At 38.1% G+C, this 72,089-nt stretch overlaps 3 protein-coding genes across 6 annotated transcripts in view; 2 read left to right on the top strand and 1 right to left on the bottom strand.

Moving 5' to 3' along the window:
• Positions 1-8,587, bottom strand: part of ODF2L (outer dense fiber of sperm tails 2 like) — a 21,771-nt gene extending 13,184 nt beyond the window's left edge. For both annotated transcript variants that reach the window (XM_054212654.1, XM_054212655.1), the window contains exons 1-5: positions 8,503-8,587; positions 5,450-5,512; positions 5,147-5,218; positions 3,199-3,315; positions 1-82 (exon numbers count right to left, since the gene is read on the bottom strand). The exon at positions 1-82 is cut by the window's left edge and continues 104 nt beyond it. In XM_054212654.1, the coding sequence (XP_054068629.1) occupies positions 1-82; positions 3,199-3,315; positions 5,147-5,218; positions 5,450-5,512; positions 8,503-8,574 (406 nt within the window). In that variant the 5' untranslated portion in view covers positions 8,575-8,587. The remainder of the gene's footprint in view (positions 83-3,198; positions 3,316-5,146; positions 5,219-5,449; positions 5,513-8,502) is intronic.
• Positions 8,588-19,426: 10,839 nt separating this feature from the next.
• LOC128914093 (calcium-activated chloride channel regulator 1-like) lies at positions 19,427-38,024 on the top strand. The gene is given in 14 exon segments (XM_054212653.1): positions 19,427-19,815; positions 21,386-21,526; positions 21,761-21,911; positions 22,584-22,701; positions 23,433-23,604; positions 25,314-25,538; positions 27,327-27,551; positions 29,044-29,221; positions 30,989-31,095; positions 32,525-32,749; positions 32,916-33,183; positions 34,378-34,542; positions 35,439-35,666; positions 36,987-38,024. Coding segments are annotated over 14 exon segments (3,006 nt in total). The 5' UTR covers positions 19,427-19,656; the 3' UTR covers positions 37,631-38,024.
• A 7,593-nt stretch (positions 38,025-45,617) lies between these two features.
• Positions 45,618-71,270, top strand: SH3GLB1 (SH3 domain containing GRB2 like, endophilin B1). Of its 3 annotated transcripts, none has more exons than XM_054213044.1 (10): positions 45,618-45,801; positions 50,448-50,589; positions 53,211-53,339; positions 55,059-55,192; positions 55,565-55,657; positions 59,073-59,096; positions 63,958-64,047; positions 64,593-64,693; positions 69,769-70,000; positions 70,795-71,270. In XM_054213044.1, the coding sequence occupies exons 1-10, from the start codon at positions 45,730-45,732 to the stop codon at positions 70,900-70,902; spliced, it is 1,125 nt and encodes a 374-aa protein (XP_054069019.1). In that variant the 5' UTR covers positions 45,618-45,729; the 3' UTR covers positions 70,903-71,270. The 3 variants fall into 3 exon arrangements, with proteins under 3 accessions (XP_054069019.1, XP_054069020.1, XP_054069021.1); XM_054213046.1 differs by lacking the exon at positions 45,618-45,801 and adding an exon at positions 45,997-46,365; XM_054213045.1 differs by lacking the exon at positions 59,073-59,096 and having other exon boundaries at positions 45,620-45,801.
• The last annotated feature ends 819 nt before the right edge of the window (positions 71,271-72,089 follow it).

Genomic DNA, 72,089 nt, shown 5'->3' with positions numbered 1-72,089 from the left:
CACTTGTTTCCCTTAAGGCTAGCATCTGGTGCTTGCATTCACCAACTTGAAGTTTCCACTCTGCTATTTTCTTTTCTAGAGTCTGCAGCATAATTAAACATCAGCTGTTTTCAAATTCTGTACCTTACAGATCATTCTACATGTCACGTTATTTTTGTGACATAAAATAATCAGGAGTACCAATTATATTTATAATCTGTTTCCGTAATGTCTTTGTATCTCAAATTTTATGGTTGATACAAGGAGCTAACCAAGGTATGTACAGCAGCAGGCAAGAGAAAATACATGAAGGGAAACTCATTATTAAGATGATCAAGAGATGAGGTGAAGGAGGTGCAGAAGCAAGCAAGAGTTGGGAGAAAGAGAGCAATCTAACCATCACTGTGTGCTATTGGAAATGAATGCAGAATTTCAATGTAGAAGGCATGGCCCATTTTTATGACATGGAAAATAAAAGTGGTTTCATAGAATCATAGAATTGCCTAGGTTGGAAGGGACCTTTCAGATCATCTAGTTCAACCATCAACCTAACTCTGACAAAAACCATCACTAAATTATATTTCTAAGAATATCACCTTAACAATGCTACTAGTGATATTCACTGATGTAGTAGTAGTCTGTGTTCTGAATCTATAGTGATCATACACGTAACTAGGGCTGGAGATCAGTATAACTGCATATGAAATTTGAATATGAAAGTTAAGATGTTGGATTTGATTTTTAAGATCTTGCATTTGATTTTTTCAAGTCCAGAGGCTAGAAAAGGCCAGGGTCTTTTCTTGAATATATGTATTACAATATGGTCTGTAATTAGATGGCAATATAGTATTTTCTTGCAAGATCTCTGACTTTTTCCCATGTATACAATGGCCCCACTCCACTGAAACAGAATTGTTTAGTGAAGAAACTATTTTTTAATGGAAAGTTATATTTCGTGTTCAATGGATAGTGAAGCAGAAAATACAAAAAGAAAAGATTAAGTGCTGCCTTACCTACAGCAGAAAATTGTTGAAAGGTAATTAAAACAGGCTGTGATAAAGCTTAAACCACATCTGTAAATCACACATTGTAAGGACAACAAACAACTGTAATGTCCTGAGTGCTTAATTTTGCAGCACTCAGGAAAAATAATACATTTGCATTAAATGTATTTTTAATGCATGTAATTGTATTGTCAAATGTGTACAATGCCATTGAGATGAGAGCTGGGTTCTACAACTGTCATCATATTATCTTTTCTATTGCTGTTAATATTTCTGACTAACTAGATTTTTATATCAGTCTGATGAAGGGAGTGTACTGATCCCATCCAATCCAGGAAGCTGACTTCTCTAACTTCATGACTTTTGTATTTTTCATCTACATATCACTGTCATTTAAATATGAAAGGAAAAAGAGACCAGACATTAAAACACTATGCGATGACATACAATAAAAGCAATACCGGACTCTGCTTCAAGGAGAATCCCGGATGTGATTATTTTTAAGGTCCTACAGCTTATCAAAACCCTGACCAAGCTACCAGTAGACAACTACTTTCATAAAGACAAGTGCAAGTTCCATTCATATCAGTTATTATCATTCTGTCAAACTACAGCAATGTAAGTAGGCTAGCAGTGTAAAATTTGTCTCACTGATAAATATCCTAATTGTAAGAATGACTAATGCATGTTTCCTACATTGAAGTTTAAGTCTGACACTTAATTATGTTCTACATGAATAAACACCAGAACGACATGCAATTTACCTACTGACTATGTTAATGTGCCAGCCTTATTCGATGTATGTCGTTTTCCAAGTAAAAGATGGTCTCAGGTACTGAGACTCACCAAAAAGGAAAAGTACTACTTCAAAAAATGAAATGACAAAACCCCACAAATATGGAGGAAGCAGTTTTCATATATACATGCTTATAGGGCATTTAATAAACAAAGATGTGACTTGGGGAGGGACAGCAGAAGAACACCTTCAATAAACAGAGCAAAGAGAAAATCTGAGTTTAGGTAGGGACTTCTTTAACTGTTGGTATAAGTAAATAACTGTTATCCCCACTTATAACCGCAGGAGGTCACAATCACACTAAGAATAAGTGCTCTGGGCATTATTCGGTTGCTGAGGTAAATTTAAATTGAGAATTAATTTCATAAGGGTAATGCTAAGTTTTCGCAAGCTTTTGTCCAGATATTAACAAAATCATCACCAGGATTTAAGGTAGCAACTAACTTCAGCACTTTTTGAAGAGCAAATAAACAAAACCTTTAAATAAAGATCGAATGAAAATACAGTTGCATATCAAGTTACTGTATCTAATGAAAATGTTGTTGGAATTCTATAATTGTACTAGCTAGAACAAGAAAGCAATATTTATTCAGAAGAAAACATGAGGCATTTATAGACATACGTGACTTTTTTTGAAACTGAGTTGCTATAGGTTCCTTGACAACTTCAAATGAGACCATTAATAGGGGATATACGCTACTAGAAAAAGTTCAGAAATTAGAAATACATTCTTTTTTAGCCAATGTTTGGTCATTCATGCCTACATTCTTGACAAGTTTCAAATACTGAAATCCGAAGCCACACACAGCTCCAGCCTCTGACACAACCTCTTCCTTGCCTTGTTCACCCACCAATAACTGATGCAAATGCCCATATTTACCTCTTGCCTTTTTTCACAGAAAATGTAAATAATTTCACCTACCTTAAACAAAGTTAGACATTAGACTTAAGTGTTTCTCTTCCAGTCAGTATTAAGAGGTTTATTGATTCCTTCGCAGTCAATAAAAAGAAACAGGTGGTGATTCATCACCCTTATCTTACAACAGAAACTCATCCTGGGGAGCTGCCTATCTCTTTCTATTGACTACATGGAGACTGCCTCAGGATCGATATCTATCTTTTAGATAGCACGGTTAGGTCAGTGCAAATGCTTCTATGCTTGCTTAGCTTCTCTTCAGCAGAACTGCTAGCGTGCACAAGTTGAGAAAATGAAAAAAAACAAACCCTTGTGTGGTCAGGCAGACTGTGCAAAATATAAATGCTAATGATTTTTACTGTTTGGGATTTTTCTTTTACTAAGAGTTTGATTTCAAGTGAAACTTTAAGATTTAACTCTCATATCTAAGTTAAACTCTGACGACAATAAGGCTTTGTTAATTTTTTTCAAATAAATTGAAACACAAGTAAAAATATGTTGACCTGTATTTTCACTTTTAATTCATCATTTTCCACTTCTTTTCTTTGAATCTGATATTGCAGGTGAGCTTGTACTGCCTTTACTGATCTTGACAGATGGCCTTCTTTCTGTATATTGACCTAAGAAAGAGAAATAAACACAAATCTATTGGTCTATGGAGACAGGCTGCATGATGCTATCTATATTCATTCTACTTTGCCGTAGTTTCTAACTGACATTTGCATGTTCTCAAAAGCTGGAAAAGATAAAACATGCTCTACAAGTATATTCACAAGCAGTAACTTGTTACTAATGTTATTCATGTCGCAATCACAGACTTGAAAGAATGTATGTATAATTGATGCCTCATATTTAATCTGACTCTTTAAGTAGTAGAACGAGGCCTGGAAGCAGGAACTCAGAAATCCAGGCTGAGCAAAGGCATCTAGCTACCAGGTTGACCAAAATTAAGCCACACTGATCAGCTCTGCCTAATTAGGACTAATGATTTAAACTAATTAAATCAGGACTAATTAGACCTGACCTGACCTTCATTAAATACCAAAGATCACCACCTGCTATTAGATGTATTGATACACTTAATTCAAACTCTAATTTTGGGAGGATACATAAGGCACAAGGGAAAAGGCAACTTATGTCGCCAGAACTTAGGTCAGATGATTCTATGAAATTTATTGCAACTTGATTCCTTTGGCTCATTCTAAATAAGAAACCATGAAAGCAGGCAGAAAGAAGTCATATTATGAGTTTAGACAATTTAATGCACCTGTGCAAATGTTCATTATAGATACCAGTAAGAAAGGCAGACTCAGACTCAGTCAGGTATTGATGAAAATGCCATTTATCGGAGATAACATAAGAAGGAACAAGGGTATATAGATAATCATTTATCCCTTCAGATGCTGGGCACCCTAAATTGTTCTACATTATATAGATCTCCAGTCAGGGCACGGCATGCTGCACAGATACCATCAATGCTGATATTTGCTGACATTGTAGTCTTCAGAATCTTTATAGGCTTTTCTGTTCAGCATTTCTACTCTCAAGCAAAAGATGCTTCTGTGAAAACACGCTGCTTCACTTCAATATAAAGACAAGGACATGCCAGCTGTGAAAGTGGGCACCCCCACAGGCTCCTCTATTACAATTAGCTTGCTAAGTTTATCCTGCAGCCAAGGGATATGTTCTGTTGGTTAAGCAAAGAAGAATTCTTAAAGAACAACCATGTCTCTCAACAAACTCCGAGGAGTTACAAAAATCAAAAGTACACCATTGTCCCCTTAAAGGTTTAACAGAGCCTACTCTGTTCCTCGCTAACACTGAACCATGCTGCATTGCATACACGTAAAGTGCACTTTAGGTATACAAGTACTGGAACACAGATGGCTAAACTAGCAGTAAAAAAATTTTGAAACTTTTGAAACTTTTATAGTAACTTCTTATACAGAACAGACAATTCTTCTTTTCCTATGTTGGTTTCCACACTGAGCCCCTTCCTTTGGTTCAGAGAACGAATGAGGTCTTGTCAGTCTTCGATGATATTAGCTATGCTGTCAGTACTACCTTTACCTATTCACTGGGCTCAAAGAGCCATGGAAGCTAACTGTGAACAGTATCTGTTTAGTTTACTCTGTATTACTTAATTTTAAGTATTTTTTTCCAGAACTATTGCAAATTGTAAATGAGAAGCCAAAAGCCACTAGTCTAGATGCATGACCCTCCGTGAACTGTGGGACATTAGTGTTAAGGACAACTTGTATCCTTAATAGGTTTGGATACAGTCTTGATGGCTTTAGGATATTTCTGTAGGAAACATCTTTCAGGATTTTCCTTTTTTTTTTATTTTTCATAGATCTTTGAAATAATTGCTTTTCTCAACATATAAAATTTGTAAATAAGAATGTAGTACATTGGGAGAAAACACTGATTCCAACAGAACTGGTCACTCACTTTTTCAAGTTGAAGCCTGGATGAAAGTTCTTTAACATGTTTCTCCCTTTCAATTATCTTTCTCCTGAGATCCTTCATGGAAAAAAAATAACAAAGAAATTATTTTAATGTCTGTAGACAGCAATCCAACATTAATGCACACTGATGAACATTTCAGCTGTAAAACTGAGATTCCATTTTGTGATGATAAACCACAAATGCACCCACTTTGCCACTGTCACTTGAACTTGTATGTCCCATGATGTAGCCATTTTCAGACATACAGCATAGAACAAAAAGAGACAGAAATTTTAGTTTACTTACAGTATTTTGGGTTTCATTTTCACTTAACTTCTGCATCAAAGTGTCAATGTTTTTACTGTTTAACTGCAACACAGAAGCAGGAAATGTTAAAAAATTACTTCCGATTATAATTAATTTAGAATTTTTTCAATGGTTTTGAATTTGCTACATTTTCAAATTTGGTACATATGAATATAAAAGCTCACATACTCACAAGCTACTTAGAGTTGGTAGTTTAAACCCTAAAGATTCGATTTATTTTGTGCACAGATATTCGTAGCTGAAGAAAACAAAGTAGGGTCATTCCGTACACCAATTTCATTCTTTATTTTAGTTAAAAGGACTCTAAATACCATAAATACTTCAGTGTTATTTAAACACATAGTCAAATAGTAAAAGCATTTTTACAACTTGTAATATTTTAAAGATTAAAGTATTAAAACCTTTCAGAAACTTCAGTTAGATAAGAGAATTTGAAGACTGAACCAGAAAGCATAGGCTGGGAGAACACAAAAATCAACCTACATTAACTTTTACTAGAAATCCAAAAGAATTTATGTGCCTATAATATTGACAACTAAACTTCTCATTGTAAAATGTCCGAATCTGGGGGGCGGGGGGTAAGTTTCCATTTAAAACAAATAGACCTGTGGGACTTTCAGACTGTAAATCCTAAACATTTTAATTTCACTAGTGAGAGGATAAACCCACTGCCTCAAGGCGGAAACTCTGGCATCACAAGTTTTACTACAACTCCTTGCAAAGCATCATCTTAGCTTAGCCTGCATGTTCTGAATGTACGGTATTCATTCCTCAGAATGTTCTGTAATCTTGATCCCATGTTTAACTGTAAAGCCAGTTCATGGACCCCAATTCTACATCCAGGTTTCCACCTCTGCATGCACAGCAAACTTATAAACATTGTATTCAGTAGTAGCCCTATCCTTTCCTGATTACACGGTGTCAGATTTGCTATCAGCAAAAAACTAATATATACACAGGAATGGTGTTTTGTGACCCCACAGTAATTTATTAACAAAATCAAGTGCTTAGAAGACTTCCCAGAATTAAGAAGGGACTGGAAACCTAAATTACTCATACCATCTTTCTATTCTCAGGAAATTGTCTTCCCCACAGTTTGTTCTCCATGAACTTTCTCTCTAACAATCAACAAAAAGCCTCATGCTGTAAGACAGTTAGCATTGTCTAAGAAAACCTGAAAATCAAGAATATTATCTTTAAAATTAAAAAAAAAAAGTTCAGAATAAACACACATCTCTTACAGCTTGCAAGAACAAGAGGTTAGCTTTATGACGTCCAAAAGAAAGCTAAGACAGTTAGCAATGACAAATCACATTTAGTTTTAAAAGAATACTACATTCTTCACTCCATCAGGTTTCTGTGTGAGTTCCATACGACAGTACTGTCAAACAGGAATTCACTGTGATCCACCTCCAGTTTTAACATACATAGCCCACCAAATTCCCTCCAACTTTGCAGAACAGGGCTATGCACGGGACATAACAGAAAAATCTTCCCAATATGTCTGTTAAAGAAGATGGTAAGACTAAATGTTAGTTTAAGACTCATGTAAGAAATGTACATTTGCGTTGGTTCCATGTTTATGCCTTACATATACTTGGTGATCTAGACTGCCAGATTCTTTGCTTAGATCAGTAAAATATTCTCCATCTTGGGTGGCTTTTGTAGTTCTATGGTAATCCTTTTTATACAGAGTTTTTCTGCGTCTCCACGTGGCACATACGTTTTTCCCTCAAATAGCGTTCACAATTATGTAACATTTAGCATCACTCACAGTTAGGACACTGATCTTGCTAATTCAAGGATGTCAACATAAAACAAGTTAGCTCTTCAGGAGAACCGTTTAGGAGAAATTTTAAAGATCAAAGAAATGTCTCATTTATGACTTCCAGCAAGGGTAAAAGCCTGTGATATCACAGGATGTACCCTCAAACTGATCACTCATAGAACACACCTAATCTACAAGGTAAACAGTTTACTTCCAGCGAAGGTGGAGGCCAAGTCCTGGTCAGACACTGATACTATGTTTCACAGTAGAGTTCTTCCAATTTGGAGGCAGCAATGGCTTTTCTCATTTCCCAGTTTGGAGAGCTCCTCATCAGGCAGGGCTGCACAGGAATATGATGCTGCCTGTGTCATGGCAAGCCCAGAGCCAAGTATCAGTGCCTACTACCTAAACGCATCCCATTCCCTCCACTTCCTTGTCAAGCACCAGCAGCCTGCCGTCACCCTCACCCCTTCTCCAAATATCTCTCTCCTGCCTCTACCCTCACACTCCACCATGACTGATGCCCTTGCCAAGCACAAAGTTATCTGTTTACTCTGCTCAGTGCTCCACTGACTACTCATTTTTCCGAAGTGGATTGTCTTGCCTTCTCCACCCACCAGGACCATTTCTCCTGCTTTCAGCCTGTGCCAGGTGCTTCTCCATCAAAAGGATTTGTCAGACTGAGTTTATATTCTTACATCCGTATCTCCTTAGCATAATTGAGACAATGAGTAACAGAAATTGAGAAGTTCCCAACTAAAAAAACCACTTCCTCACAGAATCAGAATGTAGATGGCTCTGCTTCCAACTGTTGCCATAAGGTAAATAACTACACTCCAAACATCTACTGTCTTTTTATTTTTTTAATATATATTTATGTGTCTTGGGTTATCACAGGCTGCTTTTCCTGGCAGACCTCAACTTGTATAACACAGTGCAGGTCTCAATAGCTTTTTCTTGGTTATATAACCAAAACTCAGTTCTTGAATGTAATTATTTTCATTACTTCTTCTTTTATCCTAGCCTATCTATGTTGGCAGAAAAAGACAAATAAGAATTTTTCCACAGTTTCAGTATACTGTTTTTATGTCCAGCACTCTCACTTACCCATTTTTTGAAATATCACCTACTTCCCATGTGTAGCTCAGAAGTATGTTTTGAAATACCTGCTTTGAATCTTAACAAAGTAAATAGAATGAAAAAATCAAGCTTAACAGGAACAGAATGAACTTGCCTCAGTAGCATGAGGAAGAAGAAACCCTACCTGAAGATCGAAGTCCAATAAAGGAGCAGTAGAGTTACGTAAAGATGAGGATGACTGCGATGATGATAACATTTTGTTTTAATGCTGTATAAAAAGACAGTATATGTCAACATATATTGGTGTTCTCTGGATCACTAACTGAAACATTACTGGCATCCCAGGTTGTTCCCTGGAAAAAAATACAGTGTACCAGGCCAAGTAAACCCCAGCCTCATCAGAGATTAACACAGTTAATGCAACTGAAATCTTGCACACATATTCATGACTTGAGCAGCACTGAATTCACACATTTGGTGCACAGAGATCAAATCCCTCAACAGCAGAAAACTGAATACACAAGGAGGATGGAGTAAAGCTTGCAGCTGCAATTTCCCACTTCCCCGCTCCCCGGTGCGGCGGGCGAGGAGCAGGGGTGTAGGCGCAGGCCACCCAACAGCGGCCCTCACCCCCGGCCCTGCTTCGGGCCCTCTACCCTCGCCAAAGGCCCCTGCACCCGCCTGCCTGCTGCTCCTGCTCCTGAGGGGTCCAGCGGGGCAGTGTCCCCTTGTACCCCCTCCCGCGGGGCGGTGTCCCCTCAGCACCCCTCTGGGGGGGGCACTGTCCCGCCCCCGGCCTCCCCGCCTGCGCCCACCGTCCCCTCACCGCCGCCGCCGCCGCCGCCGGTGGTGCCCGCCGGGAGCCGTTGCCGAGGCAACCAGCCGTTGCCGCCGCCTGCTCCTGCCGCGGCGGGCGGGAGGCGGTGGCCTCACCACAGCGGGGCTCGTCCCCGCCGCCCGGTGGGGGCCGGCGCTCCCCGGGAGCACCCACCGGCCCCCGCCCGGGGCCGGTGCGGCCGGCGGAGGCCCGGTGAGACGGGGGGCATTGGAGGCAGCTGCGGCGGCCGCTGCGGCCTCCGCGGGCCTGGAGAAGCAGCATCGGCCCTTCCCCGAAAGGAGGAGGTTGGTGCGGTGGGGATTCACGGGCGCTCCGGGACGTGGCCGTATCCACCACCACCCCAGAGCTTGTGCAGATGGGGCCGCGTTCATGCCCGCCCGGGAGGTTATTTTCAGAGTAAGAAGCTTTGGGGAGCTTTGGGTCCTCTATTTGTTTTCTTTCAGGGCGTTTCCATTAATACATTTTTTCTGAGGTTAAACAATACGTATTTATGTAACCTGACTGTATGTGAAGCTTTTTTTGCCCACGCATTGTCTGACATTGTAGAAAAGCCACGTGTTTTTAAATAAACACGTTCTGATGAAAAAGAAACCAATTCCTCTTACATCACATCACATGAGAAAGCACTAATGACACTTGAGGTGGCACTTTATAGAATACCTGAGATACCGCAATAGATGTATGCAAAGATCACTTTCAGATAATGAAGTGTGCAAAACGGAATGATAATGTGAGACGAATATGGTATGTGTAGATACATGTATACATACATACAGATATGTACATAGATACATACATATCTACGTAGATACATAGGATCATACACAATGATAATCTGCACATTAATTTTGTTTAGAGAAATGCATACTGACAGAAACACTACTTTTTAATATCTAAAAATGTGGGGATTGCTTATACAATATAGCAACCACTATGCATTGGTGAGGGCTAATTAGCATGATAATTAGCATTGCATTCTGTATCTCATAAACAAAGAATGACTTACAAGTTTCAGTCCTCAAAACTGCGTTTTAATGACTGTGGCACAATACACAGAGTGGAAAATAATGAAAGGAAGTATGTCATACAGTTCTACAATGACATTATTCCAAGCCTTAATAAAAGAGGTGTGCTGGAGAGAGGCTTCTTTAGAAACCACAGGAACTCTGCTGAGCGTTTGTCACGGCTCATGACTTTATCTGCTCCAAAGGTATAACTGAACCTTTCATTTCTGTGTCAAGAGTCCAGTGCCCTTCTTTGTTCACTGTTTAATTTTGGCAATAGCCTGCTATCACAAAAGTCTTACAAAAGCAGCAGGTTTGTTGTGACCCTGTTTATACAGTGTTCCTTCCCCATCCTTTTATGCACCGCATGGTGTAACACTGACCAGAATTTCTTTCTCCCAGTAATCCTTAGACACTCACTGCCTTACATAGAAATTTATATCCAGTGGCGATGGAGAGATGACAACATTCCTTCCCACATACTCTTGTAAAATAGATGTGGTGGGTTTTGCTATTTCCCCAGCCTGTTTCTCAGCGTCTCCCACTCCATGTGGTGGCGTGCCAGCTTCTCAAGCGGGTAGACAGGAAAGTCCTTTGCTCTACACTGCAGCAGGCAGTGGGGCGAGCTGCCCTGTGGAGTTATATGATGCTGTAGCGCTATTGAGTTCCCCATGGACAGTCGCCCACTCAAGGAGCCTCATCGGTGCACAGATGACTTAGCAGGAGCAGTGCAAAGAGCAGCAGTGGGCGTTTCTGCATCCTCTTAAGGCAAGAAAGAAATATAAGGCAACTGGAAGGTACAGGGAAGTAGCAGGGAGGGCTTTCTCCTGAATAGCATTTTACATGGCAGCAGGGCTGGGTGTCCTTCATTTGGAGACTGTGGATACAATGTTTGGCTTAGCTTTTGGCCAAGGATGCTTGGGAACATCTTACTCCAGATGCAGGTTATAGCAGCTCCAGTGATGCAGAACTTCCTTATTACGTGTATTAACCTGCCTGGATCAGAGTTCTCAGTGCTAATTGTTCACCACAACTCCAGCTGTACAGGTGCCACTCCTCATTTCCACATGAGTCATTTCCAGCTCAGTCAGATATCTCAGCTGTTTGCAGGAGACTTTTTGCCTCTTCAAAGGAGGCATAAATAGCTTCAATTTATTTCTCTTTTACTAAACAGTCCTTAAATCCACTTGCATTCATTCCTCAATTTAGACTTTCTCCTTGTGCAATGCAACCCAGGGGGTGAGTATGATCCCCATTTGTTCCCCTTACTTACTACGTGCATCTCCTGCGAAACGGCTTGCTCCAGTTCCTAAATTGCTACAGCCCCTTCCTCACACTGCAAAATGGCCAGAGAGCAGGGTGAGGTGCCAGAACTAGGGCGGGTACCACAGGGGTCTGTTCAAGTCTTGGGAAATGGGATAGAGACCTTAAGGGTGGAAGAAAGAGCAAGAGTACACACTATAGAGTAGAGTTCCAAGCAAAAGGGTAGAAACAACAGGGAGCGCGTTGTATTTTCAAGATTAAGGTAGCTTAATTTGTATAAATACAGTTTAGTTATTGAAATTCCTTTCCAAGAGAAAGTGGCACACTCCAACATATAACTTCAATTTTAGACAGACTTTTGGAAGGCCCAATTCTTTATCTGGCCAAATTGTCACTGTTATCAGTGATGGCCCATTAAAAAGTAGCCCTGGAAATTCTGCTTTGCAGCGAGCAAAGGGAGAGACTCTTTTGTGCATGGGTGGAGCAGACAGCCGGGCTGCGAGTAGTGGGACACAAACAATACCTACAGGAAAATGAGAAGTTCCTTGGAAGTGCTTAACGTGGCCAGCTGGAACTGTGAGCGGAAGCCTGTCTGGATGTCACACACCATAACAAACGTGAAGCCATTCTCCCTGTGTAAAAGCAAGGATCCCATACCCAGCTGCTTGTTCTTGGTGCTGCTCAGGGAAGATACTCTTAAACTTCTGCTCAAGCCCCAGTAGCCTATAGGTTCCCCGGTCCTGGGCACTGTCTGTGGGAGCAGCAGTCCCTATGGCTAAAACCTGCAGCTTTTCCATGGCAGGAGGGCTGACCGTGGTGGGAGGGCTGACCTTGTCCTCACTTAGCACAGCCTGGCCATACCTTTGCAGAGGCCAGCCCCACATGGGGCACTGGTAGGCTTTGGCTTTCAGGATTTTGGCAGCACTTGGCCAAGGATGTCTATTCGGGAGAGAGATGGATCAGAAAGGCCCTGACTCATCCCATGCTGGGAAGCTGGGAGGGAGCTGGGGATTGCTGCCCACTTGGGGGCTGTTCCCAGGGCAGATCCAGCCTGGGAGGAGGGAGCCCGGCAGGCGCCCACTTCACCCTCCCACACATGGGGCTCCAGCCCTCCACACCCTGCGCCAGCTCTGCTCAAGTGTCCTTCACACTCACAGGCAGGATTTGGTTTTGGCATTTCTGGTTATCACCAATGAGAAATCAAAACACGAGTCCTATGAAAAGTTATGGCTCCAAGCCTGTTGTAGGAAATAGAGCGCAAGCTCTTTTACACACATTTATAAGTGCGCTGGTACCTTAAATTTTGATATTTTAAATTCTAAAAGGTGATGTGAAAATTTTTTCACATGAGAATGCCCTTAAGAACCAGCAAAATCATGATCTATGAACCACCATTAGTAAATACGTAAGTAATGAGCATCAGTAACAACATCAGTAATAACAGCTGTACCATCCTGTTGGTTATAAATGAACAAGAGCGCTGGACTGTCAGAAGCTACAGGTTAAATCTATTGTAGTCCATAAATGGAGTCCTTACAAGCTATTTAATCATTTTAGAAACCTGGCCTGGGACTGGTCTGAATAGCCTTGGTCTCAGTAGCATGTCTGGTCTGAACATCCTTGTGGATACACAGTTTCATTTCTCCACATTTATTACACAGAATAATCACAGAAATACACAGAAAGGTCAGAAACCTTTGCTTATGAGTTCCAATGGTTTTTCCCCCCTTTACTTTCTTAAACCATCACCCCCCAGATAACTCCTGTCTGGCAATTGTGCTGAAGACAGCAGTAATACTTGCCCAGGTGGAGTTTCAGAGTCATTAGGGAAGGCCTGGCAAGAAATCCGAGGAGAACAAAGGCAGATTGTTGCTACAGAGGCAGAAAAAGAAGCCGGGACTAGTTCATAAGAGTTGGCTAGTTAGCCTTGCTTATCCGTGTGCCACTTTTCACTTGTGGCTATCATAAACTGAGTGATGATAAGAGACATGTCCGAGGTTTGCCTTCAGCTCTATCTGAAGCAGAGGTAGATGCTCACTACCAACCCCTCTTATTTGCAAGTGCCAACTCGCTCCCTCCTTCGGACGACTGCTGTTCTCTACATACATAGTGGCAACTCCTTCTTGGAAACACGGTGGTGACCTGTACACCCTACAACCTGAAGCGTGTGGGAAAATGGGAAAATATATCCATTTCACACCTAACTTCCTAGTAAACGATTATTTGATAGACATCTAAGGTGCACAGGGTAAATTACCTAAATCATTTTACTTTTCTGGTTTGCCCTCAGTTGTCTACAACTTGTCTACAAAAGACCAAAGAATACAGAGCATATGTTTTTTAACCCTTTCTTGTATGCCTCCCACACATCTCAGTAGCATGTACTGCTGCACAAAACCTGTATGTATAAATAAAAAAACCCTAAATGTATAAAGGTAGCCTTTTGTTCCTAATCCCTCAGTAGTGTGTCTAATGGAAAATGAAGCATTGGTTTGTTGAGGTTAGTTCCACTTACAATGACAAATATTTAATTACAATATGACGTGTGGTTTACTCTCATGTAAGTGTATATTAACAAGTATCTCTGTTTTATCATACATTTCTAGAGACTGAACTCAAGTTCAAACATGTAATGGTAAAAAAGGCAATCTATCAGACATGGGGGAAGCTTCTAGCAGCTTCTCACAGAAGCCACCCCTGTAGCTTCCCCCCCTACCAAAACCTTGCCACTCAAACCCAATACATCTCTGAATTCATCTTCACACATTTCTGTGGCTGATAGTTTGGCAGTGTTCATGGGCACAACCTTCTTCTGAACTGACACCAGAAACTTAATCACTTCTGTGCTCTGCCACCAGAGAGGAAATGGTGCTTGTACAGAAATCCCCCTTCCCCCCTGCTCACGGTGTTTATCTATCTAAGCTTTTCCTCTTCTCACCTCTCCCTTCGAGTACACTGCAACTTTGGGGCTTTCCTATTTAGCTTCTGGGTCTCTCTTGCTTCAAACTCTTTTTCTTTTCATCTTTTCTACTTCTGCACAACTTCCCCCCATGTTCTCACCACTGCAGGAGTGCCTGGCTCAGTATCTGCTTTTCCCCTCTGTCCATGTGGCCAACGGACCTCAAGAAATCAAGTTTTGTTACAGCATATTTGACCTGCAACTCACTAGCCAAGTGCCTGTACATTTGGTAAACCAGAACGCCATTTAACAGGCATTTTCCAGGGTACAGCAGTATTTGGAAGTGGTAACTACTGAATTAATAAGACAACTTCTGCAACTATAAACTTTAAATCTGTAACTGTAATATTTTTACTCAGACAATAGACTGGAGTGATGGAGAAGAAAACAAATTTTCTGTCACTTTGCAATATATATTCATATAGTTTTACAGGGATAACTGTTTTATGTGGGCAGACTGCAGACCACACGCCAAGCACCATTAATGTCAGCAGTATATTCAGATGGGGTTTTTAAGTGGAAATGTATTCTATTTTATCCTTAGCTGCTTCTCTGATCTTACTGGTATCTATATCTGTGAAAAAAATCCTACACTGAAGGTAATTGTATCATTAATACAGCTAACATGGCTTTTTAAGGAAAGATGTGCATTTATTTATGAAAGAAATGGAACTGCAGAATCGTCATTAATGTATATGCAAAGTTTATAATCTGTAAGTACAGATATAAGAACAGATTTCTTTTAATGAAACATACTGTCATAAAATTTGCTATATCCTCTTTTTAGAAAGGTAAAATTTCAACTTTTATGTAAATCAACTGTAATGCATACTGTTATTAATGTAAAATGAAGTTTTCCTTCAGCTGATGTCTCAACTATATAAATCAGCAGTGAAGATTTATTCCCATCTCTATTTTTATTTGTTACTCTTCTGTTGCTTACTTCTGATTTTTGTCTATTCGTTTATCGTTCTGTAATGAGCATAACCAGAACAGAGAAGCACCCAATCTGCAGAATCGAATATGGGACTACAGAAGCACATGGGAACTAATTAAAAACTGTACAGATTTTGAAAATAATCTATTCTTTAGCTTTCTAATGAAATAATAGATGATTTTGCTAAGAAATAAGAATATCCTTGAGTTAAAACATGGTTCAAAAAGGCATCAACTTCAGACTGCAGTCTTCTCTATCAGTTTTAACATACCATCAAAACCAGAGGAGCTACACAGATTACATATCAGAGAATAATTTTCCTGTTATTCTTATATTCTAGATAAATGAATTTAGAAAGCATAAGTACAACCATTTTTGTTTGATCTTAATTTATGTCATTTTTATATCTAGGTTCTGACATGGTTAAGAATGATGGTATCTATTCCAAGTACTTGTTTCCTTTCCCTTAGAATGGCAGATACAGCATGAAAGTTCACATCCAAGCTCATAGAACTGTTGTGCCACAAACTGCAATGCCATGGAGTCATGCCTTGTCTGCACCAGGTCATGTAGAAAACAGTACAACAAAGTAATATTGAGAAAATTGTGCAGCTATTTATTCCAGCACCTGTATACATCAGGTCCCTTAATAAATACTAAGAGTAGGCATTAGAGCAACAACAGCTAGCTAAGAGGTATTCCGTTTTGAACGCTTTCCAAAACTTGAAAAGTCAGTATTTCCCAGAAGTATATTTAAAGTGAACAGCTACAAGAGAGCAGCATTGATGTAATACAAATCGACAGGATTTGTGTTTTGTCTATGAAAAGAATAACTGTAGGTTTATTAACCAGAGTACTATAATCAGTCATCATAAATTAAGAACTGTTGAAGTTTTAATAAATTAAACTCTCCTGTAATTATTTTATAACAAGTAACAGTTACTTCAATTTCATATTAGCTTTTTTAGTAATTAGCACTTCTTGAAACTGTAAAGAAATAATTATTGCAGTAGAAATTAATTAAGGTTAATGGATTTTTGAGACTTAAAATCACAGAAATGAGGTGAAGTTCAGGTCACCTGCATACTACAAGAGTATGCATATACTTAAGATTAATCAGCATTTTTTAATCTTTTAGGTAAAATCAAGATGAACCCATCAAGACCCTCAGCTATTAAAAATGATATTCAGATCAGAAGAGGAGGTTTCCATAGAACAGCTGCAGCAGGCTCCTTCATAATATCTGCAGTCCCAATAAGACCTAAGGCTTATGTGTTTCCACCACGGAAAATTATTGATCCTGACACCAGAATAGAAGACAATAAGGTCATTTTATCACGGACTGCCTCAGGAAATTGTTTTGATGAAGGCCAAGGTACATTTTTGGCTTGCTATCCTGCCTCCTGCACAAGGCGAAATTGCAAAACGAATACATTTTCTGAGAGCATTTTAAGTGAGCTCCCAGCCTTTATCAACAGCATTTCGTTTCATCTGGAAGCACCTGTACAAGTGCCAGCTCAGTTTTTGTCTGTCCTTTGTAGCAGAAACTGAAGACTCAGCATTTCTTATTCTTTATCATTAATTAAATTTTTGTTGACTACAAATGACTTAAATGTGCTATTCTAGTAATTCAGTGTGATACACATCACACGACACAGGATCTGTAATGGAGTTTAATCTCACTGACACCAGTGGGAATTCTGTGCAGTAGTTCCAGGGCTTTATTCTTGCTCTGCTCTTGCAAAGCTTTTAAATGGAATTAGCCAATATGTTTTTAGAAAGAACTTCTTCCAATTTTGATGGAAGGCTCACTTTCACTATGTTGTAGTAGTTTGCTATTCATGGAAGAGAGACATATATTCTGTGAATGTAAGGAAAGAGTGGAAAGAAATATCAAATTTGGACAAGAAATAGAAATTTTACTTCACTTAGTGCAAGGTCAAATTCAGTGAAGCCAGAAATACTGAGAGACTTCAGTGTGGGTTCATGATGACTGCCATCATCTATTAATTTCTGTGCTGTGCTGTAGAAATTTAATCATTCGAGCACTCGATTTAGGTAATTAAGATTTTGCAGATCTATCTGCCTTGCTGCATTTATTTTTCCCAGTAGCTGAACTAATGAAACTGATACTAAGTAAGTAATATTTTGAAAGTATCTTGCAATTAAAGTATTTTGAAAGATCAAAAGTTTGAATTATAGCTAACGCACATGACAAAATTTCTATTATTTGTCTTTTCAGCTGCAAGTTATGAAATCAGAACAAGTGAGACTGGAACTAAGAGGCAATTTTTATAACACTGCTTTTGTGACTACTGCCCCTCTACCTGAGCACACTGGCTGCAAAGGTAAGTAAAAAACTCACTAACTAGTAGTGTGGAGGTGTTTAAAAAGGAATTAGTCATTACTATTTCCAAGGCTTCAGTGACTGCTAAAGACAAACTGAAAACAAGCATAATTTATACTGGTATGAAAAAAAAACCCAAACCACACACAGAAGAATTTAGGTATTTTTTCTGGCCAATATTTCAGAAAAAGTGAGATGATATAGTTTCAAAACATAACCATCAGGAGTTATTTTTTGATATACTAGGAAAACAGATGGAGGTATATCTTCAACCTAGTACTTTTAAATGCATGTGCCTGGAAAATTTCACACAGGAATTTTAAAAGAATTGCTTAAGACCTTCAGCAGCAGTTTAGTCTCTTGATTATTAATGACTCTTACAATATCACCAGGACAATATAGTATTTTGAAAAAAGGTAGAGGGCATGACCTGCAAAATTATGGGAAAATCTGCTTAACATCTGTTCCACAAAAATAATAGAAAAGCCGCTACAGAATTCAATCAATAATGAATTAAAGGATGAAAAAATAATCAGTGTCAACCACTACCATATTTATTCCATTTTTATTATTTTAATGCAATTATGAATTTAACTAACAATACAGCTACATCATGAGATATTTGTGAACTGATTACCGTGTGATAGTCCAGTTCAAAATATGGTACTATGTGGGATTAACCAAGCAGCGCCTTAACAAATTAGGAACTACCTAGCTGAGAGATCTCAAAAGGTAGCAGGTAGGGAATCAACACCCAATAGACATTTCTCAAAGGATTGCAAATCAGTGATAGGCGTGATGCTATTAAATACTTTATCAAGGAATTGGAATAAAATATAAAGTCACTTCTGGACAAGTTTCTTCAAGTATGAAATAAGAAATGATGTGGAGGGATAGGACAGCCACACAGAGTAATCTGGCTTGCTTGACAAACTGTTCCCACTCAAGAAAAACACATTTTATTCCAAATGGGATGGTTATTAATCTAAAGCCAAATAATGCCTTTTAAAAGGGGAGATTTTACATACCAAATACTGTATACAGAATTTCTCAGCATTTCACTATCTCACTATCTAATCTTGCTTTTCCTATTTTTTCAATTCTGTCTTATGTAATTATTGCTGCGTTCAGAATTTCTTTTCCAGGAAATTCCAATTATGTTTTTGCAATTATTTTGCTCTTCTAAAACGAATAACAGAGTATAGATCACTTGAAGAGGGATAAGGAAATTAAACTGGGGTTTTTTAGTTCACAATAAAATATCAAGTATTTCCTCCTAAAATTAACACATAACTAAATGCAGCCAACACATCCAATATAACTGTACTTTCATAGAACACCAGTGTCTTGTTGCCAACATACACCTCTTTTCAACACAAAGGCGGTGTTAGGAGTGAAAAGCAGGTGCGAATCCCTCAGAGATGAGGTACAACACTCAGTGAGTGAGAGGTTTGACCTTATGGAAAGTGAAGCATTACCACAGTGGGAGTCCCACCGTGGGAGCCCTGGGACACTGATACTAATCAAAAAAGGGACCCCATGCAGCGGAGCCCTGCTTGGGAGCGAAGCTCAAGGGAGAGCACAGAAGGGGTGGATAACAAAACTTGCGCTGATTAACATATCATACACATGCAGTTTCCTGTTTGGCCCACTAGGGAGCTCGCTGATGTAATGCAGGTCTTGTGGTCTGACTACCGAGATCCGCAGCTGGCCGTCACATTGGCAGCCATGCAATAGAGGGGAAGCAAAGGACCCTGGGTTACAACGAGATAAGACGCTCTTGGGACTCTACGAACTCGGATGGGAAGAAGCAAACTATCCTAGGTTGCATAATGCATAACAAGATAAGATGTGCTGGGGCCTGTACATACTCGGATGGGGGGAGGCGAACTCTCCTGGGTCACCATAACAAAGCCTTCTCACGCCCTGTGGGCGGTCATATAAATAAGACTGATAAGCCATCGCTTTTCTAACCAAGAACCTCACAGTAATGGAGGTGATTAGGAGTTTGATATTTTTGCTGTCTTTTCAGCTCCTGCATGTGGTGAAAGGTTCAATGGTAAGGTTAAATGAGAATGGCTATGAGGATTTGGTTGTTGCAATTAATCCCCACGTGCCAGAAGATCCCAACATCATCCTGAACATGATGGTAAGAACAATTAATTATTGTTGTTAATTAATTGGTAAAAACAATTAACTGAAAGAACATCCTATGAATGCGTGTTTAATAGCCATTGATTATACTACTGTTTGTCATCAGCTAGTTTGTCTCATAATGTTCTGTTAAAAATTGTAAAGGAAAAAAAAAAAGGTTAGGTTTAGTGGCATTTCTGGGTTTAGCTTTTATTTCAATCCACATAGATGCCTCAATAGATAAATTCCCCTAGAACAGGGTGCTGGCCAGGTATCAAAGCAAAGAAATTGTTTGACTACAAAATCAAATCACTAGAGAGAAAACCTGCTGAATGGGCCACTTCTGACAAATGCCCAGGTTCTGCAGTGTCTAATGCCTACTAGACGCTGATGTAGGATTAACTCAGCTCCTTGTAATCTCTAACATCAATTATGAAAGGTACCATGCTTCATTCAGACATAAATTTTTTAACATTTCCAGATTTCTTTCATCTTTTGAGAAGTTTACATGAAGTAAAAGTTATAGTTTGCTTTTTACCATCAGTCACTGACTGTCCCCTTTTTTAACAATAAGTAGAGTTTAGATCACTCCGTTTTCATTAAGGGACAAACCACTGAGTATTTTAGGGTAGATGTGTACAAGTTGACAGTTACTGTTACTGTGAGATACCTACCACATATTAAATTCACGTTATAGCTGACCTTATGAGAACTTGCTCTTATAACATTCCTTCAGTTCCCTTGAACTAGTTAAAACTGCTCTGTTCTATCTGCAGAGCAGGCAAGGGGTGGCGTGGGGACAGCTGAAGTGGCACACCGCATAGTGGCACACTGCTCAGCTTCTCGTGGTTTAGCACTCTATCACTCTCAGTCCTGGCAAACTGAATCTCTTCAGGAAATCTCCTTTAGCTGAATTTGATGTACACGTAGCATGGATATTTGGTTCCAAACCCTCTGTCACAGCTTGTTTCTCAGTTTGTGAAAAGCCTATGGGACAGATTTTAGTTCCCTCCTTCCTGCTTGTTTTTTTTCCCACTAAACACTTAGTGGAGAGAAAAATAAACAAAAGGAATGCTTTTTCTGATGCCTCTACTCCAAGAGAGGTGGTAAAAGAGCAAAAGGAAAGGAAAGTAATGGCAGCATAGTAGCCATAATACAAATAAGAAAACATGTAAAACAGCAAGTTTGACAGAAAAATGATTACAGTAGTAAGATAAATGAAAAGCAGGTGCAATGTTGAATCTTGCCTGCGCTTGCTGTCAGGCCACTATTAATTTAAGGCTAAAATCCTTGTATTTAGTAGTTTTCATCTCATATGAGTGTGAATTTTGTCATAATCTCTGATTAAGAGCAGGATTATAGAACTGGTGAGAGATTCCCAGAATTACAGCTTAGTCTTTGGCTTCTTTGTTTATTCCTTTCTTAGTGAAGATCGTAATACTTTCTTAGTTTTGTGTGATGTGCTTCGTTCTGCTTTACTGTAATGCTGTTTCTTGATAAGTCTAAATTATTCATTGCACACAGAATCAAGTTTTTAATATTAATATTAATATTGGCATTAATATTTTATTTCTTTTATTCCATAGAACATGATTAAAAATGCTTCTAATTACTTGTTTGAAATGACAAAACATTGATTTTTCTTCAAGTCTGTAAAAATTATAATACCTAAAACATGGAAGAAAAACACCACCTATTCAAGATTAAAAACAGAATCATATGATAAGGTATGATTTAGAGAACTCTTTTTGATTAGAACAACTAGGAAAAGCTAGACTGACTGATAAGGCTACATTAGAAGTCACAGCAAAATCTGGGACTAACCCTGGAAGTTCTTACTCAAAAATGTTGAGAGTGTTCGTAGGATAAAAAAAAAATTGTGGGACTGAATTTATTCAACAAGAATCGCCTAACTCTTCTCTACAACCATGTTATGTATAACTCTGGTCTTACCTTTTCAGGCAGATGTCATCATAGCAGACCATTATATAAAACATGTAGATGATCCTTACACCTTGCAGTATAGAGGATGTAAGGAGAAAGGACAATACATCCATTTCACACCTAACTTCCTGTTAAATGACAATTTGACTAAAGTTTATGGAGAAAAAGGTAATATTACAATTTAATTTAATTGCCTGTTTTATTGTTCGTATGAAATGACCAAGATTTCTGTAAGTAAGTGATTAATGCATTTGGGTACTTTAATTTGCTTGCTAAAATGAAAAAAACTTTGAGAGACGTATTTTTCAGAAGTAGTAAATACCTGTGAAATATCTGAAGTTAAATATTCAAGCACTGGATCCAGAAGTTGTTCATCCCTTTGAAAACCTTAAATGGATATTTCTTTGTACATAACTACTGCCATTAGCAGTAGCCTTCCTTTTATGACTACTTACCAAAGAAACTGTCCAGTGTTTGCGTATCTGATTTTGTACTACACCGTGTCAAAAATATAAGGTTTGCTGCTCTGTGGGACAGAAGCCTCACAAAATCAAAATTTTCTTAGGTGACTTTTACCAGCTTTGGAGAAAGCCTCTACAACAGTTCTTGCATTTCTGAGAGTCAAATATGAATAAAAATTCTAGTTGTGGTTGCTAAACTGATGCCTTCCTAGTTTTACCTCAAGGAAAAATTATTATCCCAATTGCTTATGTATTTCATAACCTTCCTGTATTACCTCAGATAAGAATTATTTTAAATTGTTAGAATATCTAAGTAATACACTGGTTAACTTTTAAACAGTTGTATTTAGAATGTGCACGTGCTACTCTTCTTCAACAGGTCACGTTTTTGTCCATGAATGGGCTCACTTGCGGTGGGGGGTGTTCGATGAATATAGTAATGACGTGCCTTTTTATGTGTCTAGAAATTCTAAAAAAGCAAGTGTTGAAGCAACAAGGTATTTTTTTTTTCATATTTCTGCTTTTACATGACACAGGTTTAAATATTCCAATAACATTTTCAATATTCTCATTGTCTGTGCTGAGTTTGTATTTTGTAGAGTATTCACAACCTGTTCATATGATTACAAGATGCTTAGTCAGCAACATCTATTGCCTGCTCTGCAGCCCAGAAAACCACAGCTGCCTTCGGTGCAGTTTTGTAAGAGGTTCAGGAGATCAGGCTGGATAATCTTATGCTCTGTGTGCAACTGCAGACTTCGGCCACCATTTGTTTCATACTTATTTAATATGATTTTATTAAAGAGCAGTTATCAGCAACACTGAAATTGCCTGCTGAAACCATTGTAATTTTAAACAGCTTCTACAAAGAGGGACAATAACTGAATGGATGTAGAGAATTAGTTCAGGCTTGCCTTTTTTCCTAGCTCAGGCATGCCAATACAGTCTCTTTTATTGCAACCAGTAGCAGGATGTCTTTCCTGCATACCCTATAATTATCACAAGGAAGATCACAAAAGACCACAAGTGTTTTATGATTTAACTATTTCTAGATAAGTTTGAGGACCCTGCAAGGCTCAGAAACAGCCTAACTATGTACTTGTGCAATGTCCAGTACAGTGCTGTGTCAAAAGCAATTTGGCTTTGCACAGACAAAATTCAAATAAATAAGCAGTTACAGACTATATATGGGTTCCTAACCAGCCCTGCCTATCTGCTTTTCCCTTAGCTGTCCAGCTGGTGTGACTGGTAGACCTATTTTTGTAGAATACAATGGAGACAAGTATGAGTCAAGACCCTGTAGATATGATGGTCAGCTGTATGAAAAAGGATGTGTATTTATTCCATATATACGACAAAATATCTCACATTCTGTTATGTGGATGCAAAACATACCTTCTGTAAGTATTACTCTTCCTTTCTGGACTGAGAGTTGAGTAACATTTGGGGTCTAGTCAGTTATTTCTGCTGGGGCCAATCAGTTCTATTAAAATCTGTTCAAAAGGGAAGACAAAGGAGCTACTGGAAATGATTTGACAGATGTTTCCTGTCAATAAGGGTGAGATGTACTGCAGTCTCAGTATCCTTCTTGCTCCGTGTCTGGAGAATCAGGTCAACAGGCATAAAAATGAAGTATAGAATGACAAATGCCTTGCCCATATGATCAAAACTGTACGTTTTGATCACACCTTATGTAAACTGGCACCTGAACTGTGCTACCTAGTTAGCTCTGTTACACTCCATTGCACAGCAATCTGGTCTGTCTACCCCTAACACAGAAGCAGCAGCCCACCTCTCTTGAAAGCAGCCAGGACAACCAGAGAGGCCTGTTCATGCCTGTTCTGTACTGTTCCAGTGTCTGGGAGAGGGTGCTGGGACAGGGGTTAGCAGGACGGACAGTCTTCTTGCAGCCTAGATGTCTGTGGTACAGGATCACAATTCCTCCAGCTATTGCCTTTATTTCTTTCGGCAAACTCTTTCCAAGAACTTTATGGGTGTACTGGGCCTGGCTAGGATACAGTTAGTTTTCTTCATAATGGATCATATGGTGCTGTGTTTTAGATTTTTGACCAAAACAGTACCAATAACACACTAATGTTCTAGCTTTAGCTGAAAAGCATCAAGGTCGCCTCTTTCTCACCCTGGCCCGCCTAGTGAATAGACCAGGGGATGCACAGTAGGCTGGATGGGGACACAACCAGGCAGATGACCCAAACTAACCCAAGAGATATTCTGTACCATATAAAGTCATGCTTAGCATTAAAAGGAAAAAGAGGGGGTTTTAGGAGGATTAGTCAGCTTTTGCTTGGGAACTGTCTGGGCATCAGTCCACCCATGGGAGGTGGTCAGTCATTGCCTTTGCATCACTCATTTTGTTTTATTTCTTCTCTTTTTTCACTTATCCTTCACCTATTAAATAGGGTTTTTTTGCTTTGTTTTATTTTATCTTGACTCTAAAGTTTGGGGTTTTTTAAATTTTATTCCTCCTTTCCTCTTCTGCCATCCTACTGGGAAGGCAGAGGAAGTGTGGTGCTTATGTGCCCGCTGGTGTTTTAACCTACAACAATGGTCATGGCCTTCCCTCAGCAGTACACCATGGACATCCTTAGACATCTAAAAGATTATTTCCTGCTTCTCTCAAAGTCTTGACTTTGTATCTTTTGCATGTTTCCTTATTTCACTCAAGAAAACTTATAGGAACTGGTCCAAGACCATCAGCTTAACCCAAGAAGTTGGTTAAATATTCAGGCTGCTAACTTGTGCTGACCTCCATGCTGTTCACCTACAGTATCTATGTTAGTAGGCTTAAATCTAGTAGGACCTCCGTGAATCTGCCACTCCAAGGATCTCAGTAGTTACAGACAGAAAGCTTTGTTTCTGCATGTCACAACATGCTTGTGCTTATGTAAAATCTGAGATAAGTTCTTTTGGAACACTTTCTTTGGTTGCCTCTTCTAAGATCCTGGCTGGCCAGGTACCGTGGCATGGAGGACATTCGCTGGAGAACACCACCTCCGTTTGTCCTGTCCCACATCATAAACTTCATATTTTCTGAGATATTTTCTTATGCTCACACTGTTGGCTTCAGAATTATTATCTGCCTTTTTAGATTGAATTTTGTGATAAAAACACTCACAATAGTGAGGCTCCAAATATGCAGAATAAGATATGCAACTACAAAAGCACGTGGGAAGTAATTATGGAATCTGACGACTTTCGCAACTCGGCTGTTGTAAATGCTTCTGCACCCCCCTCTGAGACTACGTTCACGCTACTGCAGACCCAAGACAGAGCAGTCGCTTTAGTACTGGATGTTTCTGCGAGCATGTCAGAGGTATGAATACTTATTTTATAAGCAATTGTTAGCAAAAAATGTAAGAAAAACTTACAAAATAAAAAAAAAATCAGTCAATTCTGTAATTAACTTGATTATTTTAGGAAAAAAAAAAAGGACTACTCTCATTCCCCTTGGTAATTTTATTTAGGAATTCCTACAAGATGTCACTTAAAAATACTAAGAATTGTAGGCCAGACTTGGTCTTTTTTTTTCTTGTAAAATCTCAGTTTTATATACTTTCCTTCCTTTGTTCCAGACCTAGAATGACAATGCAGTTGTATTTCTTCCAAGCAGAAAATGTATCATAGATGGAGTTTCACATTGTATTTTTGTTATGAATGATTCTAAAATTTAAAGTAAATATGTAGGTCACAATATGTCAATAAATTGTTCTTTCCTCATTACAATATTGCTCTTTGTAAACAAGAATGTGAGCTGGCATAATGTTATATCTTTTTAACAAAGCTGAGGTTATGTTTCCTTTTATTTTTTCATAAAACTTCGCATAGGTTTATTCTTTCACTTCTTGTGGCATGAAATACTGAGCTTTTTTATGGATGTAACATTTAGTAAATGTCCCTGAATATGTGCTTATTTACACAAATATCATAATATTTTTATAAAGCTGTAAGCAATGTGATGATCTGTAGGAAGATGACAAAATTATCTGTGTAGGTAAGGCAGCTATCTCATGATTTATGAATAGACTTCAAACATCTATGCATACTCTAACAGTTTTTAAAAATCAGCTTATATATTCTTTTGATTACATACTGCATTTTCATATCCATAACTTACCTTTTCCGCAGTTCAGTAGTGAGCCATTACTCTCTTACTGAAAATACTGCAAGTTCAATGTTTCATTTCTCACAGGAAGTCAAGCCTAAAAGTAAGATTATTCATCTAAAGAAGGTAATTCAAAAAGCTCAAACATGTTGAGAAATATTCTTAAATATTTGACAGTCATACCTTAAACCAAAATATACATGAAGAAACATAAAGCAGTATATGCTCCAATTCTTTAGTTGTGGCATACATTGTGGGATTGTGGGATTCTCCCATAGTGCACCATCAACAGATCTATTTCCATGCTGTTCTAATCCAGAGCTGTTCTTGAGACTGATCTTCAGTAAAGACCTGCAATTGTAACAAATTATATTATTTTTATTGTACAGATATCTACCAATCGTAGTACATTTTATTAAATCAGTTACTAAATAATAATGGAATGCTAAAAAACAAAATGAAGATAATTATGAAATAAGAACTGCAAGAATAGCTAGCTCTAGATAATGTTTTCTAGATAATGTCTAGATAAATGTTTTCAAATATAACTTTTTTTTTCAGTAATTCCTTTGAATAGTTGCATTTAAAATAGCCATACTTTTACTTTAATATTATTTATATTTTCAAAATACTTAGTCTGTAGACTAACCTACTCCTCAGGCATCATAGGTGTTGTCCTTTTGCATTGCCAATAGGCTATCAAAAAAAAATAATTGACGAAAATCTTGATTAGGTATGAAGTCCTAGCATCACAAGATGGATTTTGCCTGATGACATCTTTTCTGTAAGCTGCAGTTTGCTGCACTTTCACAAATACCAGAATATGGTTTACATATCCTTTCTTCTAGAACTGAGCACGCATATGAGTTATCTTATGGCAGATAGTTTTCAATTTCTAATTACTACCTGATCAACACCAAAAATTTCTGTATTTTGTTCATAGGCATAGCTTTTCAGAAGAGATTGCATTCTAAGGACATTGTTTTTCTTCACATACAGAGTGACCGCATCAGACATCTCCATAGTGCTGCAGAGGATTTTCTGCTCCGTGTTATTGAAATCGGTTCCTGGGCTGGAATTGTAACATTTGGCTCTGACGCATCTGAAAAAGCTCCTTTGCAACAAATAACCAATGATGCAGCACGCGAAAAACTTGTTCTGTGTTTGCCTACAGTTGCTAGGGGAAAAACCAATATCTGTGCAGGCATACGTAAAGGACTTAAGGTAAAGTACAATGTCGAAATATCTCCTGGAATGTATAAAAAATGAGGAAGAAGCGAGAAACATACTTGATAGCCCACAACATGGATTTCCTATGCAATGGCAGAGTTAAGAAAGATAATACGATTCTTGAATCTATCAGGAGAAAATTTGGAATAGAACCTATTTGGCATTACCATTATATGGCATTAGAAAGAGTATTACCAGAAAACAGGCCAGATGTGATGTCCATGCTTCAAAACGGATATTGAAAAATAAGATTAAATTCCAAAATGAGCTACAAGAATGATCTAAACTTTAGCAGATCAAATTTCTAGTTGGAAACCTATGAAGCTTATTCTATTTAGTTGTTTAAGAGAAAGTTAAGAGGTTACTTTAATACAGTTTTTTAATTACTTCTAGAGGAAAGACATATGCAGTACTGCAGTCCAAACTCTGACATGACTGGATAAACTCACAGCCCGGTCACATTGCTGGGTGTATATACAGAGAAACGGCTGCAGACCAACACACCAGTGAACATCATATTGTATTTCTGCAAATTCTACGATTTTTTTCTAGCAAAATGCGGACTGAGGAAGCACCAGAGATCTGACTCATGAATCACTATTAACGTATAGAATAAATAAGTATTAAAATGGGAAGCTGTACAATGGTAGTATTGTCAATTCCCACAGTTCACTAGTCATGAATCAAGCCCTTAAAACTGTGAACCCCCTTGCAAATCATGAGATGGATAGATATTATTATTTATTTGTCTGTTTTACTTCCTTGGGCTATCAGTCTGAAGTCCCAGAAGGTATTACCTGCTTTAGATGCAAAACTGAAAATCAGGAGCAATGGGTAGGAAAAGGGAAGAAAGTGAAAGAGAGAAATTGTACAGAGAGGGATGAGACTGCTGAGGTAGCTGAGAGTCCAGGGTGGAGAGGATGCTCAGGACAGGGGGATATCAGGAGGAAGCCTGACAACCAGAACAGGGATGGAACAGCCGGGACAGAGGCCTGCCCCATGGGTACTCCCTACCCCTTTCTGCACCACCTTCAGTTACCTCAGAGTCCACCCTTAGACACAAGTCTGTCCTTTTCTACTCCTGAAATTTTGATTGGAGAATAAAGAGTAGTTCCAGACAGTGGACATAAATTTTTAATATGGTACTCTTAAATGTCCAGTCCCTGAACCAACAAAGCATATACAGGCAGAATGCTTCTGACATTTTCAGTTTGGGACAGGTTCTTCTAGGAAAATATATATTAAATATTCATTATTTATAATTGAACACTTACTAAATCTACTCAATTAGATGTCGCAATATCAATTGCAATAATTAATATTGTAATAGTTTCAGTGTTGAAAATTCAAACACTTGTTAAAGAATAAACTTGTCTTATATTTGAAGTATGTAAATGCATGTAAATGCATACATTGACTGCTCTGGGATAAACTAGTATTTAAAAATTATTCTGCTGCTTATATAATTAATTCTTTCTTGATGCAGTTAATTGCAGATAAAATGACTACTACATATGGTTCAGAAATTGTGTTACTGACAGATGGAGAGGACAGACGTATGGCAGCTTGCCTTGATTTGGTGAAAAAAAGTGGGGCAAAAATTCACACTATTGCACTGGGGCCAGACGCAGCCAAAGAATTAGAAGAATTTTCAAAACTAACAGGTAAATATTCTAAATACAGTCTTTTGCTGGCATGCGTATTCAAGTGTGAAAATGTAAAAGTATGACAATTCGTTGCTCTGGAAAAAAGAAACTTAAGAAATTTAAAACAAATTTAATTTTAAAGAATTTTGGGTTTCACAACAGGCTGTTTTAATACAGAGAAACAGAACTCTTTAGATCCATAGATTTGCTTTAAAAGCTGCCTTGGTTTAAAAAATGCAATAACCCGACAATACCCTATTACTAAGGAGATTGAACGATCATATTGTTATATAACATAAAAAAGAATTGTCTAGAATTTTATTTCTGGCATTACATGCAATGACTATAACTTTCTATATGCTTTAACTTCTAAGCATTTTTTATTACCTAAAAAATAATAATTTTCTTCAACTGTTGCAGCTGAAGTGCACTGGCTAGGAAATTGTAAACACAGGGACTACCCTTGTCATTAGCAAGTATAGCTGTCAGCTGAGCTGGAGCTACAGAATTAGTTTGAAAACAACCATTTAAAAACTATCCATAAGGGTGTTGCTTCATGCTACAGCACCTGCAAATGCCATGGAAGAATGAAAACTTGCGTAGATCCAGAAAGCAAGCTGACTCCAAAAAAATATGGTGAATAAATACTCTTTTTTGAGAGGTGTCCATGCTGTGCATTTGCAGACTACAATCCACTTGTTTTAGCAATTCAAGTAACTTGGAATGCCCTTATGCATGCTTCAACATCATTAGATCAACAGGACTAAGGGAGAGTCCAGAGTTGAATTCTGTTCTGGCCTGTGTTTTAAGACAGAATTTGTTTAAGCTTCACTTGCAGAGTATTTTTTAAGAATGATTTGTGAGCTGGAAAGAAGCCACGTGGTCCTTCAGGATGTAGTCTTCAACCAGCAGGCCTTCCTGCTTAGAAACAAAAATCAATTTTCCAAAGATACTGAATAGATCTCTGAGCTAACACCTCCTCTGGCTCATACGACTCCACGTGTTCTCTCATGAGACGGAGCCATTCACCTGATGTAGCCGGCACACTGTATGTCAGCCTGTGCACAAGGGAGGAGGGCAAGAGGCATTTGGTGGTAGGGAGGAGCTGTGGGCAGCCCCTGCACACCCCAGGTAGGCTCCCCAGGGCTCAGCAGTCTCTCCCTTGCTCTGGGATTCCAGTAACCTGTGCCTGAGGGGCACAGTGATGGCTCAGTATGTCTGGCATGTACGATCCTAGTTTGAGAGAGAATTGCAACAAATGCATAAAGTGCATATGCTTCACTAGAGCAGTATGAAGCCATATTCATTAATGGAGCTGCGCTGAGTATGAGAACCTCCAATGAACTAGAGCTGCTTGAACTCAGTATGCATGAAAAGACATCTAAACTTCACATTTGGAAATAAAGATGATCTGGATTTTAAGAATCAAAAACCATGGAATGCCACTGTGTCTTTTCTGCAGAGGTATTTTCAGAGCAGAATTTCACTGAAGGGATAATATGTGACACAAATGTACTAGGGAAAGCCTAAAAATGCTGTACGTGATGGTATGCTGCAGGGAGTGATTTTTTTGCAAACTCTGACAATGACAGATGAGTTGATCACACAATCCAGAATTTACTATGACACGTGCATTAACACAATAATGAAAGCATACATTTCTTCTTTTGATTTTGTAACAAATTTTCTGTCTCATTTGAAGATTCCGTACTGGAAGTCACATAAAATTTAGCAATTTTAGAGTAAAAAAATAGTATCTCTAATTCTTTTGCTCTTGTCTTTCAGGAGGTTTAATGCTTTCTGCTACAGATGGAGCCACTCCCAGTAAATTATCCAGGATATTCGGTGTAATTACATCAGGAAGTGGAGATATTTCTGAACAATCTATTCAGGTCTGAATTTCAACACTTTTTCGTCCTATGCTTTTACTTCATCAGTAATTGAATTAATCTAGACATTAATGGTCCTAATTGTCAGTGACTCAATTTGGAAATAGGAGCATGTCGCAGATGGAGCGACGCACTTCATTCATAGAGAGAAGCAGGAATACATTAATTCATATAAAACAGGGATTTAACAAAATTTGATGGTAAATGTGAGTATGTTTTAACAAGATTCAATGGCAAGGCACACTTGGTTATTTACTGCATAGAGGACAGGGCCAGACAGAACTGTCAGGGAGATCCTTCCATTGAGTTAAGGTTTCAGGAAGGACCTCCTTGCTTTCTAAACAACTTCTCAGAGAGGAGTCTAGGTGCAGCTGGATCCAGTCCTGGTCCCAGACTTGATCAATGGTTTATATCTAAAGGATTATTTATGTACAATAAATCCTTTCTATCACTTAGCTAAGATTTCAAAGTTTAGTCACTTACCAAGGATCTGTTGTGGCAAGGAATCTGTGAATTTCAAGAAGCAACCTTGAGCGGGCGTCCCTGCTCAAGGGGAGATCCTGGCGTACAGCCCACTGCCATTCAGGAGAGCTCAAAGGGCTCTTGGGCTGTTCATTATTTACAGAGGTAAGATGATTACCTATAGTCATATTTGCATATTGATGTATTACTCAAGTTAGCCTTGGCTATTGTGTTGTTATCTGTCTCCCTGAAACCACGTTGAGCCCAGATGCAGCCATCACAACTAGATGCACCCATTGTGACCACCAAGAGTGGTTATCACTTTGACAGGGTTACGGGAGGTAAAGGTCAGGTTGGCACCTGGGGAGAGGGAGAACACCACCACAGAGCAAGTACATTCTTCAGTGATCTTCTACATTTCACTGCAATGAAATAAATGTATAATTTACATAATTTCTCTCTCTCCCAGGATTTTAAGACAGGCAAACTCCAGTGGAAATACAGTTTACTGGCCCAATGCTTTAGATAGGTAGATAAATAGTTTAGATAGAGAAATGAAGGACTTACCCTTTATGTAACTTACTCTGTTTACCATAGTTTTACACTTAAAATCAATGTTACTATGCAAGCAGCCATTTCATAAAGTGAATCTGGGATTTTATTAGTTTTCTTCATTCAACAGTGGTACCAAATGGCTCCTAATTTTCCTGTACATAGAAACAGCAGAACTAAAAAGCCTGCCATCTTCTCGATATGATTCCGAGTTGTACATAAGTAAGCAGAGACCTTTTTTCATGCTAGTTTCCAAAACACGTAAATGCTTTTCAGTTCTCTCCACCAGGACTAATCCATTTAAAGTCAGCAATGAATAGATACAATATTGTACAATGGATGAGGAATCACTCTGAAAATATATTAAATGCTTCTTTACTAAATAGCAATAAGACAAATTTTATTTCTCTAACAATAGCTTGAAAACAAAGAGCTAGTTGTTCAGCGTTCTGGATGGATGAATGCTACTGTGCCTGTTGACAGAACTGTGGGAAATGACACTTTCTTCAGCATTTCATGGAGTCAATCTCAACCATTTTTTTTCCTGAGGGACCCCAAAGGAAAAGAATACGGAAGCTCAGACTTTACAATCAATAATTCAAACCGAAAGACAGCTAGACTCAGTATAAGTGGCACTGCAGAGGTAAAGACTGAACTTTTCTTTTATTTTCTGAATTGACATTTCCTATAGACTAGCATATGGCTTTCCTTTAATTATTTTTTTATTATATAAGGGAAACAATGACCCTGTTAGAATATGTAGTTTGCTAGGTTTTTTGGGGTTTTATATTTTTGTATTTTATTCACAGGTGGGTGACTGGCAGTTTTGTATTAAAAATGTTCATACGGCAACTCAAGGTATATCAGTAACAGTTACCTCTCGACCAGCATCTTCTGACGTTCCTCCTGTGAGGACTGCAGTTCACATGAGCAGGGCAAACGGGGCATTTAATCCAGTTGTTGTTTATGCAGAGGTTAGCCAAGGGTTTTTGCCTGTTCTTGGTGCAACTGTGATAGCCACCATAGAGACAGACAGTGCTGCAGCAGTAACCCTTGAACTTTTTGATAATGGAGCAGGTAAGGTTCCACATACATAGTAAAAACCTTTACATTTATGCATTTTGGAATCCAAGTCTGCATGCTCCCCTCAGGTTTACCACTAAGGACTGAGTCGTGGCTATGACCTAAATCAAGAAGAAAATAAAAAGGGAGACAGAGAATCCCACCGCTTTAGGATGGAAGTAAGCTACGAAGCTTTTTATTGGTGAGGAAAACAGACATGGGCCTTTACCTGAAAAATTGTTCTGCTTTCTTTCCTGTGCTGTGATTAAGGGTGAAATCAGAAGAACTGTGCATGGTAGAGGGTACATTGCTCATATCTACTTTCTGAAAGTGTGCTTCATGTAATGATCTGCCCTCAAGAGGCATGGTGAAAAGAGAACAAGCTGTTCTGTTAGTCCATCTCATATTCTATGAAGCTGGACTACAGTCTTAACATTAGCTTGCCAAATGTTAACTTTATCTTTTTTGTATGTTAAATAAATGCATTATTCTTTTCAAGAATACTCTTTCTTAGAGCAATAGCAAGATATTTATGGCATTCAGCATCCCTCGATCTCTTTTCATCTCTTCTCTTTTCTCTCACCACTGCTGCAGACCTGTAGCTTTATGAGTTCAGTAGTAGGCAGCAGTGGCTCCTCATTCAGTCCTTGCTTTCACATTGCTGTACTTAAAAATATAATAAGTTTTCAATGTATTATCCTGTGTTTCTTAAACATCTTCTATTTTCTGAACCCATGAGGTTATTTTTACATTGCTGCCAGGCTTTAAAATAGTTAGCTTGGATACCACCAGCAGATCATCTACTACAGCCAGTCAGGTACAAGTGCATAAGTTCACTTAAAGAGAAGGAATCCTGTCTTGATGAATTCCTGGCCAAAGGTTAAATTATGACATTTTTCTAATTTAAAGGTGCTTCATGTAGTAGATGGCAAATAGGTATTAACTTGGTCATTCTATATAGTAAGAAGAGATTTACCTAGTTAAAAGTGTTAATGCAAAACGGTTCTTTTTAAAAAAATGCATATGAAATGCAGGCTGTCGTAGTGGGACCACTCCTATTTTTAAAGATGTCCACATTACAAAAACACTGCCAAGTTTCCTGCATAGTAAGGTTCAGGTTTTGTGTTTACGTATGAACAGCAAAAATAACCTTGTTTACCAGCAAGGTATCTTGTTTGAAATATTAATTCTCAATAATTCTATACCAAGGTGCTGACACGATAAAGGACGATGGAATTTACTCAAGATACTTTACTTCTTTACAAGGCACTGGAAGATACAGTGTAAAAGTGCATGCCCATGGGAAAAATATAACCACCCGACTTGGCTCCAGGCAAAATCGAGCCTTGTATTTACCAGGCTACAAAGAAAATGGTAAAGTGCATTTATGAATCAGACAATTCTTTGCATGATTTGATGTAGAGGGGTGTACAGGTTTAGCAAATGGGGTCATTTAGATTCACAAAAATTGCATTTGATGTTAAAAGATGTTCCATCTACCATTTTCGCTACAAAAAAAAGCCCAAACAAAACAAACCAGCTGCAACTACTGTTTCCTGTGTATAAGAATAGCATAGAACGTTGTCTTTAATCTAAAAATGATTTTCTCTTACAGCCATGAGGATAAACATTGCTCAGAATCTGTATTGCAGCATCTCACAACAGGAATTTCAAATATGTAATTCTTCTTGAGACTTTAAAACAGGGATTTGGGGTAAATAAATTCAGTGTGCAATGTTAGTATACGAACTAATGCTGCTAGAAAACTTAGCTTTTAAGATTTCTTAGTACGTTTTAAGATTTTTTAGTACGTTTTCATCTTAATGCTTAGAAAAATATTATCTGTTGCAATTTAATATTCTCACACTTATACATTGTGAAATTTAGAAAAATCAGCATAAAAATTGTCTAAAACCCTTACAAAGTATGGCCTATATAACTTAAACTCTCTTAAGGCCTGCAGTATGGGTGAAGAGATGGATAGAACTACCTTATTTCAGCTATGACTCACAAACGTCTGCAACCTGCTTTACTGGTTGCATCATTTCCAACTTTTACGCATTTCAGACTTTGTCTGCCTTTTGGGTTTCCTAAATTTTATGCTGAGAATCCTGAGATCACCCTATTTTCTGTCTTTACCTCACTAACTTTCCACTAAATTTGAATAAGCCAAAGAAAACTTACAGGATGAGAAGAGACAATAACAGATAGTGAAAGAACATGTAATTCAGAGTTCTGTCATGATGAAAGTTGAAAAATGTTTTAAACAGGTAAAATTTGTATAAATGCACCAAGACCTAAATTTACTGATAAAGAAGCCCAAGCCAAGCTGGGAAGTTTCAGCAGAATTTCAACAAGTTCCCTTGTAGTGAATACAAGAGAAGATTCTGCTCCTGTTTATCCACCCTGTAAAATTACAGACCTTCATGCTCGTATAGAAAACAACACAATAGTCTTGTCTTGGACAGCTCCAGGAGGTGACTTTGACAATGGAAAAGGTGAGTCAGACACTACATTTTTGTGACATGAGGTTAATATTTTTATCAGAAAGGACATACCCTGAGGATGACTCTTTCCCACCTGAAAATGTAACCAGACAGAAAGTTAACTGGTTTAGTTCTTAATTTTTCATGTTGAAAAAAACCCAAACTGGGTAAACTAAGGAATATTATAAACAAATCAAGTAAATAAAATTATCATACAACCACCAGAGACTTTAGCAACAAGTCTTAGTCCAAGTCTGTGCAAAATTAAAAAAAAATAAAAAATCAGCCAACATGGACAATACAAATATTTAGTCTATTTACAAGGACGTAAATGGACTACAGAGATGCAGTAATGTTCTGTCCAAAATACTAATTTTAAGGTTGTTGTACAGGAAAAATGAAACCTAATTACAGATGAAATGTACAAGCATTTCCTTGCATAAGCCAGAGATTGTATGTTAAAATATACAACCTACAGTTATGCAGATTACAGTTTCAGATTAAAATCTTACATTTATCTAAAATTTTTAATAACCAGACACATAAGGAAAAATAATAATAATAAAAGAAAGAAACTCAACTTCTTTTCTTGCTATTTATTGCTATTTTAGCAACTATTTATCTAAAAGCTTTTATAGCTAAAGTGGTCAGTTATTGCATTATAGTTTAAGATAGCAGGTGCTGCACTGGTTTGGAGCTGGGTATATCATACACATCCTCTGCTATCTAAAGAGGAAAAGATATGCATAAGAGGAAGAGAGGGGGAAGAGGGGAAAGTCTTGAAAAGCTACAGACTTGAAATTGAAATGGCAGAATTCCCTCAGATTAATCAAACACATTTATAGCAATGTACCTACCAGTTTTTTGATTACAAGTGGGAGAATCATTTTGTGTCTTTTGCAGTTTTTGCTATCAAAACCTCATGTTGAGAGAGAGAATATAGATCAGATGCAAGGCCCACCCCTGCTATCTAAACATAGATATTAAATTGCCATTTCACCTGATGTTTGTATTTGGACAGCACGGTTTCTCATTCAGCTACATTTTGCACAGGTCTGCAGAAAGCTAACAGTGTTGGTGAAACAATATTTTAAGGCCAGTGAAAAGAAGGAATTCCCAGACTAAGCAACAGTAGACCTTTGACACTGTAAAATAAGGTTTAAAAACAAATTTGCCAACCCTCCATGCGGAGCAATACAGTCAGTAGTAAAACAGGAATCATTAGCACATTCTTTTACAAAATGTCTCTAGAAGTCCTATACTGTCACCACAAGCAGGGATATCAAAACATATATATTAATTTGTTCTTAACATGCACTCTTTTTTCCCTAGCTGATCACTACATAATAAAAAGCAGTGAAAATCTTATGGACCTGAGAAATCATTTTGATCGTGCTACTTCTGTGAATTGCTCTAATCTCATACCTAAGGAGGCTGGTAGAGAAGAATCATTTAAAATTAAAACAGACAATTTTGTAATAGAAATTGACACCATAATCTACTTCGCTATACGTGCTGTTGATCATACCAAGTTGATTTCAGAGGTGTCTAATATAGCACAAGTCACGTGGTTCATTCCTCCAAAAGCATCTGTGCCTTTAAATTATGAAGGCAACAATGATAGCACTAACAGTACAGTAACAGCAGTGCGTTTAAATTATGAAGGCAACAATGATAGCACTAACAGTACAGTAACAGCAGTGCCTTTAAATTATGAAGGCAACAATGATAGCACTAACAGTACAGTAACAGCAGTGCCTTTAAATTATGACAGCAACAATGATAGCGCTAACCGTACAGTAACAGCAGTGCCTTTAAATTATGACGGCAACAATGATAGCGCTAACAGTACAGTAACAGTGTCAATAGCAGCTCTGTGTGTAGCAGTTGTCTGTACTATTGTAATTTCAACTCTGTATGCTTTACAAAAACAAAAGGGAAGACTGGATATTGAAACAATGCAAAAGCTTGTGTAAAATAAAATTAACAAATAGAAGGAATTTACTGTAATTTTTGCTACACCAGTTTCAAAGTAGGGAAAGAGGTATTTGTACATTCAAAAAATAAGCACATTGATTTTAAACGAAGTATTTGTCTTTTTTGATAGGCTTATAGATGTAAATTCTCAAAAGTATGCAATATATTCAAGCACATGTACACTGATTAAATGTTAAACATGAAAGCACGTACTCAGAAATACAGTAAACTATAATATGTGTACCATAATTTGTATCTATGTGACAAAAATACTTAACTCTTCTGTTATCTGCAAGATTTTTCCAATGCAGTTTTTTTTTTTCTTAAATAAAGAAGGCAAAGGAATGTGATATTCCCTTATTTTTATTCTCCACATAACAACCAAGTAAGGTGAAGTGGGAAAAAGATCAGAAAAATCTTCAAGTAGTGCAATGATTTCCTATGTATCTTTCACATGTTTTCAGTTTTGTTTTGTTTTGTTTTTTAAATTAAAATATGTACCTCCAGGCTGATTATTTAAAAAAAAGTATTTAAGTATGTATATCTACAGGTGTGTGGAAGAGTTCAGTATATAAATACTTTCAGAATGAGAGTTGCAGTGTACATGCAAATGGGCACATGGAAGATGTACCTAGGTGGAGACTAAACAAGGCTGTAAGTTTGGAGCTAGAACAAACCTTTATACAACAAGAGGTAATTTAAAGGCTGCTAATGGAGAAGGAGTGTGAGGGATACAGGGAGAAGGGTAATCTGTACGACTCTGAGCTTGCTGTCTAGCAAATTAACAACTGATTCAAACAAGAATGCTTCACACTTCTTACATGGCCAAATACTTTTTACCTCTGCCTTCCAAAAACTGGGAAAAATGTACAAAAACAATGAAAAAATGTTAAATTCAACAGTCAAATTATCATTCAAAGTCTAGCATTACCCAGTAAATATAGCATGTCTAGCAAACATGAGTACTTTCATTTACAAGCTTGATAATATTGATGCAATTTCTGAGCTAGGTCTCTTCTTTGAGAAGAAAAGGCTCAGAGGGGACCTCATCACAGTATTCCAATACTTAAAGGGCAGTTACAAAGAGGATGGATGCTCTCTCTTCACACAGAGCCACATGGAAAAGATAAGGGGCAATGGGTACAAGAGGAGTTTCATCTTCATACAAGAAATTTTTTCACAGTAACAACAATCAATCAGTGAACAACCTCTCCAGGGACATGGTAGAGTCCTCATCACTGGAGGTTTTCAAGATGGAACTGGACAAGGTGCTTGGTAATCTCATCTAGGCACCCTAGTTGGACCAGATGATCTTTCAGTGTCCCTTCTAGCCGAGGCTATTCTATGATTCTATGGCTTTCCTGCAAACACCAACAAATCTATGCAAACGTTGAATAATCATCTGAAGTTTTCTTCTCTGTCTTTAAATCTGCAACATCAAATTTTGCCCTTTGTTCTACCTTACCTTTTACTTTTTAACTGCACCAGCTTTTTAATATTTAAATGGAATTTCTCTACCTTTCCTATATTTATACTTGCCACAAGTTCTGCTTTTTCTTTATCTAGGTTTCCCATTTTTGTAGGCTTCTGCACTTCTACATAATGCCATCTTTTAACGGACCTTACTATTGGATGTGTTTTCAGATCTAAAATTCCATTTCCCCAAGCAATAATAAATGTCATAATTTCAGTTCATATCAAGGCCAGAATAGCTGTCACATTTTAGAGGAGAGAGACTCCTTTGGAGAAGAGAGTCAGTAATAAAAGAATTATTTGCTGATATCACCTCCCTCTAATAATTTTTAAGTCACCGAATGTCCATTTATTCAGAAATATTTCCTTTGGTTTCTTCTGAAGTGTTTTCCTATTCCGTAAAGTATTTCTGCTGCATACAAATGGTTTGGTAGGAACTACATCATACAATCAGAATAAATGGGTTGCAGCACTGTTCTTGAAATTATTTCCTAGAGTTACATAAAAATATGACAGACCTTACACAGCCAATCTCCAAGTTCCAAGACAGCTCATCCATTACTCTGAAGACACCCAATCCTACCTGCCTAGCGAGCGGAGCGGCAGTAGTCTATTGTGTGGCGACACTGACATCTAGTGGGCTCCAACAACAATTCCAGTTTTCCCAAATGTCCCAAATACCGGTTTAGATCAAAGCATCTCTCTCTGGGGTACTCTGACCGTAATATAAATGCATATTTAAAAGTACAATCGAAAATGAACAGTCGAACATTGAATTTAGTACTTAATGATGGCTATTACTATAGGAGCATGAAGAAGATTTATTTAAATTGGGAGCTTCAGTATACTGACTTTTGTCTATAGAAAAAGCTCTGAAGAACTTAGTTCAAGTAACACAGGATTCACCACTCCTCCAAACATGTCTGCAAAAGACAGACAAAATTTGTTCTTTCATGCTTCCTGACAAGCAAGTGCAAAGTGACAGGATAAGATTGTTCGGCTTATTTCAATGATTATATTTACACTAACAGAATGTACGCTCAAAAGCTATCTGGGCTGGCATCCCAGTTGCTGACACAACTGCCATGTGCCAGTTCAGGCTAGCTAGAAAAGATACAATAGTTAAAGTCAAAACCATATAAGCTTTGTTCCTCAGCATGTTCTTCCCATGCTCTTTAAATAATTTCAGCTTCCACCTTCCTACACAAGACCTCACAGTGTTTCACGGAGATGAGTTTAGTTATTCCTATACCACACGTGGAAAAACCATAGTACCATGTGACAAAGTGACTTCCTCACAGTCATCAGCAGGGAAGTGGCAGAGCTGCAATTAAACCTCCAGTCATTAAACTATCATCGCACAGAAGGAGGAAGAAACCCCAAAACTTTAATTTTTATTTCCATAGGGGACAGTTATGGCCTACAGAATTTTCCATACAATCTTCCTCCAAGTATAAGGCAGACAGCTGGGGTGCGGGACAAAAGTATTAACCTGCCTGGGTATCAAACTAAGCCACTATGGCTCCAGGAAGTATGATACCGAAAGGACAAAGATCACAAAAACAACACATGATTTACCTAGTCCGGTTCCCTGAGATTTCAGGACTTTCACTTACTGAATGTTTTGCCAGTTGCTGCTTGCAGTTCTAGTACAACTCCAGTTTAAGTGTTTAGGGGAAGCACAGCGACAGCTGCCGTAAGGATCGGTAGAAGAGTGCACTAATGTGAAAAGGAGCATTAATTCTCACTCAGATAGCTGCAGTTTCTGAGCGGAAGCGTGCTGTTGAGAACAGCTGTTTTCTGGTTCTGTCAAATCCAGTCCCCAGATTTTTCATGAAAGCCTGATTGTACACAGGCCAGGCAGCTGGCACTACTGATTTTATAATCTTTGCCTTCTTATTATCAAGCTAAGCTCACAGTTGTTAATGTTGGCACAGAAATATAGACTCACACACAAACAAATGCCCTTACCTATTTTAGTAAAACAAGCTTTGACTGTTGAATGGAGGTAAAATTTAATAATGTTTGTTTTAAGTGACACATTCTGCTCCTTTTATTCTTCTATATTGTTTCACTACATTAATAAATGTTAAATCAAATTTACCTTCAGATTTTCATGCACATCTATTTTGAAAATCTGGTTCCAGGATTGCTGCTATTCTTCAAAGTATTTGTTGGAGTTCTGCACAGTTGTGACTGGTAATACATTGCCAGAACATTTCATTTCCCGCTGTTTAACTGCATTAAAAAAAGGACATAAATACAAAAATATTCATAAACCAGCTGGCTTATGCAAATATATGCTGCGGTTATGTAATCATGAGTGGGAAGGGGAATAAAGTATATACACGCAGTGACACAAGATGTGACCCATATAAGTCAATGTATTAGAGAACTAAATATATATGAATTCCAACGTGGGTACTACATTATTGGGATTACACATACTACCAAAATGTTTTTGTTTATTTATTTTATCACATTTTCACAGTGATACAAACTGACTTATGGAGGCATTTTGGGGCTGTCTTTGTTAAATCTTTAACTCCAAAGCCTTTGATTTAAACACTACCTTCCCATAAAGTCAGAAAGCAGTACTGGGAGTCAGCTTAGAAGCAATTAAGTTATAAGATATTCTTCTTCATATAAAAATATTTTATTGTCTTAATTATACTATAAATCTTTATATTAATACAATTTTGATTGGTTGGTTTGAGTTTTTTTGGTAAGTGTAAGTTTTTAAGGATATGGTCCAAGACTCGCTAGCATTGAGGAAAGAATATTGGAAGCACCCCCAATGGATACACTAGATATTGGTAAGTTGTATTCAAAGGATTGCTTTATAATGCAAATATTTTAGGATAATCATACATTCCAAACAAAATAAAAATTTACATTATCTATCAACCCATTCTGAACCATACTAAACTGTGCTAAACCTACAATTTTTCTGCAGTAACCTTAAAAAATGCTCAAGATTCCACACACTTTTAATGTTTTTGATTTTCATCAAGCTTTTCAAGAAAAGTCTAATGACAAGAAATAAAATCTTAAGATTAATTTCTTCACAGGTAATCTGCACACAGAAACAAAGTTAATACAGTGCTAGTAACAGCAACTGTGCTGCAGCATCTAGTTATTCAACCTAGAGATCTCAAGGTTCTTGCCCTATTTTACAGTGCAATCAAATGTAATACTTTGTTGCAAAACTTTATAGCTACATGATCAAGATTAAGGTAGACAAATGTAATGATCTGTAGAGATAAAAAGGGCTAGAACTACAGCAATTCTAACTATTGGTCTTATTTGTCTCCCACTTCAGGAACGCTTAATCAGAAATCCTCAAAGCCCTCACTCAAATTATTTCCAAGTAACAGTATTGATGTTCTCTATATAAATTCTACTTCTGATCATAGCCAGGGATGTTCCAGGGTCTGTTTATATCCAACAGCACAAAGCTGTAAAAGGTTATTTCTTCCTTATTTCTTCTTTTTGGATGTGTTATAAGCAAGACTGAAGATCAAGCAGTAGGCAAAGTACAGTGTTCATCATACCTGCTGGTGCATTGGTCACTCACCTCCTTTTTAATTGTCAGAGATGAGAGGACATAGCATGCTTCAATTTCTTTTTCAGCCTGAGATGATTCTGTAGATTCTCCTGTGGCTTCAGTACTCTTACAAGTGACCAACCCTGCCATCCACCCTACACTTCAGAAGAAAGATGCTGTTCCTCCAGCACAGGTGGCAGAAGTAACCAGCTGTTTGCAGCTGATTTTATCAGAATGAGCTGGGGTATCTCTACACACTGTACATTCTCTGAATATACCTTCAGAGCTCTCTCAGTCAGTATCTAGCTTGTAACTAAGCCCACGTGATAGGTATGGCTCTCCTTACCTGGGCCCTGACACTGATTTTGGCTCTGAATAGCAGCTGTAAAGAGGGGACCTCATTTCCCACCAGAATCAGATATTGAAGCTTCCAATAAAGACAGGACAGACAGCCTGCATGTGGTAATCTCTTAAAGTGACAACAGAAATCTCCAAGATTCAGCTGTTAACACCTGAATGGTTGTTCCTTCTAGGATGCCAAAAAAATTTCCAGAGTTTCTCCTGAACACTAAATTACAGGCCTACAGGTTGTGGAGAAAGAGAATTTCAAGAAAGGGAGTAACTCAGAAGTGTTTTAAGAGTAGTGGAACACTGTGGAACTCAGGAAGCATGGACTTCCACTTTGTGATCAAATAACTGAATTTATTCTTACATTGTAGGATAAAACAGGGAAAAAATCATCCAAACTAGGGTTTTACATGAAATATATAAACATGGACTAGAACAGATCTTCCTCTTAGATAAGTGTAGTAACCATTAGCCTGAAGAGTTATTTTCTCCCTCTCACTCACATTCTGACTGCTTAAACATTTGTGAAAAGAGGAAGGATGTTAAAAGTGAGAACTGAAAAAACACATCCAATGCCCCACATATGCCAAACAGCCCATCTGCTAAAGGTGGAAATACCGTCTCCTTAAGGCATTTTCCTAAGAAGTGGTACTGTTGTGTCTATGGCTCCTTAGGAAAGGAGTAATTAAAAGCAGGTATTCCAAATCCTACAAGAACACTCTACTCTAACCCATGGGGGCTTAAAGGATGGGAGCCTTCTTCCTCTTCCATCTAGAGGGAGGAAAGGAGAGGTTATGCTAGAAAGGAGAGGTATCTAACCATTTTGTGAAGGAAAAAGCAGAATGTCAAGACTGTCAGTGAATATACCACAGAACGCAACACTGTCTTCTCTGGCAGGTGAGGCTCACATGTCATGGGCAGCAACAGGGTGTAAGCTTCAGGGAAGAACTTGCAATATTTTGTTTTAGGAAGAGCTATACTCTGTTGGTTGCTGTCAGTGTCAGCCTGGACATACCACTCTCCCAAGCCATTATTGGGATACATCTCACCTGAGGTGGTGCTTGCAGTTGTTTGGCATCTCTGTCTTTTTGTGGAACTCCATCAACAGGAACTGCTGATGTTTAACACCAGTGAAAGCTATGAAATGAAATAATTGCATCTGTGTGTCCAAATTTAAAATCTTTGATGTTGCTGTCTTTTCACATAGCCTACACTGATATCACAAGAAATTGTAATCAGCTCTTATATGACTATGTAGTGCTGAGCATTACAAGAAAGACCCATGGGACCTTTATACACTAGTAAAACTCATTTTAAGAAATGGAAACAAACTTGCCGTATAGTTCTTATATATAAGACTTACACCCATGTATAAGTGAGACAATAAAAGCTGAAAAAGGTAAAATGTGTTCAAGCAAAGCAAACACATACACACAATAGCTTTCAGGCCCTCTCCTTATCAGCACTAAAGGTACAATGGGAACTTTACAGAGCCTGGGTTTTGTTTTGGTTTTAATTCCTGGAATTTGACCGGCATGTAAGCAAGATTGCATTGATTGTTACAGTTATTTCCTTTCTCTGGAATCCACTTCTTGTCATAACGCCCTAGGATTTCCTCTGACTTTATCAAATTTAGCCAAACTTTACTTTCTATTTGGATTATGAAGTAAATGACTTAACTGAATGACCAGGATCATTTTCAGGCTGGCAATACTAGATGTTGCCAATGATGCCACATTGTAAATCTGTTGTCTAATTGCTAGCCCACTTCAAAGGTCCTTTCTTCTCCAGCATTTGAAAATCATGATGAGAGATGGAGTAATAATGGAAATTATTAAAATTAGAGGCTATTTTCTTCTTGCCATTTGCCTGATTAGTGACATTAAGTTTTATATATATATATACACACACATGCTGTTACTATACTCAAGGTATCTTCAAGTAGTCCCTTTGTGGTACTTTGGTGCTATTTTATACTTGTGTCTCGGTAAACTTTTATCTACACAAACTCTTTTAATAAGCAGCCTCTTTCTGAACGACTTCTTCAAAATCCTTTCCCAGTTTACATTTCCACGGTCTGTCCGAAGACTATTTTCCATGAAGACAAACAAGATTTGACTTACAAAACACTCGAGCCACGGGGGCGGGGGAACCTTGCCCTCTCAGAGCCGGGCCGGGGGGTGCCAGCCCCGGCGGGACAGGCCAGGCCGGACCCCTCCCCGGCCGGCGGGGTTTCCGCGCGTAGGGTCGGGGACAAACGTGCCCCGGGCGGGCCACCACCGCCCGTACAAGGGGACTCTGCCTTTTTCGCCCGCCCCGCTGTGCGTTTACGGTAAAGGCCGCGACGGGCTCTTGGGAGGCGGAGACAGCCACAGCCGCAGCCGCCAGCCCTGGAGGGCACCGATAACGGCCGAGGCTCCCTGAGGCGGGGCGCGTGCCTCAGCCCCAGCGGACCCACCGCCCCCTCACGGCGGGGCGGGGCGGCGCGGGGCGGGGCGGGGCGAGGCCGAGGCCGAGGCCGAGGGCGGGGCGGGGCGGGGCGGGGCGGGGCCGCCGTCGCTCCACCGGTCGATCCGGGCTCTGCGGCTGACGCCGCGGCAGCGTCCAATCCGCTGCGGCGCCGGGCCGGGCCTGGCACCGCCCCCCCGGCGGCTCCCCACAGGGACGGGCCGGAGCGGCCGCCGCCGCCGCCGGTGCCTGGGCTGAGTCAGCGCCCGTTCCCCGTCGAAGATGAACATCATGGACTTCAATGTGAAGAAGCTGGCGGCTGACGCGGGCACCTTCCTGAGCCGCGCCGTGCAGGTATGCCCTGGGTACCCGGTGGGACTGCGCTTCGCCGCCGCGGCCTCAGCTGAGGGAGGTGGGCGAGGCCGCGGGTTGCCTCCGCGGGGCCGCCGCCGGGCCCGGCGCGGGGCGTTGGCCGGGGAGCTCGGCTCCGCCCCGGGCCGGGGAGCGGCGGCCCAGAGGGGCCGGGCTGGCGACTGGGCCCGCCGCGGGCTTCCAGCTCTGAGGGAGCAGCAGGCCCGGCCGCGCTGGCGAGGGTGAGCCCAGACTGGCCTGGCTGGGCAGCGATGTCCTGATCATAGAATCGGAAGGGACCTCTGGAGATCATCTAGTCCAACCCTGATGTGAGGCGGCTCCTTCCCCCGCGGGTCCCCTGCTATCCCAGGGCTTGGCAGGACCCCGGGATTTCGCCCAGGCTGGTTGCAAAACAGCTGGTCCCGGGGGGGCAGCGGGGGAAGGCTGAGGCAGCCCAAGGTCAGGACAGGCAACGAGGGGAGAAGGCGCCTGGGCCGGGCGTGATGGCTTGAGCAGGCATCAGCTGCGCGGAGACACGGTTGGACTTTATGCGTGGAAAGGACAAAGGTGTGTCTCGCCTGAAATAAGTTGGTGGTTTTTACTGGCTGCTAAAAGTGTATCCTGCTGCCGGATAGGTAAAACTCGAGCTCTGATGTGACACGTGAAAGCATCTGTCTGCTAAGCCTTTTTCTTTGTTGTTTTGTTCGAGCTTTAGTATCGTTTTTAATCTTGTTTGATATCCCATTGATTCTGAATCAGCCTTCCTCTTTCTTCACGCTAAGGGTACTGCAATTGGCTTTTGTTCTTAGCTGTTGCCTTGAGCCGTAATCCCCTTTTTTTATATAATCAAACCTGAACAGATTTCCTGTCGGGAGAGGGACATCCAAGCAGCGCATAGTAATCCACTTTGGTTTCTCATGAGTTCTCGCTGGGTCACAGTCAGGTTTGGAACGTGATTAAAGTTGTTATCTGGTCTGATGTATTGCCCTAAATCTCAATACTCAAGCAGAACCAATGATCAGCAGCACAGCACAGCTCTGAAAATGCAAACTCGTCAGAAAACATCGTTCTTCAAATTTAAATGAACTTAAAGCAGTCATTGTGGCTTCTCTTTGTGATGGAGATCTTTCCATGCTTCCCCGCCTCCCCGCCCCCCCCCCCCCCCCCCCCCCCCCGGCTTCTTCCAGGTCTACGTATTTCCCAGACCGTCTCTTCCTTTGCAGCCTCCACCCCTTTCCCTTTTCTTGCTAGACAAGGAAAAAAGGGAGATACGGTTTACCCTTCACTGTAAAATCCTGGGATGGGACCTTGTGATTTTGTCTCCTTTATCTTGACTTTCTATGTTTAAATAAGCTTATTGCATTAAATCTAATGTAGGCTTTTATAGTCTGTCATGGTTTAAAGGTGGTGTGAATTGTGGTTTACTTCAGCATGCTCTATCTGCATTGTTGGTTTACATCTGAATAGCTACATTAGTTATCTGCTTAATCTAAAGTAAAATTCAGTGGAAATGTGGAAGTAATAATTTTGCTCTACCAGTGGCAACTTTCCCCTAAAATTAGAAGTTTAATGAAGCCATTGAGGGGGAGGAGCAAATCCCTATCATGTTCTTATAATCTGAGTAATTTATGGTTTGTGTGCTACTGTTGTTTCCCCTGTTGGTTTGTTGTTTTGTTTTCGGTTTTTTTTTAAGTTACTGTGTAAGGTCTACAGATAATGTTATGGGGTAATAATTTTGTGGATTCTTTTCTAATATAATTTGGGTACAGATTTTGTGTCCCCCAGTAAAAATGACAGTTCTGTATTTTGAGTTAAACTCCTATGTGTCAGACATCGCTGCATGACATGGTATGATCTGACACTAGTTGCTTTGAGACATTAGAAACAAACAAAAAAACCCACCCCAAACCCTATGAAACAGTTCAGCAGCATAAAATGGTATGTAGGAGAACCACTTAAAATTTCCATTTCAGCTCTACTTCAACTGTTCTACAAGATGGTGAACATCTTGTTAGTGTTTCACAGGCTTATCAGGCTTTTCTGTTAGAAGGGAACTGGGGCTGTTTTACCCAAAACTGCCTGATATTCAGGTTCCAGGAAACCTGTTCCTTCTGTGGATGAGATTATACTGTATTCAGACTGACACATTCTGGTTAGTAATCTACAGAAAAATCAAGCCTACTGGCCATCTTCATCCAAAGCCTATCCTTCCTTCTGGCAGGCAGAAAATGCTTTGAAGGAGTCCTCCTCAGTCAGTCTTGCAGTAGTTGCAATTTGTGGAACAAAGTAGCAAATGGGTATAGTTAGTGGTATCAGAGGTGAAATAAATAATCCCATAGAGAGTGGAAATAGGAATGTGAGTCCTTTCTCTTGCCAGGCTCTGTATGGACAAGCTGCCTGCGTAGTGCTTGGGAATGAGCTGGGATTTTACTCTTTGGTAGCAGAAACACTTTTATTGTTCGTGACTTCTACCTGAAGTTAGAGGCTTATTTTAATGTAATTTCTCCTTCTAGTGATTTTGCAGTGTAGGCTTGAAATGTCGATTGGGCTGTGATAACCCAGTTGTATACAAAACAGTACAACTTCCTTCTACGTGAGCTGGTCACATTCAGGCAACTTGTGTATATATTTTGAATTTAATAAAGATAGATGGATGGATTAAATGATTTACTGATACAATTTGTTCCAGCAGTGCTTACATTAAGTATTTCTGTATGACATGTTTTAAACCTTAATAAAAAGGAAAACAAAACTTTTTAGAGCTCTAATTGAAATAGAAAATCATTAGTGTCTGCCTGTCTTGGAACAGTTTTTCTAAGCAGAAGGAAAGTTATTGATTCATAGCACCACTTTGCTTATTTTGATCTTATCCTTAAGAAGGGATGGAGTAATATCTGGAAAAGGTCATAAAACAGAAAGACCAGTTCAAATTTTAGGTTTCAGGGTAACTGAGATGGGAAATCAGAGCGGCAGTGTTGTTGCATTACAATGATGCTGGAAACCATACTTCTGTCAAACTACTGTTTACCACACTGCTCACTATTGCTAAAACTAAGTTTTTGCTTTAAGTGTATACGTGAAATCTAACATTGGCTAAGCAATCTTCACAGTGCTGAGTAGATTTATTGAGATATTAATAGGAAAACCCTCTGTAATTAGTAAAAAATAATTTGAAAACCATTTATACAGTATTCTAATGAACCTGTAAAAATTTTTGAGAACAAATTATAATAACTGACTTCTTTTTAAAGAGCTTTTTAAGCAGTAGCAGTAATAAATCCATAAATAAATTCTATTCTTCCCTATACTGCACCTGAACTTTCTCACAAAGGCAGCTTACTTTTATGTAGAACTGCAAATGCTGCTGACTTTAGATGTGCATGCTGTCAAAATTGGTTTTATTCTACATGTGATGGAAATTAAAACAAGCTTGGACAACGTAATTTACTTGTCTTGTTTTCTTGTTTCTCACTGACAGTTTAAATATCCCACCGAAGAACTTACTAAGAATGAAGTTTGACAGTCAAAACGCTTCCAGTCCTATTATATTCTTCATTGTTAAGCTTGTTAGGAATTTAGTCGTAAGCCAGGTTCTTCTGAAAGTGCCTGACTTTGAAGTGGCTGTTAAGTGATGAGATCATCATCGTCATGAGGAACTACTGCTCTGAAGAGAGGCAGGCAAAACCCTCAATTCCGGTTTTGCTTGGTTCCCTGATGTGAAACACGTGTCTTTCCCCTCGCCCAGAGAATTGTGATTGAAGTACAAACTGATTGTGGATTAATAAGAGTTGGCATGAATTTAATGTCAAGTGAAATTGGGTTTATTTAGCTAAATGGAGTTATATTCTATTTCATTGTCACTGAAAACACAGCTTGGAAGAGAACAGCAAAAGTCGTTTTACCATTCCTGTAAGGCATAACAGGATCGGTTATATCTAAACACTTCGTCAAAGATTGATTTGTCCTATTCTAAAAAGCAAAACACCCCCCACCCCAGAAGATATTTATTCTACAACTTCCCAGGGAAGTCTATTTTAGCTTTTAATTCTTGTCTTTAAAAGCTTTCTCTAACGTCTAATTCTAATTTAAATCTTCATGCTGGAGTTTAAGCTCACTACTTCTTGTCCTGTTTGTCATGGACAGGACAACATTTTTTAAACACATTAAAGGTAGCTGCAATGGGAATCAGTTGTGTCTTGAGGTTTTGCTGTGGGAGAAGGGACAAACTTAATTAGAAAATATACAAGATTGAAGTAATCTTTTAATTGCCTTCGTTACCTCTGGACTCTCTCGTTTTGGCTTCTGTTTCAAGGAGCACTATGCAAGATTGGACAAAATGCTTCAAAATGCTTCATCAAATTCTTCAATGCTACAGAACTCTCAGTACCAAGTAGAGCAGAGGATTTCTTCATAATGTTGTAAATTACCTTCCTCATCTTCATCTGATTAACACCCTCCTGCCCCTTTTTTCCCCTAATAGTAAGGGTGCAGTGTTGTACTTAACAACTTTCAAATTTATCCTTTTTTTATTGATGACTGGATAATGTGATCTGCAGCTAATATGAGTGAATGGTTACTGCCTTAAACTTGTCCTGGGAAATTATTTCTGTGGATTAACAGTATTTTCAACTTGTCTGACTAACTCGTAGTTCACAGAAGAAAAGCTTGGTCAAGCAGAGAAGACTGAACTAGATGCTCACCTGGAGAACCTTCTCAGCAAAGCAGAATGCACCAAATTGTGGACAGAAAAAATAATGAAACAAACAGAAGTATTATTGCAGCCAAATCCAAGTAAGGAGCCCTTCAAGTTTTTGTTTGCAACTTTTGAATTAATGGATTTGCCAATGTAAATGTTTACTGCAATAGGTATTGCATAAGTTATGACTAAGTATAGGAGTTTTAAAATTTGAAGGCTGGAGTTAGGGAAACCACATTTTGAAGAGCTACTGAGAGTCAGAGACACTGTACCACTTGCTGTTTCTTCCTCAACCCTTCAAACGGTAAAAGCTTTAGACATAGCTCTTTATAGCATTGGTTCCATACTCTGGTCAGTCTCAGGTTGGCTGGTTTTTGAGTTGTCTCCTGTTTAATTGAATTTCCCACTGTAATTCCAGAAATCTTAGGTAGCAGTAAGAACTCTGAAGTTCTTCATGGAGTGGATGCAGTTGCTCAAGAAATTTCATTACTATTTCATTACTTTAAACTATCTGCATAATACAATTCTGCTTGAAGCAGGCAAGATGAACTGAAATGTCTGTCTTTAACAATTCCTTTACTAAAGAATGATTTTCACCAGATGCTGAGTCTTTATCATTTGCCAGCATTTTATATACCATACTTAGGCAACATAATAAAGCTTCAAATATGCTTTCGGCACTGGTAAATCTATTACTGTAACAATAACAGAAAAATATAGAAGAAATGTTGTTTTCTGGTGTGTTAATTTTATTTGTTTCTGAAATTGCTGCTATGACTAGTTATGTTGAGGATATCAGTTTCAGACTCATATCTTACAGTCATCTGTACCATTTGTGGCAGTTGTACTAGAGTTGGCAGCAGTAGGAATTTGCGTAGTGTATAGATCTAGATTTCAAGTCAAGACCTGATCACTAGCCATGGGGCAAACTACTGTTACCAAAAAAACCTCTTAAACTTCCTTTGGGTTCCCTCAAATGGTAGAATTATATACCCCTAATATCTCTGCGCTGAAAGCATAAATATTCTCCTTGTAGTGACATACTGAGTTAGGATTTATTAGGACAGGTAGATCGTAGCACTTCTCTAATGCCAAATAGATACATTCTTTAGAATGCTGATCTTTGAAGTATTATTTTGGAAGTCTGCTGCATAAAAGCAGTGTTTAAAAAACAAACATAAAAAATCAGAACAACTAATCCTGTGGGAAGGATGCAGTAGAATTTACAGAATAGACCAGAAGAAGTAGTTGTCTTGTTCATTAGTTCAGTATTTGTAATATGTATTGACTCTTTCAGAAACTTGTAACTGTAGAATATTGAATGACTAACTGTAGGCTGGTAGAACTGCATGGGGAAGATTCAGCAGAAGGATAATATATAGTATTATCTCAGTTATGCTGACCAGTCAATTTTCTGATGGCTAAAAATACTCAGTGTTAAGCAGCGGTCTTCATCTCTTCAGCTGTTTGGCAGCCTACTTGGAAGGACTATCGCATGCTGTAGAGAGCTTCTTTTGGTGGTTCTTAATGGAGCAGCTTGGTCTGGGCAAGGAAAAATGACTCTCAGTCACATTTTCAATTGTACCTTTAGGTCAGACCCATGTAATAGTCCAATAATTTTAGATTACTTTTTGGCTTTTTTTCATTTAGTCAAAAATAAATATTATGGATAGAGTAAAGAAAAAACAATGAATTTGGATCATTTTTGGTTCACCCTTGGTGTGAATGCACTGGTATCCATGTGTGTCTGTGTCAGGTTAATTTTTGTGACCTTCATGAAAGAATAGTTATTTAATTCAGTGCTAATGAAAGTTGTCTAATTAAACAGTATTATTTTTGGTTGCATCAAAGTGGCAGGTTTGCTTATTAGAGAGCTGCTTTGTGGTTCTCCATACTATTGCAGGCTGAAATTAGTTCATACTGACCGCATAAATAAAGCGAGCTAATTATGAAGTCAAAACAATTGGTCAGAGAAATCTGGTGTTGTATCTGAGGACTTTGGTATTGTAATTAACGCTGTTACTGTTTGTCTGGGATGCTTTTTCACACAAGAACCATACTGTGGCTTAATATTATGATCATATAGTCACAAGTTTTTTTGATAATTTTGTTGCTCAAACTGAGGAAAAGATGGGAATACGAAAGAAAACAGTTTCTAATATCTTTAGTGGTTTGTTTCCAAGCATTTCAAGGATGCAGGTGAAGTGGGAGAGAGAGGATATCATTTCTGGGGCTACCACGCTTTCAGAATTACTTAATAGGGAACCTACAACAGTTGTTGAACTTAATTCTTACACTGCTATTCCTACACTGCTAATTCTAGTGAACAATTTTCACAGCTTTTTCCTAGAGAGGGGAAAAGCATTCCTGGAGGGGGGAGGAGAAGCATTCTATTATGCTCTTACAATGCAAACTTCTGGACAAAATTTTGAAAAACTGTATAAATATACTTGTAGAAGGGAGAGGAAACGTATAATTTTTCACTTTTACAGACGGCTCTAAGAAACACTTGAACATAGCATGACAAACATGGAATATGGTCAGTTCCCAAGAACAGTATTTTCAAATTAACATTGTTCACTTAATGTTGAATTTAATGTCTGGATTTTGAAGTCCTTTTTTATTTTTCCTTTCCTTTTTTGTTTGTTTTTTTCTGTTTCTATTTCTAACTTGTGTTTTGACTGGCAATAATGATTTCAAATAAAAATTTTTTTAGATGCCAGAATAGAAGAATTTGTCTATGAGAAGCTGGACCGCAAAGCACCAAGTCGCATGAATAATCCAGAGTTACTAGGCCAGTATATGATTGATGCTGGGAATGAATTTGGCCCAGGAACAGCATATGGTAAGTAGAAGCAAAAAATACGCCTTGTGTTGCAGAAAAGAAGGGGGGAAAATGCACGTATCTATAGTTTATTAAAAATGTAAAATGGTATTTCCTGTCTTCCTCTAGATGAGACACTTCTATGACTTTTGTATCAGTTTGAGATGACTTGCTGAATAACTTTGAGCATTAGGAGATCAATTATTACATTTATATCCAAATCTAGAAATAGAACCTGCTGTTAAAATGATAACCATCTTTATGGATTTTCTTACCAGAACAAATAATTCTGGAATTTAGTTTTCTCGTTAAAGGAACACATTTGCACATCTGACAACACTTATGCATTTTATTTGTGTTGTGGAGTGAAAATGTTATTCAAAATTAACTTCTCTAGTAAGAATCCTCTCTAACTTTACTGTATTCCTCCTTTTCTTAATATATAATATTTTGCTAAATATGAGATGAGAACATAATCTAAATTTTCTTCCTTCTCCAGAAAATTTATATACCTATGACAGGAGGGTTGGGGGGGTTACATCTAATGTTTTTACACTGGCATTAATTATAAAGTCTAATTCTAGTGTTCTCTACAACTTTTTAAATTGATGATAACATATTTACCTGTTAATTTAACTTAACCAAATGAAATGCATAGGTGTCTGTATATAAAATACAGCCTGCAATCAAAGCCTGAAAGCTAATTCTCTTTTTTGCTTTCTTTAAAATTGCAGTGTGAGGAAAAAGTTTTGTTCTGGGAAGAATGAGTTCTTTATATCTGGAAATAATGGGGTTCCTTTTTAAAAGAATAAAGTGCACTTAAAAAGAGTAAATGTTTTATGGAAGACTTATGGATACAAAATCAATAATGGCAGGCATTGTTCCTCTTACTTCGACATGGTTTTATGTTGTTTATCTGTGGCCTGCCTTCTGATCATCAGCCTCAAGTCTTGCTTTTTAATGTCAAATAGAGTTGTACTTACAGGTACACTGTCCCTTAACTTGCAGATTTTTTTAGAATTCAGTCAAATAACATGGACTACTATCATAAAGATAGATATGCTGTTAGCTTTCATATGGTGTCACAAAATATTATAGTTCTCTGAAAACTTAGTGTCTTTTCTAACTCGGCCATGTCAGTCTGCTGAAACATAATAATAACAGCTGTATTCTTGATACACTAACTTCAGTGTCAATACCTAACTTGCAACCAAATTTCTAAGTATTGTTCAGTTAATGTACAAATGTGTATTTAGAAGTTGGAGTTGATGGGGCAGGGAGAAGCACATTATTTTCCAGTAGTTAGGTGTGACTTTTCCCTGCTACCAGCTACTCCTGACTTAAACAAAAATGTGGTATAAGGGGAGGAGGTTGTTGGTTTAAAATATGAAGATACGATATCCAGTTCTAAAATAGGTGTTCACAATGGAGTTGCCATAGTTAGTGCCACTTCTACAATGCTGTATCTATTCCCATTGAAGTCTTGCCTTGACCTGTGATTATTATTAATAAAAATTGTTTGGTTTGGTGTGCGGGTTTGTATTGTGTGGCTGGTTTTTTGGGGGTGTGTTGTTTTTGGGTTGTTTTGGTAGCTGATTCAGACTTATTTTGAAATCCCTTGTGATGGCATTGGATTATATTTCAAACTGCTGGCCTAAACTTCCCTGCCTGTAGAACCTTCTTTTGTCAACCACCTGCCTGAATCACTATAAAACTAATTTATCTTTTTTCCCTTTGCAGGAAATGCACTCATTAAATGTGGAGAAACACAAAAGCGCATTGGGACAGCAGACAGAGAACTAATTCAAACTTCTGCTATAAACTTTCTCACTCCCTTAAGAAACTTTATTGAAGGAGACTACAAAACTATTACTGTAAGTTGAATTGTGCATTCTTCAGCATTTGATAATAATGGTAACTGTAAATCTTCAAAATGAAGTAGTAGGTAATTATGCATTATTGCTTTCCTCAAATTGATATAGAAAAAGTCAGGTAGAATTCGTGTCTTTGGTATATTTTCCTTTATTTTGACCAGGTAAAATAAAAATAATTCTGAAAACTTGATTTTTGTAACTGTTGTTCTATTAAAAGTATGTACCTTGAGTATAAAACGCGTGAGAATTATTAGGATCTAATTCGGCCCCTCTGTTCTTCTGAAGAACCTTTTTGTATCTAATACAGGTAGACAGGCTTTTGCTCTTGAGTATGTGTACCTGTTCTCACGAACTAACCGAACTTGCTTTCAGAAAGAACGTAAACTGTTACAAAATAAAAGACTAGATTTGGATGCAGCGAAAACCAGATTGAAGAAGGCAAAAGTTGCAGAAGCTCGAGCTGCAGTAAGTAGAAAATTTTTTTTTTTAATTTGTCCATAATTTTCAAACTTATTGACATATATTTGTAAACTCGACTGCCTGGCTATGTTTCCAGTCCTAGCTTCTTACCCTCACTGTTTTTCTAGATACTTTGTAAGAAATGCCTCAGTGGAACACGAGGAAATGAAAGTGAATTGCTGGTCAAGGAGTTAGTCTTTTATTTTTAGATGTTCAATCAAATTGAACTTACTTGACTGAAGTAAATATTCTCCCCTTAATCTATACTGGATGAGCCTATACTGCCAAAAATTACTTGCTACAATCTGCCAAGACGGTTGTATGTACGTATCATTCAGAGGTCAAGTTTTGGCATTTGAACCTCTACAAGTGTTGAAACGTATGTATAATTACTTCCAACTGATGAACCTGTCTAGACTTGACTCCTCTATATCAAAAATATTTGTAGCTTACTGTTTCTATATTGTTTACTACTTCATACCACCAAACAGGGCAAGACTCTTAAACTTTTAACCATTCTTATTACCTCAAGAAATGCTTGTCCAAAGAGATCAAAATTAAAGTAAAAAAAGCTTTTGCTTTTTAAACTCTTAAAATGCCTTTGAATGGAGGAATAGGTAATTGAATGTGTGCGATTTCAGCAGGGTATGCTTATAGTATTTTCATAGCTATCTTTTGACTGCATTCCTAGAAGTGCAGCAACTAATGATGGATATCTGTAAGGGTTAATGCAGCAGGGGTCATGCAGACAGATGCGGAAGGGATACAGGCAACTTAAACACAGAGGACAGTGTACATGATGAAGAGGCAGAAATAGGACTGTCAAATTTTGCTGCCTTTTCTGAATGGATTGCTGTCCTGAAAGATCTCAGAAGCACCATATCTGAGACTCAGCTTTGTAGATGAGGCCACTCTCATCTTTGGGATGGTGGTCCCTCTAAAAAAACCAACATTATCTCTAGCTGATAGTTCTGTTTCTGTGTCTCAATCCTCCATGTCATGCACAATGTCCCTGTGTATTTCAGTTGTCTGTATTTAAGTCCATGCATGCTATTTCCCCTTATTATGTAAACTTTATGCAAAAAAGTTACTTCTCTACTTGTCAAGCTTCCTTAATTTGTAATACTAACAATGGAGGGCAGAGCTAGATTTTAGTCAGCTAGTTGTGGAATTTGGAAGCAATGGATAGAGAAGCAATGGAAAGTAAACTGTAACTTTGCTTGGATTTGTTCAGACTTAAGTTTCCAAAAAAAAAGTATTTTGGTTATTAACTTCCTTGTGGCATGATAGTAAGTATATACCTTACTTTCTGAAGCAATAGAAAGACCATAAGGGAATTGTTCCCTTTGAACTCAATATTAAAAGAAAGGCTCTGTACATGAGGTTTAGTTCTGTCACCAGCATAATCATCCAGAGCTTGGTGATTGGACAAAATTATTGCCAGTTGCTGCGACGGCTACTTGACCAGTCTTAAATATTCATATAGCAAATAATTCACAGTTCTATTCACAAATGATTTCATGCTCTTAAGAGCATGAAATGCTAGGCCTCTTACTTTGCTACCTTGCCTATACTTCAGTTTTAATTGCATTTTAACAGCAGTGTGCATGTTTAAGAAGTACTGGATTGTAGAATTCCCAGAGAATTAAAAAATTGCACCTATTTTATCCTCTGCAATCTAGAAATGAGGACTAACCTGGATATAGGTGTGATGCAAATGATTCATTTTCTGCTCTCTCACTTATATATGAGGGAAGATATTTGACGAACAGTGCCCAACTGATAGGTTAGCAAAGTGTATTCAGTTATGATGCAAACTTTCATGCTTCACTGCTTTCTTTGACAGGAAAGAGTAATAAAATGCATCTACATTTGATTATTTTTTCCCTGTTATAAAAATATGTAATCTTTTATGAAATCACATTCTCCCCTGCTTACTGTACAACTGAAATAGCTTAGATCACTATTTAAAATAGAAATCGAAACAGTTTTATTTATCTATATTCAGCTCACAGTCTTGCATAGCTTAAACTTGCAGTGCTTTGTGCCAATATTCTGTTCACCTGCTATATTCAGTGTTGTAACTTGCTTTTGTCTTTTATCTATGCACTTAAGCAACTAAACACCTCTCAGCCTGAAGAGAATAACATTATGGTAAATGTCTCTTACGTGCTCAACTTGCTGCATGTAAAATGGCTAAAGGTTTGTTGGCCTCCTGTGTTCATTCATTTTCCTATCAAATGTTTCCTCTTGCTATCCAGCTCATTTGGTCCTGTTTCAGATGTTCTCGTTCCAAACTGGATTGGTGTAGTGTACTAAGTACACTTATGTCAGTACAGCATTAGATGTTGTTTTTTTATCAGAATATTTCTAATAATGTAGCAATGTTTTACAAATAACTGAAACTAAATAATGTCACAAACTAATGGCTTAACTTAGAGTACAGTATATTCTAAACATGTTGCAAAGGCTCATCAGTGCAGCTGTTTTTAGCACCATACCTGTGAAAGTGGAAAAGGAAGGGGTTAATTAATGATGTACAATATAGACTGTGCTATTCAGCCTGCCCTTGTTTGGGTGTTGGATCTGCACAGCATGGTGGGTCTCATCTCAATTAGTGTTCCAGATTTCTCAGTCATGATCAGATAAAAGAGCGAATACACTTGTTTGTTACAACTTGCTCCTGCAACCTTTATGCACATTTCTTTCTACCAAAGTCCTGATTGTGTCATCATCTTACAACTGCAGAAAATGAAGGTTAAAGGAGAATTGTATTGCAAGAGGGAATTTGAACAGCGAGCTGAAGTAATTAACTTCTAGAGTAAATTCCTTGCAGTTCTATCATTTTGCTGTATTGCTTGCTACTACTTTAATACTCAGTTTGAGATACCTCTCTAGCATTTCTAATTAAATTTATGTTTCAATAAAAATGCTTGTGAAATAAGAAACCGGTAATGGAATTAGCAAGAGAAATCATTCGTCTGTTTCATCCTTTACTTAACAAGGTGTTAAAATGAGAATAGCTTTCCATAGTTTTCCAATATGTTACCACATCAGGTAACTTAAATTCCTTCATAAGGTAATTTAGTTTGTCTGAGTCACGTCATTTTCTAAGTAGTTATGTCTTATGTTGTAATAGCTTGTTTTAAATAGATTCTTGTAACATATAAGTTCTGGAAGTCATACACTCTTCAGTATCTAATTTATTTCATAGATATAGTGTTACCCATACTCACTGTAGTTTCATTGTACACATTAAGGGCTTTGGGCAACTGACTTATAGCACTCCTCAAATCCCTGTGAAGTTCTGAGGGCAGGAGAGTAGTTAAAAGCCATAGTATGGTTGTATCCTGTATTCAAGTACCACCAATGTCTAAGTTTGTATGTTTTTATTTTTCCCCCCACTCTTAATGCTGACTAGATATGGGCTGAGGAAGTGACGAAAGTAAGTAAACATTTAGAAATTGCAGAATTCTGAAACCATAACTTGTGCTGGTCTAATGTAATAAAGGATATTGCATGTTGTTGATTTCAGTCTAATGGTGGCAGCCTGGTGCATTACATCCGAATACATTGGGTCCCTTGAGGGCCTTTCAAAATCTAGTGGCAAAACAATGCCTGGGGCATGTCCTATAGTAAGCTGTTTCTGGCTGTCAGATAGTACCATACGATTCTCGTGTGACAAGATACAATAGAAAAAGAACTATATGACTTGTCTCTCAAAACTTACTGGTATGGCATCCTGTTAGAAATGACTTCTTAAGAATGAGCATATTTGAAAATTTTCAGAAAGGTTGGGGTCTAGTAATCTAAACTGTCCTGAAAAACACTGATCTTCAACTTTTACCCAGAACATGGAACAGTAACTAAAATACTGGAGTACATACAAGAAACCTCAGAGAAAACTCTGTTTTGGAGGGTTGGGTTATTTATTTTTTTTGCCCTGCCTTTCTCTCCAGTGTCACTAGAGAATGCTGTGCTGATCTTAAGCAACTGAAGTTAGGATGTAGGCACATCTGAAATCTGCACCTGGGCTGAAGGCTGGTCCATAACTATAGCATTAGCCTTGGGGTGGGGGCTGCAGCCTTCTCTTGTCACACCATTCCTTGCACAGGGACAAACTCAGTGGAGGTAATGGAGTGTTATGCAATAGCTGCTCTGGTGCCGGGAGCAGGGCTGTTCTCAGCCTCACTGGCTCTGACAAAGCAGTATTGGGAACAGGCAGTGAGAAGCTGTGCTAACAGTTAAAAGGAAATATCTTAGGGGATTTCTATTGAGGAGAGGAAATAAAAATTAATGGTAGCAATAGAAAGTAAGGGTGACTGGGGGAGAGGGGCTTTGGAGTATGTTTTTTAAAGGGGGACTAGGTTTGCAGCTGTGGGAGGTGTAGGGAGTTGCTATTAGAAACTGGGATATGGAGCTTTGGGTGAAATCTTGAGGGTTGTGAGAGAAAATAAATGAAGGCTTCTTCTATTCCAACTTTCTGAGAGTCATGGTGCAAACAGGGTGGTGTATGTTTAGAGTGTAAGGTGAGAGTGTAGGGGGAACAAGGAGTTTAGAGATTGAACTGTAAAGGGTGGGTTAGGTCAACTTTGATCCCAAAGTTTCAGAATTATTTTACTATTTAAGTAAAGTAACAATTTGGAAGCAGCAAATCTGTCTGCTGGAGTACTTGGTACTATTTGGGGAAGAACATGGCAGGGGAGCAGTACTACTGGAACGAAAACTAATCTTGAAGCTATAAGACAATTATGAATAAAACTATTGACTTTTCAGAGATGATGACAAGCAACTTTAAGGATAGTGAAATCTAACAGATTGTGTCTTGGAGAGAAAAAGAAATAATACAAAGTGCTTAGCTATAGCATAAAGGAGACCAAAAGCTTTGAATCCTGTAATAAATTATGTAATTCAAAGTTCCCTTTTTTATTAAGTGAATAAAAAGCAGAGACTATTGAGAAGAAACTACAACACACGTGTTCTGCCAAAGAAACAGTAATCCATCCAGGTTTCTAAAGGCAATCTGTCATTGTGTGTTTGAAAGCTGGAGGAAGAGATTCGTAGATGTTTTAAATTTAAATCTAAGAAGCTTCCCAACAAGGATTTCAGACTGTCCAGTAATCTCTATATCAATCACAGGGTCTCTTTGAGTTAAAACAAAAGATCTGCATGCTGTCAGTGACAAACTTTCTTCAATTTAACTTCCCTTCTGAAATGTGGAATCAGAGGATATTAAATACTGCATCCAGCTCTGGAGCCCCCAACATAAGAAGGACATGGACCTATTGGAGTGAGTCTAGAGGAGGGCCACAAAGATGACCAGAGGGCTGAAGCACTTCTCTTGTGAACACACGCTGAGAGAGTTGAGGTTATTCAGCCTAGAGAAGAGAAGGCTATGGAGAGACCTTATAGCAGCCTTCAAGTACCTAAAGGGGGCCTACAGGAAAGATGGGGAGAGACTCTTTATCAGGGAGTGGAGTGATAGGACGAGGGCTAACAGTTTTAAACTGAAAGAGGGAAGATTTAGATTAGATATTAGGAAGAAATTCTTTACTGTGAGGGTGGTGAGGCACTGGAAGAGGTTGCCCAGGGAAGTTGTGGATGCCCCATCCCTGGAAGTGTTCAAGACCAGGCTGGATGGGGCTTCAAGCAACTCCCCATGGTGGAGAGGGGTTGGAACTGGATGATCTTTTAGGTCCCTTCCAACTCTAATTGTTCTATGATAAAACACGTGGGATAGGTACTGATATGACACACTTTATAAATGTATGGATTTTGTTAGGAGTCTTCTGAGGTGTCTGATGTAGTCAGTCAAAAAAGCAGAAGCTTTCAACACGTTGAAGTTAGATTGGTTTTGTTCATCAAGAGGAGCTTCTGTCTTTGACTACAAATGAGACAAGAAGGCCCAGCTATATTGGGTAGCATGAATATATCCATTATCACTGTTTTACTAACAGTGTGTCTAACAAACAACATTAGAAAGGTAATTTTATTTCCTATGATTATGTGTTATCCCTTAGCTACAAGATTGCACACTATTTCTGGAAGGTCATATATTCTTATGTGAACTTTGGTGATACTATGAACTTCTGAATGTTCATATTCTGAACTTGGGAAGCAAGTACTATTTTGAGGGATCTTCATGGGAGATACCCCGTGAGGCTTTCTAATTGTTCTAGAAACAAAATATGACTGCAGTTGGGTGTCACGGGAAAGTTTAGGCTTGTAGTTTGAGCTCTTCATTCTGTTCAGAAACAAAGGTGATCGGGCCATAAGCTTCCCAGGTAGAAAGTCAGCTGTTTTTCACCTCTACCACAAGGTATGGTAGAATAGATGTGCTGTCCTGCTACTGTTTACCTCGCGGTACTGAAAATGGGGATTAGCAAAACAGATTAAACACACCATCACATAAGTCAGTTTATGCAAATCTCTACAAAACCAGTGCCTTTGGCTTTTGTAAAGCAATGTATTTAAAGTCACTCTGTACTAGATAGGTTAATATGTGTTACCACATTACTTACTCGCTTTGCCTTTTCTTATAGAAAGTAGTTGATTTGCTAAAATATTGTTGAAACAAATAGAATATAAATCTGATGGATATTTCCCCTTCTTATATGTTCCTATTCTCATGTATTTACTTACCTGGCAGGAAGAAAGAAAGAAATTAGCAATGCTGACTTCGGAGAAGCAAGAGACTAGACTATTTATCTCTAGATAAATGGTTTACCTGTGATTTTGCTCATTTTTTTAAAAAGGAAATGAAGATGTTGCTGATACAGAAGGGAATCCTTTTCTTTCCCTCTTGGCTATCAAATCTGGTTTTTTTTCCCCACGTTTGCCCTTATATTTCTCTCAGGGACTGCCAGCTGGATTTCACTGATATTTATACAGATTTAATAGGAAAATTCCAAGGCAGGATTCTTGCCTCAACAAACTTTGAAAACGTAATTAGTTCGTAACTTGATACATACACTGCTATCTTGGTTTTAGTAAGAAACACACAGTACCCTATAGCTGCTTCCTCACTGTTTAATTAATGTGTAAGCCTTCCCAATAGCAGTGACTTCTGATGAAAAACATTTCTTGGGTAACAGCGTCATTCTTCTATGCTCATTTCTGAGATTAGGGTCCTTCCATGCAACTTTTCATATTGATTAACATTAGTGGAACGCAAGAGCAGAATTTTGCAAACACATGAAATCCTTTTGAAACCAATGTTTTATCTGTATCACCTCATTAAGTTTCCTGAAAATATATTTTCTTACTCTGTTTTGTTGAGAAGAGTAACTGCCACATCTTTGACTTACTGCAAATTGTTGCCTTTATGTTTGTTTTTAGAGACCAAGGTACTACGTGCATATAAGCATTGAGGCAAGGTAATCCAGATTCCAGGCTGAGGACATTCTGTCTTGGAACAGTAAATCTTAGATATTACAACACACATTTTTATGTATTTGTGTGTTTTGTGTAGTGTCCTTTTTTTCACCAAAAAAATACTCTAAAGTAACTTTGGCTTGTGTTAGAAGGAAATCCTTTAAAACAACTATAATGTTATTAACTTATTTGAAAATTGCTTATAACGATATGTAGCAAGGAATAAATACAATGGGAATTATTTAAATATGAAACTTAAATACAATAATTTTAATAGAAATTTTACTCTAATTGAAGTTAAAACATTTGCTATAGTTTGGATTTATTTATTTTTAAAGACACCTCAGTTATAAGCTCCAGAAATAGTGTAGTAGCTTGGTGGTCAGTATGAGACATTAATTTTTGAAATATCCTGTTAAAACTTGCTGTCAAAACTTACGTATGGCTGATTGCCGTGCAGTTACATGCCAAAAGTAATGTTTGGTTTACCCTAAGCTATTTAGTCAGAGCAGAGCCCCGTTAACTTAAAGTACGGAAAAAAAAAAAATTACATTGTCCTTGGCTGCCACTGCTATGCTGGCAGAACCCCTTGGTGCAGACACTGTTACGCCAATTAATGCTTGGTTTGTTACTGGGAGAAGTGGGATAATACTGGCAGAAAAATGCCTTCCTTTTGGACACGTTGACTCTGTGGTAGGTGTCTGATGATAAAGCTGCTTGTTGTATATGCAGGGCCTCAACGTTTCTGAACCCAAAATGCAATTACTCTTTTTGTCTAGTAAAGAACTGCAAAGAAAAAGCACGTGTTTCAAACGCCTAAGCTTGTGATTAATGCATTTGTCTGAATAGCTTTGAATAAAATAGAAGTGTTGCAGTCAGAAGGTGTAACAGAGTGCGTTGTACAAATACTTAATATGCATCCTTACTTTTAGTCTGAACAGGAAGTACGAATTACTCAGAGTGAATTTGATCGTCAAGCAGAGATTACCAGACTTCTGCTGGAAGGAATCAGCAGTACACATGTGAGTACCCAAAAAGGGGGAGAAGGGGAAAGTCAAAATCAGGGCACTTTCTAAAAATAGCTGTAGTAAGCTACATGGGATCTTTGAGCTACAAGGTTTTACTTCAGCTTGTTAAAAGCATCAAACTGTGGGGTATTTTATTTTTTGAATTCTAGTTTAGTATCCACTGAATTTAACTTTAGTCTCATGTTAACCTTGAGAATGCAGGAGCTTTCATTTTTATCCTTTAAACTCAGCTTCCCAATCATCAAATCAACTGAATGTTGAAACCACAAAAACATGCTAAAATGTTTACTCGGTTGTGAAAACAATATAGGTAAATGGTATGATGCTGGTACAATACCTGGGGTGGTTTTTTTGTGCTGAAATATGTTAAATTTTGTGACACTTTATCCCATTTACCTGGTAAATCCAGGCACTATGCCTATGTGGCATAAATCCCTGTGTGCCAATACTGGTGTTGGCACCTGATTAGGAGACCAGTCTTTCTAATGCAGCATAGTACTTTTACAGACTAAACACTTGAATTCTTTGCTGTCTTGTAGGCACATCATCTTCGCTGTCTGAATGATTTTGTTGAAGCTCAGATGACCTATTATGCACAATGTTACCAGTATATGTTGGATCTCCAGAAACAACTTGGAAGGTAGTAACACTGTAAAAACTTCAGAAAAAAAAAAATAGTTTTTTCTAAGTGCTTATGAATATTAGGAAAACTTGCACTGATATAACAGTAGTGAACACACAGGCATGCTGGACTGAAAGGAAATATATCTGTTCTCTGGTAATTAATATGTAATTACCCCAGAGCAACTACTTGCCTAAGCCGACACACAGCACTAATGCCTTTTGAGGGCTGGTTTACTGAGACTTTGTATGCTTTGTAATTGAGTTACCTTTTTTGTAAATGGTAACCTCATTTAATGGCACAAAAAATAATTTCTATAGATTTAGTTGTAATCATTCAGTTGTCTTATGCAACGTGGGAAAAGTTTCTGTACTGTTCGTAAATTCCTGTTACCTCTTAATTTGCTATGGGACACTACCTGATTTTAAATGAAATGGCATTCTCCACTGTTAAGTCAGTTGGCAGCATAAATATTGTATCTAGGGAGAAATGTACTTCATAATACCTATAATCAGTAATCTATAGGACTCACAGTGGAACAAGCAAGTTTGTCTAGTTTTATTGTTTTGTGGGGTTAGCATTTTTAAAGTCAGAGAAGAAACTATCTGACTTCAGTTTGTGCTCATAATCCTTCTTTTTTTTTTTTGGATTAGATAGGTAAAGATATCTGTCTTTAGATAGATAGTAGATAAAGAGATATACATGCTTACTTTTCGTAAAGTTTCCCTATTCTAATTCTTCTTTACGAATCAGCCTTTCTTAGGGTTATATCAGCCCATGTCATTTAGGTGAGCCTATGTGTTGAAGGATTGTCTGTACTTAGGAGTTTACTGTAGTGTCTGTTCTAGATAACTGTCTCTGTAAAGTATCTCTGTTTATTTTTTTCATGACAAGAAAGTAAAAACAAAAGTGTTCTCCAGTCTTGTCCTTTTCCTGACTTGCAACTTCCTGTGGCATTTGATTTCATTTCCTCTGTTTGTTTGAGTAGGTATTTTAAAGACTTTATTAAAAAGTCTTTAAAACTGTGATTATTTTTTTTTAAAAAGCTACAACTTTTAAGTTACATTGCATTGAAAGAAGTATTCAACTATAAAATTTGGTAGCACAAAACAAATGCAAGTTGTAGAATTGAAAGCTTGAAAATAAATGTTTACTGGATTAAGGACAAGTGCCTCAAATTAGAAATTAAGTATATTTACACAACTGTTTTGAGAGGATGTTTTTTAAAATCTGTACTCTTATCCTAGTATATTTAACAAACAGGAAGCTTTAAGCCTAATACTCTTAACCTAAGGAAGAACATAGTCCTCTTTGAAATGTCTTGCTTTAGGATGTATAGCGTGTCCCAGAACAGCTGTCTGTGTTTAAAATGCATGTAAACTGCTACCAGTTACTAAAAAAAAAAAAATTAGAAGAAAATACTGCCTTTAGGAAAACAAAAGGATGTGTCTTTATGTGACTATGATCTGATTAGTATTTTTGATAGAATTACTATTACTGCTAGAAGACCAAAGGCATGGAGGCTTTGCAAAATCTTAAATGCCTCAAACAGCCAAATGAAGTTTCTCTGCCTATGTGGATTAAAACAGTAATAGTATTAAATCTTGGGTGTGTCTTTCCTTCCTTGTGTAAGGAAGTCCTCCTGAACTGTAATGGAGATCGCTGGGATAGTTGCTTCTTGCTTTGGAACAGTTCCTCAGTTTATAGGCACTCGTGGTGCGTAGCACTTGCATTAAATAAACAGATGAACAGGATATGTGTAGTGTTCTTCCTGTGTTACGTGTAGGCAGATGTAGTACCAAATAAATAGCTTAGGCAGCTCAGCTAGGTTTTGTTTGTATTTGCCAGTGCTCTGTTGGTTAACAAGGGATAGATAGTGCTGAGTTACACATGTTCTTTTCACACACCTAAGAATGACATTGTTCTATGTTCTCATATGAAAACCAAGAGCTGTAAGGGGCTGATTTTTGTTTTGAGGTTGCTGGTGAACCAAACGTGTTCAGCCTCTAAGTGGGATAATTTGTTGCTTGAAACAGAAACCTGGTTCTCAGAATAGATGCATATTATATATTTTAACTGGATCAGAATCTAGGGTATAAACCCTAAGCTGGTTCACATTGAGACTATTCAAGTTCCAAAGCTGAGCACTGATTTTCCTGATGTACTCTCCAGAGTCAGCTGTAGGGAAGGTGGAGAGAAAACCTGTGCTCAGTACTTTTTATATTAATAGACATGGTTTTCTGCATGTTTCTCTTCAAGGCAGCATCAGCTGCTTATCTACTGCCCCCACCTCCTGTGGGGCTGCTTAAAGAATCAAATCTCCCAGGTTAAAAGCAATCTCTCTCTTTTTTTTTTTTTTTTTTAGTTCCCCAGAATGAACTAAACAAATGTATTTCAAATATTCTGGTACTCTGACTGCTTTTTTTTTTCATGCTGATAACTGCTTTTGCTCTGAATTTTTCTCAGCTTCCCTGACAGCCAAGGCTTAGCTTTGGCATCATTATTTTTTCAAATTATCCATTACTATAGTCCCCTACTCTGTGAAACTCCTGCTACTCAAGTGTTCAAAAAAATTCCAGACAACCACTGTGTAGCTGAAACTTTCCAGTAACATGCCTACATATGGCTTTGCAAAAAGAGTGAGACTTAATGTTTTACTGATTGACAGAGTGGTTATAAAGCTTTAGCTTTCTTTTCCACTAGCTGTGCAAACCAGTGACCCTTTGAACTGAGCAGATTGATTTACAAGTAATTACTGTGTTAACAGAGAACAGGTTTAGCAGTATGCTAAACAGTAATTTAGCAATATTGAGAAACAGCTGATTGTCATTTAAAATTAAGTCCCTCTGTTTGAATGCTGACTAATCAAGTAATAAACACATCATGAAGCACAGCTGCTGAGTTATCCCTACAAAAATGTGGGGTCTAGCTTTTTCTTCTGTTGTTTTGCTCACTTGATTTGTTCAAGGAACATGGTGAACTGGTTTGAAAAACTAATCTGGCAAATGAAAACCAGGTTTTTTTGGTGAGTTGTAGTCTCTTCTTGGTGAGTTGAACCAGCTCTTTATGATCAAATGAGGTCAAGGTAAGCCATAGGGGGAAGTGGGACTTCCCCCTTTTGATGGTGGTAAACTGCTAACTAAACTCACAACAGTCTCTTGAAAAGAATACATGCAATTCAGTCTAACTGTAAAGGAGCTAGTTCTGTCCTTCACAATATACTGCTGCTGTTTGCCTTCAGTCAGATATAACAATTGTATGACTGCAAAGTTTAACAAAGTTCTGGTAGAGAGTTAGCAATCTTCTTCATGATTTTTGTTAGATCAGATCACTGAATCAACTCAAAAGCAACAGATTGCTAGATCTGACTCAAATGACAGAATGAGTGTTTGCACAATAAAGGGGTAAAGGACTGGGTCCACCCTGTTTGGTGGCAGTGTAAATTTACCAGATTAAGTACAGTTTGAAACTGTAAACTTGTGTGCAGTGCTGCTGCAGCTGATACAGATTTTAGCTGCCTTAATTCCACCTATGTTTATGGCCACACAACCCAAAAATTAGTCACTATACTGTTAGACTTAGTGTTCATCTGCATCAGCTCCCTACATCAGCTCCTGTTATGATTATATGAGCACCAATATGCTGCAGACATGGGTGTGGGAATAATACTGATCTTGATTCATGTGGTTAAAGTTGCCAGTGAACTGCATTTTTAAGACGAACTTAACTGGGGAGCGTAGCTGGGAAGGGATGAGATGAGACTATTTTCTGACAGGTTCATGCACACAGTATGAATAGATCTCCATTATGCCAAAAGACCAGGCCAAAACGAAAAGGGTGGGGGGGGGCAATATGTCCACATCCCAAATGTTAATGAAAAAGCATCTATGTAGAAGGACTGATGATGAAAGTTATGTCTGGGAATTGACTGCCTAGTTGATGTGTAAACTGGTCAAAAGAATGGCAGGAAATGCAGCTACAGTTCCACATCACCCTGACTCAGTCTAACTCCTTATTTTCTGACCGTTTTTCACTGCATCAGCTCTGCTGCTTTTCAGAGCCTTCATTGACTTGCTTTTAAGGTAGAATCAGATGAGTGTTGGAACAAAGGAAGGCAGCTTTGTCCCTTTGACAAAGAACGACTACATCAGCTGCTAAATAAATAAGTTTAGTCTGCCATGGAACTGCATTCCACGATGTAGGGCAGAGTGATGTGAAACAATCTCACAGCTCATCATTGCCCCCAATGCTGTCCCATTCCATCTACCCCACTGCCCTTAAATCTCTTGCTTCTTTGCTCTCCTCTCTGCTCCTTCTACTTTTCAGCCATGTTATTCTGTCCTTTCCCTTGTATCTGTCTCTCATCACAGTTTTTTTTGTGATTCAGCTCATTAACTTAGTAGAGGACTGTACACTTTTTTTTTTTAACCTTTTTTTTTTCAGGCAGGTTAATGAGTTGAATTGACTTCATGGAAGGGTCTGGCAAGCACTGCAGCTGGCACAGAACAAGCAGCAGCCTAGAAAGGAAGGGCTTAAGTTGATACAAGTTCATATTTAATATAACAAATACTTCTGTTTTACAGCATGCAGTTAGCTGAATCAACAAAGTGATTTAGATTACAAAAACAGTCCTGGGTTTTTTTTTTCCTTTCAGACAGAGGCTGTGTTTTTAACCTACATTATATTTCCCTGATCTGGTTCACCAGCACAATCTTTTGTGTAGCCACATAGTTGAGGAATGAGCGGGAGGAGGTGGAGGCTACACTTACTGGCAGAGCTGTCAAAAGAAATGTTTATTAAAATACAGTCTGAATTAAATCAGACCAACAATGCTTTCTTCATTTTGCCTCTTTTTTAAAGAGGTAATTATCAAGTTTTTTTAAGGTGGCAAGTATATTGGTTTGATTTATACTGCACATCAGGAACAAGTATCTTTATTTAGGTTTATAAAAATATCAGTGCTATTCTATTACTGCTGTCTATTGGTGTTTATTCTGTAGTTGATAAAAGCAAGAATACTAATTTAGCCATGGAGGGATGTATAACTCCCCGTGTAACTGATTCACTCAGAAGTCTTTTGTTTTCTCCCACAGCTTTCCATCTACCTTCCTCTCTAACAATAATCAGTCTTCCTCAACTCCTATGCAGAGTGTTTCTACTCCCTCAGTCTTGGCCTCAGCCTCTGCTTCATTGCCTTCAGTAAGCAATTCAATAGTTACTTCAGGCATCAGTGAACTGAAGTCATCGAGTGGCAGCAGGAAAGCTAGAGTCCTCTATGATTACGATGCTGCAAACAGCAGTGAATTATCACTACTTGCAGATGAGGTAAGAATTTTCTATGTACCTTGATCATTTAAAAGTAAAATCAAAATGCTTGTGACTAGCCAGTTAAGATGTGCTACATCAAGAAATCTGTGTAGTTGATTTTATTTTTTATTAAACTTCAGTAGTACTCTTAAAGCATTGTCCTGTACCTTTATGCCCTAACATTCTATAGTAAGAGCTAACACCATCTTAGTTTGCAAGAACACTTGCTTAGACAATCAAGATGCAATTCTGCTCTCTTCTTTTTACCACACCTTTAGCACTGTTATCAGTAGAATTAGTCTTTCAGATGTTAAATATTGCAATTGGGGACGAATATGAAGATACAACCACTTCTCATTTTGATGATGGTGGTTGTGCTGTGTTTATTTCTCTTCCAATTCAATTGCACTCTTAAGTCAGAGCCTATACAAAGCAGGCAGAGATATACAATGAAGCAGGGCGGTGGAACAAAGTTCCACCTAGTAATGTGACTGTAGCTTAACTCTGAAGACAAGCATCCACAGAAAAGTTTTCAGACTTTTTGGTTTTTAAAATGTGCATTTCGTATTTTTTCTTATCTAGACAGTGGCTTAGATAGAAGCTGTGGCCTAAGATTTTTCTGTTAAATAGAAAAACGTCAACCCTATCATAATGAAATAAGTTTTATGAACACTAGATTATGTTCCATGGATGCTCATATTAAATGCTTTGTTTGACTTGGTTAATCTTAGTTCTAAGATCTTGGAAATCACATGGACTGTAATATTTTTCCCGGCAAGGAAAGGTTATAATAATGTGTTTCTGTTTTTTAGGTGATAACAGTGTACAGTATCCCTGGCATGGATTCAGACTGGCTGATGGGTGAAAGGGGAAATCAGAAAGGCAAAGTGCCTATTACTTATTTAGAACTGCTAAACTAAATGGTTGGCCTGAATAAAGACTGTCAATTATGGCAACACCATATTTATATACAATTAACGTTATGTAAGCAGGTTTTAAGTGTCTTCCATGTTATTGTCTTGAGGGACAAATACCAGCCATTACAAACTGGCTTTTCTGCCAGCATGGTTGCATGGTAAATATTCTATTCAAACTTAATGTGTTTAAAGCTTTTACTTCATGTGCCAAGAACATGTTTCCTACAGATTTGTTTCTACTGAAGTTTTCACTAATACAAGCTTCTACTTTTGAGTAATCTAGATTGAAAGCAGGAGGTACTGTTTTCTACTGAAATTTTTCATTAATGGCAAAGCTTTTCTTCACATAAAATAAACTTATTGTGAACTGATGAAGGTGTAATGCACGTTATTTGAATAACCAAAACCAAATGTGAAACATAAACCATAAAGAAGTCCATGTGTTTCTGTTCCCAACACCTGTGGAGTACAAATGTGCTGAGGCATATATGGCTATCTGCTGAGTAACTTGTGCATTTAATCACCTTTGAAAAATGAAAATGAATGTTTTCTCTCTGTTGAAAATTTAAGGCAAGTTGCTAGTATATTGAGATTTTAAACTGCACCTAGGTGGACAGACACAAGCTAGTGACATAAGCTCTGACTTGTTTTTAATCTTGCCTTGTATTTTTTTTCCCTTTAATTGCTTTCCAGAAAAGAGGCTAATTCAGTTTGATTAGTAATTAAGATTCTTTCAACTGCAAATCAGTCTTTGTGTTAAATTAAGCACTACATTTTGCTAACCAAATATGCACTGTCTCTCTACGTATAAGTAGTTCTATAGATGAGCATCTATTTGTTCAGATTATAGGTTTTAATGAAAGCATGCATTCACAATTCTTATGCAGCAGTTTATGGTCGTGTTCTAATTGGATTCAATTAGCGTTACACTTTTTTTGTTTTGCAAGAGGACCTCCTTTAAATATGTGAGAAGGAAAAAAAAAAATGTTTGAACCTAAAAATCGCTTTAACTAAGGTAGTATTATTTGCAAATAACGTAAGTTTTTCCTAAACATTGCACCCTTTAATGTTTCATAAATAGCAGATTTTTTTAAGGCTGTAAAAAGATTAAAAGGATAGATTGAGGGGAATTTTCTTTTTCTTTCTTTTTTTTTTTTTGATGTTCTAATATATTTATTTAATTGGGTTTT

This window comes from Rissa tridactyla, chromosome 8 (genome assembly GCF_028500815.1).
Source record: "Rissa tridactyla isolate bRisTri1 chromosome 8, bRisTri1.patW.cur.20221130, whole genome shotgun sequence".
Lineage (NCBI taxonomy): Eukaryota > Metazoa > Chordata > Aves > Charadriiformes > Laridae > Rissa > Rissa tridactyla.
The sequence above is the reverse complement of the archived record's forward strand: the minus strand, read 5'-3'. Positions and strand labels throughout refer to the sequence as shown.

Coding starts and splice junctions, on each gene's coding strand:
- SH3GLB1 (XM_054213044.1), top strand. CDS start 45,730: ATGAACATCATGGACTTCAATGTGAAGAAGCTGGCGGCTGACGCGGGC. Junction 45,802..50,447: donor TCCTGAGCCGCGCCGTGCAG/GTATGCCCTGGG, acceptor ACTAACTCGTAG/TTCACAGAAGAAAAGCTTGG. Junction 64,694..69,768: donor CTCCAGAAACAACTTGGAAG/GTAGTAACACTG, acceptor TTTCTCCCACAG/CTTTCCATCTACCTTCCTCT.